The sequence below is a fragment of the Calonectris borealis genome, chromosome 13, assembly GCF_964195595.1.
Source record: "Calonectris borealis chromosome 13, bCalBor7.hap1.2, whole genome shotgun sequence".
Lineage (NCBI taxonomy): Eukaryota > Metazoa > Chordata > Aves > Procellariiformes > Procellariidae > Calonectris > Calonectris borealis.
Window position 1 is genome coordinate 2,480,759 of NC_134324.1, and position 72,089 is coordinate 2,552,847.

A 72,089-nucleotide genomic window follows, 5' to 3' on the forward strand; every position below is an offset into this window, starting at 1 on the left:
CCCTCTCCAGTTTCCCTAACCAGTGTGCAGTTTCTCTGAGATACCCATATGTTCACAGTTAACTTTAACTATTAAATTGATTTGGAAATTAATTTGGCAACCCAAAATCCCATAGGATAAAGAAGTCAACATCTTCATCTATCCCCCTTTTTAGAACAGGTCATGACTTAGGCTAAGGTTAGAAAATCAGAACTTGAATTTTCACTGTAATTTAAATTTCCTCCCCCAGCCTCCTGGCGTGTCACAGGAATATAGTTATTGCCCTACAGAAATGATAATTTTCCTGGTCTGGCATCCCGTTCCTGGCAGTGACCTACAGCAGATGCTCCAGCAGAAGACAAAAACATTAGGAACCAAATGGCAACGAAATTCCATGCAGGAATGTCCTCACTCCACGAGACACTTCTTCCACAGCAGGCTCGGGCGGTGGGAGGGGTGTGGATGCTATAAAGTCCGCTTTTCTGTGGGCGGAAAGAGAACATCTTTCTACAACTACATAGCAAGGCACTCCAGGTACGTTGGTATGTACATCTCCTTTTAATGCTCCTTGTCTAGCTGGATGTGGACCTGCCTGATTTAAATGTGTTTGCATGGGTTGATTGCATCACTTCTGAGAGCACCAAGATATTTAAGATCTCACCAATATTTTAATGTTATTATTTGGATCTCTGGGGTTACTCTGTGTGAAAGCTGCACTAGCGTTTTGATCAGAGGAAGCAGGAGCTGGAGAAGACGCATATTCCAGAGGTGCCACTTCTATACTGCGCTTGCGAGGACACAGCTAAAGGTATCTCACAGCAATGGCTGCGGAAACTGCGGATCCATGACATGGTAAAGATTTTTGAGTTCAGATCTGCTCAAGCCATGCACAGCCTCTCTGCTAATCTCATGCAAAAACGGGCTTTTAAAAGCTCTCCGGTGTCCTGGGCAGTTCTGCATCGTAGCCACTCGTGACCTACGGACGCTGCCTGACCGGCCGAGGCTAAGGGCTCTCTGCACCGCTCTTTGAAATGAACAGCCATGTGTTTATTTGGAAATCTTCCTGCTCTGTCTCAATAGCTATTTGTCATGTTCCTTAATGCCACAGCTGTTTGGTTACGCCAGGTCATCTGCTTTTCTTAGTCCTCTTCCCACCACCCACTGAAACTCACACCAGCCCGGAGAAGATTATTATCCGTGTCCAAAAATAGCACTTCTCTCGTCCCCCTCTTCCAGTGACCCTGGAAACTTCAGTGTTTTTCTTCTTTTCTGATTTCTGATTCTGCTGCCTTCCTGCTGCCCCATGAAGGCTGGAGCAGCTGCCCTCGCAGCCGGGATCCTCGGCGGCACCGGCGTGTTGCTCTTCCTCATCGCTTTCGGGACGGATTACTGGCTTCTAGCTACGGAGACCTGCGGCGTCTTCGAGCGCGGGAACAGCACTCTGCGGACCGGGGAGGTAAACGCTGAAATCTTGTCTCACTTCGGAAGAATTGACTATTTAAATAATTTAAAACTTTAAATTTTTGAAGTTTTAAATCTGTGATAAAATTTATAATCCTTGTAAGTGACCTGCTAATGTAAAATGTTAGCCTGAGCTAACTTTAAAATCCAAACCAGCATTTCCATAGTATCTAGCATTTTGACTAAAGTGTATCTAGGAAACATTAAGACAGCACCTCTGTAATCTGGCAGATATGAACATGAGGGAATGAAAGGCAAAATTGTAAGAGCTTTACTTATTGACAGCATTTGCCTCTAAAGACAAAAGATATCTCCTGATATTTGCCATTAAAAGATTTCTCCCGCTGTAGTTTCTTCATTTAAAAACAGTTCATATCTTAAAGTGTAGGACTTGGCAGTCATTTACATCTGAAGTGATATGACTACAGCACAGGCAGAAAACAAAAGCGAACATCAGACGCAGAACAGAGTAGACAAGAATTCCTGCCCGTCTAACAAGAAGAGGCCTATATATTTTAATGTTAACATTCATATAGAATTTTAGTTAGCAGAAAATGTAATTTTCAAAGGACAATTTGGTATTTTGGTGCTAACGGCTGGTATCACGTGTTTATAGATCCTTTCGAAAGTTTGAGTTTAGCTGCGCTTGCTATTGTCTAACTCTTCAGCGAAATAACAACAGATCAGTTCCCTGAGCCACCCACTCTTCAAAAATGTTTTTGTGCCCATCAATGGGTGGTTTCAATTACAAAATGACACGAAGATCCTTGTTGTGTGCAGACTTTTTGTTACTTCAAAGTTCAATCCAATTAGGCTTAATTTTTTTTCTGGTGTGGTGAGTCACACTGGGTAAGCATCATGATGCCAGCAAGAAATATTTTCTTTCATTTCAGAATCCCATAATCAAAGGTAGGACACTGTTTGCTTGAGTCATGTTTCAAAATGACTTTCTCTATTGAAAAAAAAAAATTATGATAGAAAAACCGCCTGGCAGAAGACACTGTCTTCACTGTTTAAAGCAGCGCAGTAAAGCCCTGGAGCTGGCAGAGAGTCACGGAGGGAGGAGTGCCGCTCAGTTTTTGTGCGCTTGGGAAATGACAACGTTAATTGTTTCAGATTTTTGTTTGTGCTCTTGTCTTTTAAAGTGGAGAGACTAGCGATGTTGCACTGCACGACATGAATGAGCATCTCAAACATTTCAGATACACTCTTGACCAAGTATCAACGTGCCTGTCACTAAGGCAGAGCGACTTCAAAAGCGCCAGGCAGAAATAGGAGCTGCTCTTACTCTTTCCTCTGAGCTATTTTATTTCTATTTCAGACACTGTTTCTGTTATTTCTATTTCAGTTACCAGTTGTGTACTACAGGCTGTGTTTTTACCTTCTCTGCCCTTTCTTAAGCTGGCAAATCCTGTCCCTTACAGATAAGGATGGTCTCGAGTATCTGCCAAACAGCGATTAAATGTGCCGTAGATGCACTAAGTCAGCAGCCATCCAGCTGGTGAAGTTTGAGGGCTGCATGTTAACATTGTCATAGTCAGTATTTTATCCTGAAAGTAAAAGGAGAATCAGGCCAGAGCTCTGGAATTGGTCATAACTTCATGCATAAAAGCCTCGAGGTGAGAAAAGTGTCTTCTAGCACCTCTCCGTTGAGTCCCATCTCCTTTCTCCTGTTCACAGGGTCCAATCCTGTATGGAGTTTCTCCATCCTCCACAAAATGTAATTTTATAACAGTCATGTCTCCTTTACCAAATTGTATGTGATAAAGGCAAAATTGATTTTGGCTATAGTTTTAATAAGCTTTTTGGTAAATAGTCCATGACTCAACGTTGCAATATCCTTCCTCTGGAAAGACCTAAACCTTGTGCTCGCAGGTCTGGTCTGGGGGTTGAAGTAGACTCACCAAAAAAGGAAAAATTGTCAACATTCCTATCCTGGCCTATGAGAAGACTGGTGTGGGCAGAGTGATTTCTGTCTCACGTAGGGCTAGCATAACTTGTACTGGGCTCAGCAGAGGGAGAGAAAGAAGAAAACCTTTGGGCTGGTGGTTGGAAGAGGCTCAATGGGAGTGTTAGCGTTGGGCTGTCTTCTGGGGTTAAGCCAGACCTCACGTGGATCCTGCAGAGTAGCAAGGACATCTGAACTGTCGCACTGGGTGACCCCTAAAATTGCTTACCTGGTAATCAAGCTGCTTCCAACTGGTTACAACAGCAGTAAAATTTACTTAAGGAAGGGATTTCACAAGTAGAATACACCCAGAATGCTCTGCTGCCTGGCATACCCCTCCTGCTCTGGCAATCAGTGCTTTAAAGATATTAGAGAAAGAAGAAACTGTTTTGTGAAGGTCTGCAGGATGATTTGTTATCAGAACATTTTGTAGCTCTGATATGGCAGAAAGTCAAGGGCAGCAGCTGCCTCTCTGTTCCCCAAACCCTCCAAAGCCATCTGAAACAACAACAAATGAAAACCCCAACAAAAAATGAAAGCAACAACAGTCTAAGCAAAAAATACACACTTTCCACCATGATCATCCCCGTATCAGCTTGGGCTTTTATTCCTCCGCAGGCTGAAACGCCGACAGAGGTCAGGAAGGAGATCCTCACTTTTCATCACGAGGGCTTCTTCTGGCGGTGCTGGTTCTTTGGCGAGGGCCACCCAGAGACCATCTGGACCTTCTGGTACAGTGAGTACGATGCCACCGCACCACATTCACAGCATTCGCTCACAGTTTGAATTGCAAACAAGCACAACAAAGGCTCCCGGGGATAAGGAGACAGTTGTCTTTATTTTATTTCTTCTTTTTTTTTTCCATTCTCATCGTCTCTCTATCAAAAGCAAACTTGGCTCACCCTTTCTGTGCTCTTTTTTTGACTTGGATTTTGCTCTCAGAGGGTCGTTCACAGAAATGTAGGAACCTCCTGATGCCATTTAATATATCACCTACAAAGTCATATGGAGTGGTCGCTTCCACCAGCAAGGAGAACTCTCCCCCCATATCTGTTGATGTTTGTGCTCAGCTAAGGTCTGCCTTTCCTGGCCCTTGGCATTGCTCTTCTGTTAGTGTTTTCAGCCGTCGGAGTGTTCCCACCTCCCACTGATTTCAGGATGGGGAAGGTTGGATGAGCACGTGTGTGGTCTCCCTGGGTTCTCAGGACCTCTGTCAGTGGGCAGTGGTGGGCCATGGAGAGCCATAACCACATGTGTTTATGCTCTTAAGCACACAAGACCTTTATTTTAAGATCTTGCCTGGTTTGCTTTTTAAGGTCATTGAAATTACACGTGTGAATAAACAGAGACGGATGCAAAATCATTTTTTTCCTGCAAGCACATTCACGCTTTAAAAAAAATTGAAGGAGAAGGTGAAACCTGTTTTGAGACACCAGTTGGTGCTGACTGGTGGCCCACGTGCAGCGAAGTGTGGGGTCTTGGCCCAGTGAACCAGGTGCTCCCACCAGAAAGAGCAAAGGAGTGAGACCCCCCCACAACACGCCTGGCACCAGCCCACCGGTGACCGAGCCAGCAACCAGCATTAGCGCACAGTGGGTAATTAGAGGGCAGCCTTTTCCTGGGATGCCACAACCCTAGAGAAGTATTGGGGATAAAAAAAAAAAAAGATTTAAAAAAAGTTCTGCAAAGATTTTAAACACTGCAGAAGCCTTGACCCTGCACTCGCTGGTGCTCAAAGACGCTGACGTGCCTGTGGAGCCGGGTGATCGCCTCATAGGGCGTCTGGCAGCAAATAATGCGGGTTCCCACAATAAATTTACTCCACAGTGATTAAAATTTCAGATGACTTTGCTGTCCCCCAGTCCCTGACCTGTGTTTCCTGTAAAATCTTGCAGGAGCAGTTACTGCCACTGTTCAACTGAACAACGTGAGATTTCTCACACAGAAATTTTTTGATAAAGAGGGACAGGCTTGAGAGAGGGAGTTTGCTATCTAATTACATTATATGGAAATACATGATATAATATCATGTTACCTGAAGTAAAATGACTCTTTCTGATAACTGGCAAATTTGTGTTACTTCTTTAGGTATTTATTATAATAGGATTGATCATGGCAAATTAATTTGCTGCTCTCATGGATGTAATAATTAATTCAATAGGTATTCCATAGTCAATTTAGCATGAACTAATGTCCACCTATTATAAAGTGTTCCTTTGAGCTGGGGAACATATTTAAATAAGTGGCCAACCATTAATTAATTCATTTAACATTCATTCTATTACCGTTAATCATGATAAGCCTCAGTGGTATTAATATTGATGGAGCACTTCCATTCTAATTGTGCTTTCCCTTCTCACAAACTGGGGGTCTTGTAAGGTAGCTTGTTCTGGTACCCAAACACCTTTCCCCCTTCCAGGCGGTCTGACACATTTTCTGGAGGAAAATAGCAATGGGAATATTTTCAGTAATCCGAGTTGCTCCATCTTTCGTGATTTATGTCCACCTCAGACTCAGGTTATGAAGATGAGGAGATGTATGGGTAGCAGCCTCAGATCCTGTTATGTCTCCCCTCCCTCACCAGTCGTCTTCTTTTTTTCCTTCTAACCAGGATTTACTATCCTCCTTACTCCCCAGCCTTCTGCCTTCAGCGAGGGTTTTGCAGGTTTTGCAGACTAGGGCCTCGCCCTCTGAATACTGTAACTGCGATCTTGCAGAAAATACAAGCAAACTGTTTTTTTTTTCCCTGTTGTTCTTTTTCAGCCAGCCAAGCACACCCCAAGTTCTGCATGCATGGCTACCTCTTTCCCATGCCCATTGCTCTCGGACCTTTCCCCCATCCTTCCTACGACACGACCGCAGGTGGGTTTCTGTCCTGCTCCCCCAGCAGCTCCTTTCCCAAGCGACCGGGCGGAGATTTACGATGTGTGTCAGTGCTGTGGTTCCCCCATTGCAAATGCCTGTGGCCAAGCATGACCAGGACTTCTGGAAAGCTCCTTTACAAAATAGCCTTGCTTAGTTGACTGCCCCAACCCGTGAGGACATCGAGACGTTCTCCCGCGTCTTCCCTCCCCCAGAGCCAGCCGTGCCGGGCCATGAGCTGTGCACCCTCCCGCTGGGTGCTCGGTGCCTACTCCTATGAGCAAGGGAGGATGCTAAATCCATCCTCTCCCTTCTCCCACCTCCCCGCTCCCTGGGAGGAGCTGAAGGCAAAGGGCTTCTGCCCCATGGCCAAATCCAGACCCTGCGGGCAAGAAACACAAAGAATTTCTCCTGGGCTGCAGGCTTGGGGCGGTCCGGCGCTGACTCGTTTCCAGAGTCTGGCTTCCTGGGAGAGCTCTGGTGTTGGTTTGTTGCAAGACAAAATAAACAAGCACTGGAAAATCAGTTAAAGACCAAATTGTTAGAAGACCCACGTAAGTGAGTGGCTTATTTTTAATACACTGAATACGACACAGTTGGAGAGCTCTCCTTTCAACTGGTTCTCTTTTTATTTATGTTTCTCTGTATTTTCAGAGTTCTTTAATGAATCAGCTGCTGTTAGGAATTTTAATTTGCTAAATTGGTGGCAGCAGCTAGAATTAATTCAATGATCTTTTTTGAAATGAATTGATTTCTTTAAATAGTGTGCATCACTCTGCCTTGCCTCCGGGGATCTGGGGCAGGCATACTGCACAAACAAACATCTTGACCTTTTCCTTAGCCTTTAGCAGTACCTTTTTTATTTTTATATTTTTTTTTATATGAGGAATTAATTAAAAAAGAAAACATTTGTCAGTAGGAGCATGTGAGGGAGAGCAGCTAGTTTCTTGTGCTGTGCTGTGCAGGATTCCTGCCTCGGGGAACACGCCGCGGTGTAAAATGGATACGAGGGACCTGCCGATGGTCGAAGGAGGAGCCCGTCGCAGGCTGTGTGCAGCAAGCAGGCGGGTTAAGCGGTGGGATTTTTTCAGCTTAGGAGAGGCAGGCATGACGTCTGCTTTCTGAACGATCTCGCTGATAAACACACTATTTTTTCCGTACTAAATAAAGGGCCCTGGAGGCATCTGTCCCTGCCTGTCAGCCCTTGCTATTAAACCCTCTTCGGCTGCCGCTCAGCAATGCCCGCTGGGACGGGCCCCGGGAGGGTGCAGGAGGGGCTCTGCACAGGGGCTGCACCCCGGGGAGCTGCGGGGCTCTGCCTGGAGCCTCCCGGCACCCACCCCGCTATGATCCCTGGGGAGATGAGGATGTCTCAGCACCCACATTTAGGGCAGCCAGAACATTGGGCTCTTCTGCTGCACCACCCCGCTGCAAAGCGTTCGGACGTCGGCAAAGAGCAAGCGCTTCTGTCGTTAAGACTCATTATATTTCAAACCAGTCCATCCTCATATGCAAATGATGGCAAACCAGGAGGCTGTCCAAGAAAAGGGGTCCTCCAGCTATTACCTGCTCCAGAGATAATTCTGCCTTATCTGCATCCTCTTAGGCTCCCTGAGAGAAACGGGTGACGGGAGGTTAAACATGAAAATGAATTCTGTGGTTTTGGAGAGTTCAAGATACTTATCTCTCCCTAAGTGGCTCTCCTGACAAAATGGTTTCAAATGAGTAAAACGCATCTTCTCTGTATCATTTTTCTTTCAAGTGTGAATCATTTCAGCATTACCCGCTTGCTCGTGCTTGGCTTAAATCTAACTAGCGCTTCCGAAAAACAACAGGCAGAGCGAGATGCCGTGGTCCGAGGGGATCGGGTAAATCAGGGGAACGGGGAGCAAGGTATCAGAGGGTCTCTGCCTGAAGACCACCACCTTTGGCCAAGATTTATGGCAGTGACTGGAAGAGCCTTGGCTACCAGGAGACTGAAATTAGTGGGCTACGTCCCATCCCGTGGGATGTAATGGATGCAAGCTTGCTTGGCTCTGGCTGCCGTGGTTGCATGAAGTCACAGCAAAACCCCCAAATTCAGTGGATGAAGAGGCAGTTGTCCTCTTACCCTGTTTTCTTACTTGGAGTCAAGCAAGGCCATTAATGGGGGAAATCATGAGCTCCTCTTTTCCCTGCAGTCCTGCTAACAGAAACCACCTTTATTTTAAACCAGGAACCTGGCACCTGCCATAAGTGTTAATTAAAATGGAAGAAAGATGTGGTCTGATTCCATCTCTCCAGATTTTGCTATTCTCTTTCCTTTCTTGCCAAGCTCTTCCACCCCCCACAGACACAGCTAAGCACGGTGTCCTTTACCCTCACCCCCTTTTGTGCCGTGCTTCCCTGGCAAACCCTTCCAACCCCTTGTACTCATTCCAATCCCATTAGGTAGGGCATGACATTCAACCTGAACTTGCACCGGTTCCAGGCACGTTGCACCCGTGCCGTGGCAAAGCAGGAGCTCCAGCTCTGCCTAACACGAGCAGCATTATGGGTTATTGCTTTTACTGTTGCTGAAGCAGGAGTGAAGCATGGACTTCCGAAAACCGCTTTTCCTCTCCTTTCCCCTGACTTTACTCTTTTTAACCGTGCAGTGTACAGAGGTTTCTGGACGGCGTTCATCATGCTGGCCGTCGCCGCCGGGCTGGTGGGAGGGCTGCTGCTCGTGTGCGGCGTGCCCTTCGTCAGCCCCCGGTCCTACAAAGTCGGAGGCGGATTCCTCCTTGCCTCGGGTAAGCTGCCAAGCTGCGGTAACGGGATATGGCCGGGGCAGGAATGCAGCGGCCGTGCTCCGCTTCGTGCGTGCAGGGGAAGGGGAGGCAGCCGGGGATGAGGCGCTGCTGGAGGAGATGGGGGTCTGGGGGGGCTGCACTGACTTGGAGTAAAGGATTTCCCTCTTCTCCCACTGGAAATAAACCTCAAGCTTTAGCAAGATAGTTCTTAGTCCTAGGGAGGCTGGGGTTTGGGAAAAAGACTTTTTCTTTTTTTCTACTCTTCTATGCAATGCAGAGGAGCAGAGCCTTTTATTTTAAAGTCCGTAGCGGCGTTGACCCTGGGCAGCAATCAGCCACGCTCTGTTCCCCTAAGTCAGTCTGTGCGTTTGGGTCTCTGCTGTCTCTGCTGTTAACATCTGGTAGAGCTGGAAACCCACTGAGCGATGAAAGGCATACCCGGCGATGCAAAATGGGAGGGCTGGCTTAATAAAACCTGAAAAGATAAAGCGGTGGCACAGCAGGAAAATGAATTAAAAATAGGCATTTATTCATTATTCCCACTGCCATTACAAATGATTCCACTGAATTATCGCTTGGGCTTTTTCCTTTTTTGGTATTTGAGAAGGAATAACTGGCTTAACTAGTAGAAATACTTGATTTATAGCAGTGACTCAAACTCAGAAAAAAGCTTTTTTGCGACTCAAGCAGCTAAAGGCTGGAGCTCATCTGAGCCATGCCAAGTGAAGAACTTCATAATGAAGTCAGGCCTTTCTCTGAAAAAACGATGTTTAATTACGGATCCTGCACCAGGTCCTGCTTCCTCATACACGACATGAATCAAACACGAGCCAGTGTCTTTGCTCCCAGTTTAGGCTTTGAGTGTGCTCAAGTGTTTTGGGGCCAAAAACATCAATGAAAAGATTTAACAAGAGAGGTCCCAACACCGAGCCTGGAGGAACTCCACCTAAACTCCTTCCAATCTCACCATGCCCTACCATCATTACCTTTTACTCTTTTCCCCCATGATTTAGCTCCCTGTCCATTTTATAGCTCCTTTCCTAATTTCTAGCTCCTGTAATGTACCAATAATTAACCATGTGACGCCAGCTCAGCTGCTTGTTCAAAAGAAGCTAGATGACATCTATCTATTTGTCTAAAAAATCTGGAAGGCACTAAATCAATGTGGCCCTACCTGCCTCTACTAATTCGCTTTGCATTTTGTCCAATTTTCCGTTTGCCTCCAGGTCTTCAGTTATTGAAGTGAGGGCAGCAAGCCTGGGGGTATCTGCTTATCTCTCTTTTAGATAGTTTAATAAATGCTTGGTTGGGCTTAATTTTTCTAAAGGCAAATTTCATGTTGTTATAAACACATGGATTTCATTTGGGAATGCAAGACGTCTTGCTATCAGATCTCCATCAGGTACCAATGCCCTCTACTGAGTAGTGCTGGCCACTTGACCTGTGTGTGCGCTGAAGTCATCTCTTCTTGTGAGACTAGGGCTGAATACCTGAATCCTCTCAGATGTGGCACTCAGGCTACCTCAGTTAAAGCCCTACTGCTTCAAAACACTCAACTTTCAGACCAAACGGAAAAACTGACATCGGTCACCTTCTGACGCTGGCCAGATAAGTAGAATATCACACTGAAAAGGATGTCAGGTAACATTGAATCACTGTATTCTATTTTTTTCAGTGTTTTTGCACTTTATTTGACTACTTCTTGATTAAAAGACTGGGGCATAGAATGTGACACTTTTTAGAAGAGCTGATTATGCATCACATAAACCTCTTGGCATCAGACAAAGATGCTGCAGTTTAAATTGAAGTTTGTGTTAATGCAGTTTCAATCTGAACAGCAATCATTGTTATTAACTGTCATTAGGAGGAACGAGTTCATCTGGAAAAGTCTTCCTGCTCCATTTTCAATCTAAATGATGGGTAGGAGAATGCAGTAGTATTTCAGCATTTTCAGCAAAGTTTGCTTAGAGTTTCAGCTGATGCTTTTTTTTGGGGGGGGGGGGGGGGGATCCCAAATTCGGGATGCATCCCTCCATGGTTATTTTCTCCCTATCCCTTGTAAAAATATTTTGCATAATTGCGCTAGCAGTTGGAACAATAGATTTAATACAGCTTCAACTCCCCAGCCGTCCCTTTCCTTCGGATAGCGGGATGTGGAGAGACGACGCGGGAGAAAGTGCGTCTTGTCTTCTAATCGTGGCCTGACGGGTCAGTGTTAATTAACCTCCCTTGCAGAAATGATCTCTCCTTGAGGAAGTGTGAAAATGCTGGCAATTTGTAGAGTGGGAATGTGGTCTGGCAGTCGGATGGTGAGATGGGGCACCGTGGCTGCAAGATGCCCGGCCTCTCAGGGCATCCTTTATATGCAACTTTATTCTGTCCATAAACTCCCTCTGCCCCTTTTGGTAGCAGCCCACGCTGAGGTCATAAAATCACAGCTGTGGTTAATCATTGCAAAGTGATGCAACATGCCCCACCGAAAGGCTCTAAGGATATCATTGGTGCAAATGCACTCCCTAGCGCATTTATGGGTAACCAGCCTGACACGATCTCGAGGAGTTATGTGCGCCCTTCTGTCGCCGGGGGGAATTGAACGCCAAAGGGTGAAGATTGTTATCGCTCAATTAGATCCCTTTGGGTTTCCTCTCTAAGATGCCTTTTATTTACTGTACTTTCAAGAGGACAAATCTGACTGTCTGCCAGCTACCATAACAAATGTAGTGCTCGGTGGGTGGCGTTTCTGAGAGCCCTTTCAAAGGACCGGAGCCATCCCCCTTGATTTCCTCTGCTGGGCGACTCGGGAAATACAGCCGGAGCCCATCTGACGTTTGCTGCTGCGTGCATTTGCACATCTACCGCCCCAGCTGAGCAGTTATCCTTGCCAGCCTGCTCCCAAAGCACCCGAATTGCGTGAGCAAATAGCCGGCGCGCTGCTTTCCTTCCAACATTTGCCATCTCCGACTTAGCTTCAGTGCTTGCGAGGGGGAGGCAGATGCTGCCTGGTGACTAATTGTCCCCTTGTTTCAATAGTCAGATGACAATATGATTAATTATCATTACAATGTCACCGAGAGGGCTGGGTGAACGCTGCACTGCAGCTTCTGGAAACGGTCTGAAGTGCTGAGACAACTTTGCTTGTGCTCCTCGGTTTTCTGTGCTTGTGCTCCTCGGTTTTCTGTGCTTGTGCTCCTCGGTTTTCTTTTCCTTTGGGCATTTTAGAGACCAAGCTTGGAAGTGAGCAGACGCTTCATCCAGACCTAGGGCAATTACTGATCTTGCAGTGCTGCCCTAATACGTCTGGACCAGCTGCATAGCTGTAGGCTTAAGTGAAAAGATGACCTGAGCAATACCTGGTGGCTTGCTCCGGGGGGGAGGCCGCTCTGGAGGGAATGCACAGGCAAAGCGTGAGCGTACGGTGAGTTTTCAAAGCAAGCGGTAAGGTTGCGTGTCCCAGGTAATGTTAAGCAACCTAAAGAGGAGCTTGTTATCAGCTTGTCTTACACTGCAAAGCACAAATACATGACGCACCGTGTACAGTCGACACTTCTTCCAGCCACTGTGGTCCCGGTGCTGTTTCTCCAGCATCCCCACGGGCGTGCTCGCACCGTCCCGCAGCCGTGGGACCGCTGTGGCCGTGGGCCGTTTCCAGCAGGCAAAGGCAGCACAAAGCCTCTCCTGTGCTTTCAGAGCCGCGTCGTGGTCCTGCGAGAGGAGCGCAGCGTGTGCTCAGACCAACCTGTTCTTCAGCGTGAGCCGACTGCATTATAAAAAAAGCCGCTTTGCCAGTCCTATGAGTTAAAGTGCTGAATTTTGTGCTCAGGTTCCTCTTCCCAAAACCAGCACCTCATTTTGGCAATCTTCAGGCTCCCCACGTGCAGTAACGACTCACAGTTATGGAAGGGCAGCTGAAGATCACCCCTCCGTTTCCTCATTAACATCCCTAAGAGGCAACTGGTGAGAAAGGCGAATGAGTCAAAGTTCATTTTTCTCGTAATTAGCAGATTACACGAAAGTTCAGTAGCTTCCACCGAATAAGAGTTAAAGATTGAGTTCACTCACCTGTCCCTACAATTAGCAGCTATAAAGGTGTCACAAGGATATAAAGTGAGAGAAAGAAAAAGCCCGACTCCAATTTACTCCCAGTGAAGGTGCAGCTCTCCTGGGAGGGGGAGACGGAGCACCGGGCTTCGTCGTCCTGCAGTTAGCAGTGTACGAAGGAGAAAGATTTAATACCCCACTTCAATTTTCTTGCAATTAGCCCCTCCCCAGAAGATGCCGTTAACCTCATCAGCTGCGAGATGGAGTTTCGCAGTTAATTTTTTTCCATACCATCCTAATGAACAGAGGCAAAGAGGGAAAGGGAGAGAAAGAAAGAGATCACGTGGCTAATTTTCCAGTGGTAGAAACCACAGGGATGCTGAGAGGAGCATGGGGATGGTCTGGTTTGAGGAGGTCTTCACTTACACTCACCCAAACCCAAGGCATGTCCTGCGTCTCAGGTGCGTGTGCCGACGCCGGGCTCATTTCTTGGGCAGAAAACTAGATTTTTTTTCAGTTTTTCATTTGGCCACCCAAGGCAGGAGGAAATCTGTCTCTGTACATAAAAAGCCATTTGGGGCTGGCAGGACATGAAGATGTCTGTCTGCTGCGGCCAAGACTAAAAGCCCCAAAAAGGAGGTGGTAAGGTGAGAGCTGTTCAAAAGATGAAAAATCCAAAATAAAATATCCTTTTAAAACAAAAATGCCAAATGCTTACTTTGGTAATATGGGAGCGAAGCATCCTGATATTCTCATTATGAAGAGTCTACTAATGTCTAAAAGCATGACAAATTTTAGGCAGTTTTATGAATACTTGTGATTGTTCCAAGTAAGCATTTTTTACTGAACAGTTTTCAGTGAGCTGCCCTTCCTGCGCTTCCCCCGTCCTTCTCCGTCTGCACCTGCCCTTTTGATTGTCTTTTCTCGCCGAGGAGATGGTGTAAATCCCAGGGACTCCTCACCACTCAGCTGTAATTAGTCCAGGGAAGAATGCTGCTTACTTTACATTTTCTTGTCATTTTCCCAAAGTGTGAAAATATTCTTAATTTAGATGCCGTGGCCGTGCCATCACCTCCAGTACCTGTTTAATAATAAATCCTTCAATTTGAGACCTGGCGCTTCTCCTGGGGCGAGGGGAGGGACCGTTTCCCCATCCTTAGCTGCTGGCGAGCTCAGGGACGGTGCCACCCGCGCACGGGGCTTCCCCGCACCCTCCTCAGTAAGAACTGGTAGGTTTTAATCTGATTTCTTCAATAAATGAGGCTTAGACCCTCTAAATTGTCCTGGGACAATTCAAGGCAAACCCCCTGGTTATTTAAAGAAAAGTAGGAGAATTCAAAAGCACACTGCTGTATCCGTGTCCTCTGTCCCGCCGGGGCTACGGTTTTATTTGCGTCTCTTACGGTAGGTATTATAAGTTAATGAAATAGAAATTGATCTTTAAAAGAGCACTTTTCAAGGTTCAGTTGCTATCTAATTAATTTAATTTTAAATTACATCAGTAATAAAGACTTAATTGCCTTCTTATCAATATATTGTATTTTGTAAAGGACATGTGACTGTTTAAACATGCAATCGTTTTCTTATAGTAGAATAATTGGTATTTTAAGCATACAACTATCATATTAAGTGTAAAATATTTATTTGTGCACTTAATTTCAAGTGGTATCAAAATCTCAATGAACATGCAAATGTTACAACAGCTGCTATTTAACTCCTAGCCTGCCTCTCCAGCAAACATAAGGACTTTTCCATGTAAGGGAGAACGGCTTGAAATAACAGCCTGTGGTGGTGTAAAGTATATTCATATGGGCACACCAATTATTAAGATTCAATTTGCAGTCTTAGGGTATAGGAGGTAGTTTAATAGACGTGACAGCTTAGGATGGGTAGCTTCAACTTCTATGTAACACGCGGTGAGAACTTTGAACGCTCTATACCTTCACGCAAGTCTCATTTTTGGCTACAAGATGCGAAGCGGAGGTTTGTAGCAGCAGATGTGCTTATATCCATCATAAGCAGAAACACAGCTAAACGCTGACGTGCTTTCTCTGACCGAGGTTTCAGTAACCACCATACTAAGCAGATATATCAACGTCAAGCTTTATCCGCTTCCTTTGCTTAGAATGGGAGTTGGATTTTGTAGTGTATAAGCTGCCAGGAAGAATAATTAAATATAGTACAAGCTACCTTTGATTTAAAAATTGCAAGGGGAGAAATTAAATCCAGCAGAAGGCACAACACATCCACAGAACTGTGTGGTAACTTGTCAACTAAATTAATTTCAAACTGTTCACTTCTACTATAAAAATATTATAATCTGTGATGTATTTCTTTCATATATTTGTGTGTATGTGCGTATATCTATATGTTATACAGCACCATTTAAAAATAGCAAGCTTCTAGCTGTGGAGTAGCAAGATCAGATATTAGTGAAGTGCTTTCAGATCTGTCATCACACCGTTGCTGTTTAGTTTTAATACAAAAATATTGACTTTAAAATGCACTGTATATATTCTTTAATGCAACACAGCATTATAATAATATTGGGGCCACTCTAGTTTTTGTCATCTGCTTCATGTGGGGGAGCTAGACCTGCAGCCTCCGACCACCATCACTTTGAATTACGGGGAAAGGAGGTTCCTGTTAAGGCACCGAAGCCCCCAAACCTGCCGGGGGCTGCGCCAGGTCCGGGAGGTGCCTGTTCGCCACGTGCTTTTCAGATGTGACCGAGCTCTTCCTGCAAACGCTGACCTTCGACGGGTACGCATCTGGAAATACGAGATCGCGAGGTCTCGCGGGAGATCTGCTATTTGGGTCACAGGCAGCCTGCACCTCCTCTCCGAGGAGAGCGGACCCTCTCTAATGGAGATGCTGACCTTGCTCTCACTGCTCAGGCTTGAGTGTGGCCTCAGCCCTCCTCCCGTCCTGCTCCAGGGGAGGGCAAAGGAGGTCTCACTTGCCAATGAAAAGACTTTCTAGCCTCATGGTATAAGCTGTTTATTATTCTTTTAATTATTCTGTTATTTAGTAGCCCATCTGAGATTAATATCTCATGGCTACATGCCTTTTCCACTCTATTATGTGTTATTTCTCTGCAAAATAGGATCATCTATACTCTATGTGTTTTAATACTTGGTTGCAAAGCTGAGTTTAAGGAAGGGTAACACAAGACGTGAAGGGGAACTGCCACGAGCTGCAGCCGCTCGGCGTCTGCGTGGGCTCTGCTTGCGCCGGTGCTGGGGGTAGCAGGTTCGATGCTGGGTAACACTTGCCATCAGCAGGACTGATCCTGTATCTTTGCATTTCTGGTGGAAATCGGATCTGATGATACTACTTGAAGGAAGGGTAGATGAAAAAAGGAAAAAGTAAGTCTTAGTCTCGCCTTTTCACTCATCTCAGACAAATTAAAAATAAAAAAGGCAAAACAACCCACCTTTAAGGCAGGAAAGCAGAGTTAGCCTCATGCAGATCCCTGTTATGAACATCAGCTGAGTTCAGGATGGTTTCTCCATGGCCATATCGAGCTGTAGTGGAGCCCTCAGCAGCGCCGGCGGTTAAAGCACGGGGTGTAAGTGCGGCTGGGCAGGAGCTGGTCGCGGTGGCGTGGGTCTCTCCCATGGCGAGTGGGCTTGGCTTTCACAGGAACCTGCAGAGCAATGTCATGAATAATAATCCTGCAACACTAAGCCTTGATGCAAAGGACCTGCAAGAATAAATGGAAATGTGTTGCGATCTTTTCTCAATTTTATTTCTGTGTTTCATACGTTGGTTGTAAGCAGAGAGTAACTCGTCCTTGTCTCTCTTTCCAGGAGGCTTATTTCTCCTCCTCATATTTCTCTTCGTGATGTGGAAGGAGTTCGTCGCTGATTTTCAGAAGTACATCCTTCTGGAGAGAAGTGAGAAGTGCATGGACGACGTACCCGTGCACGTGTATTACGGGTGGTCGTTCATGTTCGCCGCGGCAGGGGTGCCCCTGGTTTTACTTTCCGGACTCCTCTTCTACCTGGTCGGCAGAGACATTATGAAGTCCTTGGAGTAAGAGAAATTCGGAGAGGGCCTTTGAGAAAGTTGGTGATGTTCCTTGTCGTGAAACACACACAAGTTTTGAGGACTAGGTCGTTTTTGTAGCTATAATTGTCAGCATAGGTGCATGATTACACTCACTCTTACATGGAGGCAGGGATGGAGCACTGAGCATCCAACCACTGTCAGGCCAAAACCGGCCCCAGCTGAACATCCAGCTTCAGCATTTTTACATTTTGGGAAAGTTTAGACGTGTCTATGTGTTTTGCATCAGTTTTCTCTGGAGCCGAAGGAAGAGCCGTCGCTGTGAAAAGCAGCTCCCCCGGCTGTCAGCAGGGCCCTGCATCCATATTCAGCAGAGCTGGAGTTTTATGGCGTTCCCAGCATCCTTGTTTCTTGTAAAAGGTAATCGAATCTGGCTGCGATGGTGTACGCTATAATGTCTATTTCTGAAAAGCAATTAAGGATGATTTTTTTTTTAGCTGGCTCTAATTGACGTCAAAGGACAACCATTTTAATGGGATGTCGGGAAACATGAGAAACTTTTTTTTCGTTAAAAGCTCTGATACTGGAGATGCAAATGTACCTGGACCTAACCTAACTTTCAATAAGTGAATAAACCAATTTCTGTGGCATGAAACATAAGATGAATTAATTAGTATTTCTTTACAGCACCACATTACTCTGCATTTAATATTTCCCCGGATGCAGTGTTGTGGGGATTCTTAGCCCAAAAACTGAAGGATGGTCCGAGTTGGGGGAAAGGGAGTGGGAACAACAGCACTATTATTTTTTATTGTGTTTGTTATGGTAGACCATGGGACCTTGTTGTATTCCACAGACGTAGCACAAGAGCCAGCTCCAAAAAGACAAATTATATACCATTTAAATACTTCTAAATCCTTGCAATAGCTCCAGTGTAGGTTGTCTGACAGACTACAGCGGTCTCACTAAGAGTAATGCATGCTAATTTTATACCAAACTATCGAGGTACAGGAGGTGAGGTAATTTATACTGTATACGCGGAGGTTTGTAAAGACACTGGAGAAATGACAAAGATTTGATCTTGTCATGTTTTTCGGGCTGGATCTTGATGCTTTGAAGTAGTTTGTTGGGTCCTTGCTTGCTGAAGTCATTTGCATAAATTTTAAATCAAACTTCCTAAAAATGCACGCTTTTCTCATGAATGTCATCGTTTGTGCTAAACATATATCTCCCAAGCTTTATGTCATACTATTGACTCAGTATAGTTAATTAATAATGTAATGTAAATCTCTTCTAGAAAGCAGGGAAGATTGTTGGCAGTGTAAAAATGTTTGTTAATGCTCTTCCTAAAATATTATTCAAGTCTGGCATTTCTTTCCTTTTGGAGCACGTTCTAATTATTCTTTTACAAGATTCATGGCATACATAGAGTGAGAAATTGTAATTCCCACATGTAAAGATTAGTTCTTTCATATGAATAACAGGCTTGGTCTACAGTTTTTAAGCAAAATTCACACTGTTTTCCCTTAATAGAAATTTTGTTTGAATAGAATTTGTATATACAGGTAAAAATGATGTTTGTTCCCAGTGAATAGATGTTTCACGACATTTACAAATACACAGATATTTCAGTATTTTATTTGGCCATTCTAAACTGTTTTTTTTCACGCTATCTCCTTGGGTTATGCCTGTGCCCCATCAGTTCTTCAAGTGATAATTTCTCACTATAAATTCCCTTTGAATAATTTTTGTCATTTAATTATCTATTCAGTGTAGAGATGAACACTTATGGTCACAAAGAATAAAAGTATATAATCCAGGAGCAGAAGAGGTCAAGATTTACAGTCACTTGCCTTTCACTGATCCCATAAAACAATCCAAGCATGCAGAAATGATGATCCCATAAGAGACACCAGGGCAGAAGAATGAGAATGCAGCAAGAAATCCATCAGACTTATTGATATCTGTGAAGCTGAGGATCCCTGAATTTGTGAATATAGAAGTGAGTTTTATATTATAGAATGAAATATTTATTAACTTTCTCCATCTGTTCTTTAAAAAATTTAGTTTAATGTCATCAAGGCATTTATGGAATACATTTAGCTTAATCATGCATTCATGCCTTAGGGAGTAAACCATCCCTGGAGACTGGCTCATTCTGGATCAGCTCTAGAACAAGCAATAGTTTAAAACTCCATCATTCTTTTGAAAAACACATGACTTTGAATCATTCTTGAACAGAGGGTTTTTTTTTTAAAAACCCCTCTGGTATCGAGCATACTCTGATAGTCACAACAATAAGGATACAGAGAATGAGATTATAGACTAGCATAACTAAATTAATTACCTCCTCCATCAAAATGCAACATTTGTAGCCAGCACAAGTGTTAACCAAACACATCGTTTTGGTGGACTAAAGAGTCTAATTCCTTAGCTTTCAAGTCTCTTGTGGCAAATATAACTCAAGCAGACAAAATTTTGTGTGAGAATCATCATTTCTAGAGGAGAAATTTCGAAAAACAAGCTAATAGACTCAGTGGTAGGGTTTGAAATTGCGGAAACCACCATCTCTTTCATCTGTTGAATGTGAAGAAGTTTGATGAAAGGATATTATAGACTAGTGACAAGGACCTAATTCTGATCCAAGTTTTGTCATTATAAATCATGAGTAATTCCAAAGACTGCAGTAGACCCTTATCACTGTTAAACATCTGTAAGTCAGATCAGAACCGGGACTAATAAATACATTCAAAAATGCATAATTAAAACAGTGATTTCACATCACTCTGATGAATTTTAGTCAAGGATTTCTTCAAGGATGCTTTTCTCACATTAGCATTTGACGTTAGTAAGCAATGAATAATTCCATTTTTTCTTTCCAACATCTGGGACACTTCCTGCTTTATTTGCTACTTACTGAACACTGCAGGAAATATTAATGAATCTTGGGCGTTAAAATACAGGCCTTGTGGATCATGCTCAGGAGGCAGTGTTACGTAGTAGTGGCTATATGTCTTGAGATTAAGAGGCTTGACTTTGGTAAAGTAAGATATTGGGAGATTTGCCAAACCTGTGGGAGATACGGGCATTTGGGGAGGTTACCCAAAAAACAAGCCCCTGCAGCTCCTTCATTCAGCTGTTCCCTTATACTAAGGAGACAAAAATTAATGATAAAAGTTTTTCCCCTTGATTAGTTAGACCAACTTTTTAACCGGTGATTCAGAAAACTAGGGTGCCCCGAGGCTGGGAAGGTGCTGGGTGATGAGCAGCAACCCCGAGGAGGGATGGACCAGGAGACCAGGATGCCGTGAGAGCATCACTGCCATGGCCAGCGGCTTTCTCACACCCCCAGAGGTCTGCAGGTTTTTCTTGGTCTTGGTAAACTCTACGGTAAAAGGCCACGTTCAGAGAGGTCTGCTGGCTCTTCAGAGGAGAGCTGGGCTGAGCACCAGAGGCAGGAGAGCTTCCAAAGGAGGAAAGAAATGTCCTTCTGTACCAGTGTGAAGTGACCTTGGCAGTTCAACATCTGAACAGGAGGGTTAAAGCACCCTCCACGATGGAAAAAAAGTTAATTGGAACTTAACCAGAATTCATTCCAGCTAGGTGTATAAAAGCCCCTCCGGCATCATTTTCTTTGACCAACAGGATTTACAAAACTTTCTACTTTTCTTTTTGTCCAGAAGAATCCGTCTTATGCGGACAGGTAGTGTTTTCTTCTTGGTTAGACACACTTCTACTGCCTTGGTGGACTCACATAACAAAATGTGGAGGTCTGCAGAACAAGCATCTCCATCTGAGCTGCTCCCTGAGGCTCCCTACATCAACCGGGCAACTCATCCTTGCAGCCAGGCCATGCAAAGCAACAGAAAAGTGAAGTGCTCAGGCTTTACCTCCCTGTGGAAGATAACCAAGGAAGATTCCCACGGCCAGTGTCCTGCAGGCTTCCATTGGGCAGCCCAGCGCCCACCCTGCTGAGTCAGCGCTTTCTGAAATGTCTCTCGTCACTCATCCTAAGCAAATACTGCCCGGAGAAGTGCTGGTGGGAAAGGGCACAGATGCGGTGTGGCAAATTAAGACACAAACAAAATTAAAATAAGGAAATATAAGCTAGCTCCATGCTTTGTGCACTGGGCTGCACATTACCGCAGGATTAAGCCGTATCAACCAGAGTACATTTTACAAGAGTGCACTGCACCTCAATCCTATAATCAATAAGCTGTACATGCTGCAGCACAAAGAGCTCTTATCTGGCATACCACTTTGAATTTAGTGAATTTATTTAATCCCTGATGGCTGCAGAGCATCAGTCCTGTCTTCTGGGTTAATTCATTTATTCTGGTGATCTATTTTTAGTCTTTCAAGTACTTGACATTTGAGAAGCCGATTTTTTTCCCCACTTCCTAAAAAACCATCTGAATTGGAAAAACTTTATTTACAGAAATGTATTTGTTTCCTAATTCATTCACCACTCTTCTCTTGGGAGCCAGAGCCCTGTTATCAATACTAATAACCGTACACTGAATGGATCGGGGAAGGCTCCTTTTCACCCTGCTTGGCAAAGCCTCTTTCTAAATCAATGCTGGACATTCAGCGATCTTCTCTCTTTCTTCTCTTTTTTTTCCCCTATGAATATTCTCTCCTCCTCTTAAAAAAAAAAAAAAAGTAACCTATTTTTGAGCTATATCCAAGATGCTGTGCTGCATTTATTTTGGGAATTGTCATGAGTGCAGGTGATGCTCGTATCTTCTGGAACTTGATAACTCCAGGTATGATCGCATGAACCCTTGGCTGAACCCAAAAGAACCAGTGGTTTAAACAGTGTGACTATGTAAATGCTTACTGTTAAAAAGAAATAACAAATGAAAAAACAGGCTACAGCCACTGCTATGACGGTTTAGTAGTGATTATTATCAGAGCTGTAAAGAATGCACTCTAATTAACCCAACCGGTAGGTACTAAACATTTGGTTATGGAAGAGTAGATTGAAGCTTTATAAGCTTCAGGCTTTGCAAAGAAGAAAAAAAGTCTCGCCTGACCTTGGCTGACTAGATTAACGATGGCTTCATAAAAGCTAGAAAAAATAAAAATAAAGGGCAATTGTGTGAAAAACACAGGGTTAATTATATTTCCCTCTCCATTTTCCAATATTTCCCTGCGTGGCTTACATTAAAAAAAACAACAAATGCTGAGAAGAAAGAACCACTCCTAGAATAGGGACATTACCCTGACAAAATAGATTACCAGTCCTCAGGAATATTTTTGTAGCGTCACAGAACGTAATTGTTTTTCCTTTTCAGGTGTTGTTAGAAATCTTTCGTACTTTTCTTCTATTTAAAAACCAGTCCATGGGAGAAGTCATTCACCAAACCATTCAGAAATGCTGCACAAATAACATAGGTTGAACTGGCTGCTTTAAAGTCTGACGTTTTTATACTGATTAAACCTCATCGGTTACAGGCTGGAATAATTGCAGTGCATGGTGAATAAATGCGGCTCATTCCAAAACAGAGGCATCAATTTTGAATCTTTCCCTACCAAAAAAGTAGAGAAATTTAACAATTTAGCTAAATGAGCTACCGAATTAGTCCCACTGCTTGCTGAGGTGGAACCTTCGCATCAGATCATTTCTTACGCAGGCAGCGATGCTGCCTCTCAAACCACACACCTCGTTTCCAGAATCAGGGTCGTTACCTCGTGAGCCAAATCATTAGCTCCAAAACCCAACCATTACTCAAATTTATTGCATTGCTCTTGCATCACATCCCCAAATAAACGCAGGGCAGTTATGTCGGCTGCCTTGCAGCTCCCGGCCGCGGCGAGCATTCGCAGCCACTTCGCTCCCGGTGTTTCCGTGCTTTCTTGGCGGCGTTATTTCCTCTAAGCTTTACAAGGGTGAATCCTGATGCTGGGAGAGGGGACAGCCAGCGAGTCCTATGGGCACAACTAAACGAACTGTTTCAGTCTCTGAAGGTCAGCAGGTAGGTTCAATTGGCTCTTCAGGACAATGCTGAAGTGACCCAGGCTTGGGCAAAAGGCACCTCACGGATGCTCTCAGCAAGGCAGCCGGTGGTTTTTCCTGCAATTTGGTTCTGCAAGTCAAGAACTCTTCTACATCTTTCCATATGCATTGTGAAAATCCATGTTATGCTAACACAAACACAGGCACACATTTTACACATTAAATATATATAAAATGACCGGCTTTCTCTGCAGAGAGCCTCTGCCTGTGCCACAAACACTTCAAAGGCTTCAAAGCAGAGGTGCCTGCAGCGAGGGCTGAAGCTGCGAGCAGAAGTGCCGGTTTCAGCTGACACCGGAGGTTTCAAGATCTTAGGGCATGAAACATTTTTCACTCATAATTTAATCAGAAAAAAATTGAAGGAGAAATAACTTGAGACATTTTTGAAGGTGGGTTGTTGTTTTTTTTTTTAAAAAAAAAACCTAGAAAATACTGTCTTGAAATTAAACCTGCCTTTAAGTAGATAATTTTAAATGAAAATATCCTCAGTGTTTAAGAAGGGACTGCGGAGACCTACTCTTTGCAGCCTTTTTGAAGAGGAGGTTTTTTTTCTTTCTTTTGCAGCAATCCCACCACCCTTACTTGAGCGGCGGCGGTCGGAGCCCCCCGAGGTGGGCGGGTGGGCAGCCGCTCCAGGCTTTCGTTCTGGTGCACTTCTCTGAGTTAATGCATTGGTTCTACAGGTGAAAAAGAGACATTTTTAATATTACACAAGCCAACAGGCTGTCTGTGGGGTGGATGGATTTGTTGTGTATCACAGACAGGAGGTGAGGGCTGTAAAGTGGCTGCAGACACGGTTTTACACCAGGGTGCAGCACCCTGTGCCCAGCAGCGTGGCAGCTGCCCGCACTCGATGCTGCCCATGTAAGGGTGATATGCAGGGAGGAAATTCTGCATTTTTTTACATCTTTTTTTTTTTCCCCCCCCTAATGAAAGTACTGAAAGAGTAGGAATACCTTGCTTTGGATAGTCATGGCATGGCAATCTTCTCAAATATCTGCCTATTTAGCTGCTGACTCAGAGGTAACCCCTACACTATAAACATTTCAGCAAAGAATACACAAGGTTTGGTCCTCTCTTTTGTTTTTTCAGGTTGCCGGACATTCAGGGGAAGGAGGTGGGTGGCCTTGGTGTTTTGGATGCTTTGTAGCGGGACAGGTAAAGATCTGCCCAGGACGCACGGCTGCTCGAGGAGCTCAGCAAGGGCCGTCCCTGCGAAGGAGGCACCACAGTGGAGTTTCCCTGGACTAACCCAAAGCAGCTCTTAAAAGAAGGACACAAGCTATCCAAGCTTAAAGCCATCATTTGAATAAAAATATAACCATTGATATAATAATAAGAATAATTAAAAGGGTGTAAGAACGAGTGTGTGAGCATCACACACTCCCTGACCCGGTCCAGGGCTGCATCCCGTGGTGCCCATCGCAGGGAAATGAGGACCCGGAGCACAGCTTTCCTGTTTTTCTCAGCCTGACTGGCAGCCACGTTATCTGTGATTCCATGTGTTCTCCGTAACGCTGTGTACGCTGCCTTTTAGGCCAAACCCTTGGTTAGGGAAAATCGGTGGAGCGTCACGACTGCATTGATTCAATTGATTGAGAGCGCCGGGCTCTGCCCAGCGTCTCATCCCCACTCCCAGGCAATATTAATCGGTGCAAAAGATAAGAGCGCGTGCTCTAGTTGCAGAAGGAATAAAGAGATTTCTTCCATAGGACTCCAAAGAGCGCCCTTGGAAAAGAAAAATGATGACAGTGTATGTTCTCTTTCCAGCCCTGGGTCTGCCAGCGGGCGCCGAGCTCAGCCGGTGGAGCTCCCTCTGGCCCCGCTCGCCCGCAGTGCTGCGGGGAGGCTGCCGGAGTTCAAGCAGGTACAGCTGCTTTCCTCCTGACGGCCAGGCTGCCACAGGTTTGGGATTTTCTCCGCCAACTTTTATTATTTTTATCCAGAAATGTTATGGAAAATCACGGATGGGTCTGCAGCCAAGGCAGTCACTGACAAACAGCAGCAAAGACATAAAATCTTGTAGTTAGTGGATTTGCGTTTTTATTTTAACAAAACTTGTTCACTTCCTAGTGTGCAATGATGACATTATCCATCATAAATGGATATCCATGATCAATGGACCCATAAAGTCAGAGGAAGTCCTTGTTCGGGGAGGCAGGGCTGCTGCAGCGAGCCTTCCTAACCCCTCGGATAACTCGCCCTCCTGCAGCAGCTCGCCCGCCCGGAGCCGCCGTCCTCTCCAAACTGTTTTACTAAAGGGTGTTTCCATCCCCTTAATGAAAGGGGCACAGATGGGTTCGGTCTTCTAGAATCAAATCAGACTAAAGAGTCTTCTCTCGCTCCCTCCTTGCTGAGGTATCAGTGTACTCCTAGTTTACGCTAGCAATAAATCATTATCTGGGAGCTGCCTAATGCTGGCTTATCTGCCTTGGCTTGAGAACAGCCAGGAGGGCACGCACGGCCTCGGCTCTACCTTTTGCATTCGCTGTTTTGAGGGTGAGTGAACACACAAGAGGCTTTCATCTTCCTATGTCTTGCACGCACAAGCGAAGCAGCGCTGGGGGTGGCCAAGGAGAATTTGGCCATCGCCTTCCCACGGGCGCGGAAGCGATGGGGCGCTGCCTTGGGGATGGAGGGTTTGGGAACAGCCCCAGGGGGAACGGGTCTCGTGCCTTTCTTCACCTGAATGTGGTTCTGACCTAAATGAAATGCCAAAGTAAAACTCAGGGCAAAAGCTGAATCATTCACTTAATTTAGCGATGAAATCATAAACGAAGCACTACAGTACCTGGTGAGGGCTGCAGTGATTTCTAATTATGGATTGTACAGCTAATCAGTACCAATCAACATTTTATGATCTTGACTTAATATTTAATATAATGTTAATTATAATTGCTTTTGCCACAAACTATGTCAGATCCTAGGTGTGATTTCCACTCCCGGCGTGCCTCGTGGTGCTGGGTGGGCTCTGGGACGGGGCTGCTGTAGGAGGGAGCGTCTCTCCCCAAAATCCCACCCAGCAGCACAAGCCCACCTCCCCACTCACCTTCCTGCTCCGTCTGCCTTGAGTTGTGATGCTAATTAAGTGGTGGTGAGTCTCAGCGTTATTAGAATGGAGTTTTTGTCTGACGTAAGTACCTTCCAGCTACAAACAGGGGAAGTTCATTTAATTAAAAATAATTTTAGTGTAAGTTAATGTGAGCACAGTTCAATGACTCTGAAATATGTTCAATTTTTTTTTTCCTTTTTTTTCTTTTAAAGTCTAACAAGACACTGCAGAAAAAATCTAGATAATCTGGACAATGCTTTCAGGTCATTCTGTGCATTTCAACCCCCACATTTGCCTGTTCCGATTCCCTCCCCTTTCCCCCCAAAACCCTGGGCACGATGTTTGGGAGTTCTGTCATCACAGAAGCTGGAAGGTTTCGGTCAATGAAAACATGATATTTTGAAACATTTTTTTTCTACGTTGTTCTTTTTTTCATCCTTTTATGACCTAGAAAGATGCAGAGCTCCTGCGATCGCCAATGACCATTTACGTTATGATTTTCAGCTTCCCTGGGGCACTGCTTGCTCAAAGCATGTCCAAAATTTTGCAGCAAGGGACTTAGGCAAAACACATCACCTCCAGAAATCCCTTCTGACTCCGAACTTTCCACCGCCACGCTGGGTAAATCAGAGATTCAGAGTCCCTGATTAAAACAGAACAAGGAAAACAGGGCAGGGTATTTTACAGGTGACAGTGCTTGGGCACAGGGACATTGTTTTTAAAAAGGGGGAAGTTCTTCTTGCATATTACTTAATCAAAGCTTTTAGTGTACTTTAAATTCATCCTCTTTTAACCTGAAGCTCATCAGATATATAAAACTGAAGGTCTGCAAGAGTGAAATCCCGTAACAGCTGAACTGACCACCACCTGCACCTCATTACAAAGAAAATTGATGCAGGTGAGCAAAACTCTCCTATATCACTGCAGAGCTCAGCCCGGGGTACGTAACATGGCTATGGGGAGCTGCTGCTCTGAGCTTGGACCCTGACATAATGCTCTCCTCTTACCGCATTATAGTCAACCTTAAAGTCAAGCACCAGAAGATACATTTGAGGACTTAATGCCATGCCTTGCTTTGCCAGAAGACTGACGCTCCCCGAGCGGCTGCTGAGCATCGTTAGGGTCATCAGGGACAGCAAGAGCCACAGGAATGGGTATGTTTTGGCACAATGCTTTTTTTCAGCCTCGGTGTTTTTTCTTACCCTTCTCTCCTTCCACTGCACACAGTCCCCCATGCCTGAGCAGTCTCCTTGAAGCCTATATTTCAAATCTTTACTAGCAGGGCTGAGTGAATAACTTGAAGTGAATAATTCCTCCAGTGAATTTCACGTCTTTTGCAGTATACACTTTCCTTTGATGGCTTCATTATTCCCAATTATTTGCTGAATACCTTTAGTAAATAATTCTCTGGCTGTAGGTGGATGGTGAGTAATTTGCCGCAATTATTTAATGGTCAAAATTTAAGCTCTGCTGGGTAAGTACAACTGCTGACATGAGCTGTGTTGATGCTTTCACCCCCCCTCCGCTCTCTAAGCAGTTGTGTGGCATTGGCTGATGGGGACACCAGGCTCCAGGCTGGCAGCAGACTCGGGCAGATGGTCCTCTGGGTTTTTTTCAGGCTTTTTGTGGTAGTTTGAGGTTGAGGCTTCGCTCAGGACTTGCTTTCAGGGCAGGACCCAGGGCTGGGGGCTGGCAGCATCCCCGCTCCGCTCAGGAGCGTGCCTGCCAGTGAGATGGTGGCCAAAATTGTCACTACAAGGAAGTGCAGAAATGTGTAAGGATAGCGAAGCTGCATTCACACCACCGTTCCCGTGACTGTTTACTGATCAGGCTCAGTGCTTCGCCCAGCTCTGTTACCCAGTAAAAGAGGTTTCTGTCCTTAAGTGCCTTCGTGCCTTTTCAAAGGCCTTTTGCCAGCTCTAACCTGATGTCTGTGCATGAGAATAACCCAGTGTCCTCAGCTCCGCCGCGCACAGGGCATCTCAGGCCCTCTTCACAGGTTTTGGATCTAATTTAAACTTTATTTTAAAAAAACTGAAAAGTAAAACAAAAGCAAATCCAGAATGTTTAATGAAATAGTTAACAGTTAAGCAATTTTTGAATATCCTAAATACTGTGCAAAAATACCAGAAGTACACAGCTGGGCCAGGCACCTGATTTATGTATAACCCAAAATCCATTTCCAGCTGGGCTTGGGCTCTGGTCCCCAACCTCGTCTTGTCCCAGGGTCTCCTCTGGGGATTCCCTCCCCTTGCAATTAATACTATATTAGCTTCTACTTAAAAAAAAGTAGGCATGAGATTGATTTGTGTTGGTGTCACTTCTTAGCCCAAACTTGCATTGAAGGGGGGAAGCCCAGAGGCAAAGGAGAGGGTTGGGGGCTTCACCAGCATGCAGCAAAGCTGCAGCCCAGTGTCAGCAGCTGGAGCTGGTGGTTTTGTCCCTCCTGCACTACCAGGGGCTGCGCAGAGAAAGGCAGCTGTAGGCAGGAGAAGAAGGAGTCCTGTGAGCGAACAGGAGGGGGGACAAAAGGGGGCACGAGCACAGGAGCCGTATTTTCTGGTGGGGTGAATCCTTTCCCTCCACCCCGCAGCCTTTTGCATGGGTTTGATCAGCCTCCTGATTTGGGAAAACAAAGCTTGAGATAGGAGACAAAGTCCTTATAGCTAATAGCTGAGCCCATTGACTTACAAATGCAATCTTGGGTTTTTTCCGATGTAAATCTATTGTGTTGCATCCTTGTTTACTTCTCACAGCCCCCATTAACTTAAGTTAATATTACCGTAAAGGAAATTAATTCCACCCCCCTACACGCATAGGAAACACCTCCCATCAGAGTAACAACATCACTCACGTGGTAATGTAAAGTAATTATACCATAATACCTCTGGTACCACTACATCAGGGACTGATAGGTAAAGTCCTTTCATCCATTAAAGATCTTATAACCTCTCATTACATATGTAGTTACATACGAAGTCTTATTCCCAGAAAAGGTTAATTAAAGCCTGTAATTCTGGTCTGAGCTGAATGCAGGGAGGATCAGGCAGGAATTTCTCCCGTGCACAGCCCCTGACACTTAAATAAAAATTAACCTCCCAGAAGGACTCAGAAGCCCAAGCTCTCCTTTTGAAAGGAGGTATTTATCAAACCTCCACCCTCCGTCCCTCTGCTTGTATAGCAGAGACCTAAGATACCTGCGTAAAACCCTGGTAAGCCCTGGAGCCCTCCCCGGTGACCTGCAGGGACATGTCACGGAGGGGTGGCATTTTTGCACTCCTACATGTAATGATCCCTGAGACTGGCTGGGCAGTTTAGGGAGAGAGGGTCTTTTTGCCCTTAAGAAGCGTAAGCTAAGAGTATCCGAATCCCACCGTCCCGGCACTGAATTTTTAAGAGCAGATGGAGTGGCTGTCCCACCACCCGCCTCTTCAGCCCCAGCCGGAGCAGCACTGGGCAGCGAGAGCTGGGCTCTTCAGCTGGTGTGGGGGGGGGTTTAGCCGAGCATCCTTAAGGGGCTCACCTATTTGCTGAAAATATACAATCAGTGGAAAGGGCTAACGAACGTCAGATGCAAACAGCTGAGTGCCTCTTTTAACACATCCTCCCTCAAATAACGCTGTGTGGAAGGTGGACTCGTAGACCAACCGTAACCGATGTGTGGAAGCTGTTTCAGTGGGAAGGGACCCACTTATTTATTTATTTTTGCAGCGTGAGAAACGAAGGGGAATGTTCTAATAAACAAGAGAGTCCTCAGAAATATCTATACACACAGGCACACGCGCACACATATTTAATATAAAATAGCGGGGTCGGAGGAGACCACCAACCTTCAAGCTCGGTTTTTGCCATCTTTCCTGCGTGCTGGTGGTGGAGGGAACGTGCAGGGGCTGTGATAAGCGCGCGGTGCCGTATGCCATCAGTGCTACCTAAAAGCAAATGAAACTGGCATAAATAATTGTGCTGTAGAAAGCCTTTCTGTTGCACCTTGCCTATCACTGACAATTTACATATCTTAGGAAAACCTTTGTCAGCTTCTGTCATTTCTGCACTATTATGTGCCTTTCTGGATAATTACCAGTTAATGTGAAAAAGCAGATGGAAAAAACCTTGAAATTTCTGATAGAGAATCCTCAAACCTCTTCCCTTATCTGTGCACAGCAGCTTCCTGATTTCAAAAGAAGTTTGAAAACCTTTGTTAAAAATGTCCCTGATTCCCAGTTTGAATGAACCAAATGACATTCAGCTAAAATTATTCAGCTTTTTCCACAATTAAATTCCATTATCGTGAACTGCCAAAGTAAAATGGAAGGTCTCTTAACTAATGTGTCGGTTGTTTGCTTGTATTTTTCGTCGTGCGCATTGTATAAAGCTGTGTGAAGTAGAAGGAGGATAAACAATAACTGTAATTTTGCATCAATGAGTGGGGCATTTTTAGACCCTTCATTATGGGAACGCACTGGGGTTGGTGGGTTTTCTCTCTTCCTTTTTTTTCCTTTTTTTTTTTTTTTTTTGTTAATTCCTTTTCCTGCAAAACCCCACTGAGACTGATTGGATATTTCACCAAACTTAAGGAGCAGTGGCGGTTTGGTTTTTAGTCCCAGAAATGATTTCTTTATGCAGGCCCCGCATACTGGGAACGCTTGGTGTTGGGCAAGCGCACACGCTTCTCCTCTCCCTCTAATGAAGAGGCAGCATAACAGCACACAGGGGAAATAATTTCATTTAAAAAATACCGTTCCCACAAGAGGGAGAATTGTCCTCGTGTTTTTCTCAGTTGGCTTTTCCCCTGTTCTTCTTGAAGATTTCAAATGAAGCTGCCCGTGAGAAAGGCAGCACAGTTTGCTCATGTGTGGGATGGAGTAAAGCGCAAATAACGCCTAAAGCCATGGGGCAGCTGAACCCGCCGTGCCGCCCGCTCTGATGCCCGCGGGGATGTTATTTCTGTGAGCTTCCGTGCAAAAAAAAGGAGGAAACTTTCTGAACACTGGCGGCAGGGATTTGCGATGGGGTTTTCTGTACAGAATGCATTTAACAGGTTGGTGGGCTCAGGTTGAGTTTTGCTCTGCAAAGTGTCCCTTACTCAAAGGCTGTCGGTAACATCCCTGTGTAGATGCGCTCTGCAGTCATGTGCTCCTCAACTCTATTTTTCTAAGCATTGCAGACTTCTGGCCTTCGTAGGCTCTTTGGGCAAATGCATCTTTCCTGAGCCATTCCCGCCCTGGAGCTCAAAAACGGCTGGGGGAACGCAGAGGAGGTGTTCTGGGCTTGGGAGGGGAGAGAGAAGAGCAAGGAGGTGTCAGCCTGGCAGGGCAATGGCACTGGAGAGGGTAAGAGAAGTGGGACAGTGAAGAGCCATAAGGATAGCTGTGGTCCTGCTGGGACACCTGGTCTCCCACGCGATGGTGCATTGCACCAGGAACACCGAGTGTGTCCCTGCAGCACAGCCAGGTTTGCGTTCACACCAATCCCACTCCGTGGAATCGCTCCTTTGTTGTTATGAAAAGGAAGACACATAACGAGTCGAACACGAACCCCATTTCTCTCCAGTTGCTTAAGCACAGACTTGAGCACGCACTTAAGCACACAATAACTCCGTATTGGGTGACCTGAGCAAAAACCGCTCTCAAAGCAAACAGGTTTCGGTTTGCCCTCACCGCGTGGTCACTCACCGGCGGCAGAGGTTTGCACCGCTGAAGCTATGAGTGTGTATGCAACAACAGGGAAAAACTATTTCCTTTAGAGAGTGCAGAAAATGAAAGCAAGGACATGTTAGTGACTCTAATGGGAGACAAAGTATTTGGTATCATGATGTTGTATCAGAAAGCTCCATAGACAAAGGCCATATAGTGCTCTGGCTGTCCTGCTGGCTTACGTTGATGGTGCTTCTCTTCCTGACTGGCATTTAACATCTACATCCCCATAGAATGACATTTCAGATACTGATTAAAATCATTGTCTTTTATGGCAGAGAAAGTTTGTTCTTCAAAGTAAAGAAGATTAAAAAAATGCTGTTGCAAACAGTGATGAAAAATAGATGAATAAAAACAACCAAAAAGGGTTTTAATTCCATTATTTTCAATTAGCTCTTTAATTTGATTTAAGTCATTTGCACTTGTTGCTTGTTTTACATCTCTTATTGTCCAGCATTTTATTTCACACATCTAACAGTATTAAATCAAACTGTTTTCTAGTCTTTGCCTTCTTTTGAAGCCTCTTGAAAGCCTAAAGCAGACTTAAAAAACCAGATATTAAAAGCGAACTTTCATCTCTCTGCAGGTTATTTGTAATCAGACCTTTCTCATCAAGGGCTCGTTTCATATGTGTTTGGGATCTGGGAATTATTAAAACTGTCAATCCATCTTGTTAAAAATATTGCCCAGGCTTCAGTGTTTTGAAACTTCAGCATCACGCTTGAATTCATCAGCTGGCGAAGGAGACGTGGTGCTCCTGGTTGTAGGTACTTACACATAGCAACGATGCAATAATTCTACGTGGGCTTTTATTTACATGGTATCATACTTGATGTTGCAAACTCCTTTTTATTCACTGTTTGGTTCTGAATGGCTGCTGGCTCTTGCTGAGGACAGGGATATAAAATAATCTATTATTAAAGGGACAATATTGCTTCCCCATTGCAAATTAACAAGTCTTGCTGTGTATTTTGGAGAAACCAATCACAGTTCCACAGCTGAGTTACTTTCTCATCTCAACTGGAAGGTAGCTAGCATGTTGTGCCCAAGAAGAGCTTTATAAATCTCCAGGTTAGCATCTCAACGGCTTCTTTAAAAAAACGGTACAGTTATCACTTAGACCTTTTATTTTCTTCAGTTCCTCTTTTGCCTTTAATTTTGGCCATCTTCTTTCCCCATACATCCTACTCACTTTTCCCAGTCCCATGTTTATTATCTCGGTATTTGAATATTCTCACCTACTGCTCACAATGGAATGACTTTTTTTAGAGATGGTGTTTCTCTATTGAGATTTTGACTGGTTAATGCCTTCCTTGAACCTCTGATCTCACAGTAACCCCAACCTTTGTCTCTTAACCTCTCGTCATCCTTTAAAGACTTCTAAAAATCTTGGGGTTTTTACCAGTGTTCCCATTTTTCATCCTAACATGCTCAACAAAGGATGAAAAAAGTTCACTGTCCCATTTTCAGTTTCTATGCATTTTTGTGGCACTTTATTTTATCTCTAGCACCCTTTCCCACTATTTTATGCAGCCATATTACATCAGCAGGCGTTTTTGCACCGTAGTGCCTGGCTCACAACCCTTCATGGGACCAATCTGTGCATGTACAGCAGCAGTTTGCCCGGTACTTTTTCTTCCTGGCCCTACAGTTAGAGGGAAAAAAAAAGCAAATGTATTTAGGACTCACTCAGAAAGGAAGTCTTTTTTTTTAAGCTCCATTGTTCCTTGCAAACTATGCATCTGGATCTTCGCACCTGCAGCTGAAAAGCTCAGAGGTGCAGGTACTCACTATCTGATCATCATTTTGCACATATCTAAATGAAAACACCCATTTTGTAGGTTGCAGAAAGGAAGTTCCTTCTAAAAAACTGAATATAAGAGAGTTAAGCAAAGCTGAGAATTTGCTGAAAGGAGGTTTGTCATTGCAAGTGCCTGCATGTTCCCACTCGAATAGCACACGCAGAGATTTACCTTCAATAACTATCGATAATAATGTTTTTACCTGAGTCAGGACAGGAGCCTGACTGTTGGGAAGAAGAAGAAGGAGGAAAGCTTCAGTAGTGTCAGTGACAAGCTCGGAAAGTGCTGAGTTACTTTTTCCCTTTCAGAATTAAAAGGCTTCTCAGAAGAGTCTTCATTCACATACAGACTAGAGGTCCCTCTGCCGCGGCTGTTTTAAATATACTTAGTGATGTAAGATGGAATTAAAATAACAGCTTTAATGAGCTTGATTGGCTTCATTATTACAATTTTCTGCTCAAATCTTCTGCTCCAAAATGTGATTCCCTTTGCCACTTACAGATCCCACCAAAATAGCCCCCGCCATTTACATGTTGCTCCCACTCAGGGAGTGGTTATGTTCATCTGTGCGCTTAAGGTACCAGCAAATATATTCTCTAGCCTAAACGTGCTAATGAGTCAAAAAGACTATGTTAAAAAAAAACCAAACACTTCATCACAGTCTTCCTTTTGGCTTAGGGACGCTATAAACACAGGATTACAGGATGCTGTAAAACTCTTGCTTAACTCCAAGAGTTTTGAAGACCTGCTGATGGACATGGTGATTTAAAATAAATAAAAACCAAGACACCAAAGTCTCCGTACCTGCTGATTGAAGCCGGTCAGGCTATAGTCTGATGGATCCCGGTTCCCTAATAAGCTCTTGCTTCTGTTTGTAGATATTTGGGGCCCATCCTGTGACACCCAGCTCCTGCTGCAGAGCACAGCCCTAGGGAAAATCACCTGAGCTTGAAGCAGTCCGATATGGCCAGAATGACCAAAGCTTTGGTCTTGAAGAATGCTGATCCCATTTTGAATATACAATTCAATGATAAAAATCTCTTCCCCAGTAACTGCTGCTTACCTTTTCTCTCCACTCCCTTATACAGTGAAAAATCCCGTGCTCTTCTGACACCTCGTCAATCTGCAAGTCGGGATGCTTTCAGAGCAGGAGCCCTTCCAGGCTCTCAGCAATGCCCATGGGGCTGGGGATGCTGTGGTTTCCAGAGTATTATGCCCGTCTTTACCAACTGTAAAACTGAAGTAAATTTGCATGCAAACACAAATGAAGACAGAAGGTGCAGTCTTATTAGTCTTCAGCATAAACTGATTCTGTTATCTTTCTCCAGGAAGCCTCAGCAGCTTAACGATGTTCATGTAGGTTGTCTCACACTGCATGCCAGGACATTATCCCCACTGTTAGGATTGATTTTGAAAGTACCAAGTAATGCTGATGGAGAGCGCTGATGGTAACATCTGCAGGAGCCAGTCTGCCTTCTGTATCATCAGATTTTACCAAAATGCCCACAAAAGTATGTAAATGCTTCAAGTTTTTACCACTTTGAAGCATCAATACTGGAAGGTAGAGTGAGGCAAAACTGTTTATGAACTCCCCTGGACAAGCATGGCAAATTGCTAGGCTTAAAACGACAATAAATCTTCCTTAGCAGATCAGCATTGGGATTCACATCTGCGAGCGCTTGCAAATAAGAAAGTTTTCCATGGGATTTTAAAATTTTCCAGTTTTAAATGATGCAGCTTTGAGTCTACTTATCTGTCAAGAAGGTGGAGGCACATCCTACACACAGTCGTGCTGCCCTGCTCGCATCTGGCCTCAAAGCCAGGGCAGGTCTGGAGGAGGCCAGGGACAAAGTCTCACTTTGATGGAATCACCCAAAAATTTGACTTTGCCCCAAGGTTAAGCTCACTGGGAGCAGGCAGAGTAGGTACTTTTCTCTTCTTGTGTCTCTCTTAGGAGGAGGTGTCCCACCCAGAGAGATGTTTCCTGGCGGGTGGACATCCTGCTGCAACACTCCTGCACAAAGGAGAAACCTTTCAAAGCAAAGACATCTTTATCTCAAAGGCAGCATTCCTTCTTTGATCTCCCGATGAATCAGGCCGGCTCTGCTCTCCTCAATGCCTTCTTAAATAGCACCTCTCTCAAATAGGAAAAGCCTGAATAGATGCAAGGCTTGGCCATTTTAAGGCTGGCGAGAGCAAATTCTACATGGTGGGAAGAAACCCTCATGTGCCCACCTCCAGACCCTTTAATTCTCCCAGATCATGCAAGTGAATTTTTTAAAGTCTTTTTTCCAGGATGGGAGGAACAGTTTAACAACTGCAGAAGCCACCGCGCTGCTGCGGAGGTCGGGGAAACTGTGTGGTGTCACAATAGGTTCACCGAAGTTCATTCCACCACAAGCAACGCATAGATGTTACCTTCTCCTGAGACGTCCCCGATCCTTCTGTTTCATTACTGCTCCATCCATAAAAGGGCCCCGACTGAAACTGTGGCCTGTTGTTTGATGAACCAGGAATCCATACATCCTGTAATTTTCCTTCCTTCATCCTCTTTCCCTGTGTTTATATGTCATATTCAGTAAAGTCTCTCTTTTATTGAACATCTGTTTGGTACATAGCGAGCTTATTCAAACTCGGCAGGAAAGCACCTTTACTCCAAAATAAATTAAAACAATGTATGTGCCTCTGGCCAATAGATCATTGGATGGGAGTCATGAATGTACATTTGTGGATATTTGATGGGAAGTTTATCATTTAAATGATGAAAATACAGTACTTCAACATATGGATCATTCAGAGCTACTCTCTTTCCTTTCCAGTTGAAGAATCATTGCGCATTTAGAGGAATTAGACAAAATTAAGAATTTAAACTGGGCTGCTAGTAAAAGCTATTATCAAAGAGCGGAAATGTAAAAGCAAGATGCAGGGATGCAGTCTGACTTTGAGATGTACGTGCATTAAACTGGTTTAGTTTTAGGTGGTGCAAACAATGAGCAAAGTGTTGTAATACATGAGCAAAGCGGGAATTAAAAAGAGAATTAAAGAATTAAAATAGAAATTAAAGTACAGAAAACCCCTACCCGAGGTACGCCAGCGACCACATGAAGTTGAGATCTCAACATTTTGTGTCTTCTCTGCTGTTTTATTCTGATTATCAAGACGGGTCCGAGCGGCTGCTTTGGTGATCTGGAGTGGACCATTGCCATAGCTCTAAAATTATTAATTTTTTGCCCTCTTCACACACTATCTATGATAATTTCCATAATGAGAGATGTTTTCTGCTCTGGAGAGGTGTGCTAGCAGGGGAGTCCTTCCACTGCTCTCAAAAGCATATCCTAATTCCTGAGGCGATTCAGCAGCAGAAAGCTCTTAGCACAATTATCAGGAAATAAAGACAAGCGTGTTGAACTCCAAAAAGTGGCTTAGAGTAATCAAGGAATTCATGATCATGCTGCTGTTTGATTTCCAGTTATTCAGTATTTGACAGCCACTCCATATCTGACCGAGTCATACCACCGTCAGCATCATGACATTGAAACATAAAACATATACTACAATAGGAGTTTTAAAGCAAACATAACTAAGATTTCCCTGAAGCTAAAAGATATTCTCTGGCCTGAATCTTCTGCTGCCCACACTGTACAGACGTCAACTCTAGACTAGCTGAAACTATTCAGTGAAATACATTCTCTTCTCAGAATTAGTTCCCCCAAATTTCTCTCAAAACCCCTGTAAGGTGAGATTTATGAACTATATTTTGCAGCTACATTTAAAGCATAAATAATTACCTTGTGTTCCTTTGGTGAACTTAGGCCATTAGAGAAGCAAGTTCACTGCAGAGTATGTCTAGTTAATGTAAGTATATACTTATATATGTAAGTATAAATTAAACTGCTACCATGGAAAGAGAGGTAATGGTACAATGGGGTCATAAAATCACGCGTCTGTGTCGGGAACAGAGCTGCTAATGACAGAAAACAATATCGGAGACAGAAGTGGAAAATACACGTTGTAGTGCATTTCTCTCCTTAATGTGCCATAATTTCTAAAAGGCAATATGTCAAGTAAGATTTTTGTGGTTTTTATACAAGTACATCAGCCCAGTCACCCTCTCCCTGATTTTTCACCTCTGTGGGACCCCAGCCCAGCAGGACTGGGTGCCAATGGGTGCGGGGAGACGAGCTGGGGGGGCCCAGCACCTCCATCCTGCTCCCGGGCTGCAGTTTCAATGACTCCCATCATGTTTTTGCAGTGAAACAGGAGTTTTTACTGGCAAAGTACTGCAATCTCAGGCCGTGTTTCATTAACGCTCCACTGTAAATTTGTGTTTGTCCCTTGAACACAGCTCTGACCGTGGAAAGCTGCCTCTCTGGCACGGCTTTCGCGTCGGATTTATTGTCAGAGGCGTGCAAAAGCTACTACCAACCTTTTAAAGAAGGCCTTGTCTGATAGTCATCTCCGCTGTAATCACTTGCCTGACAGCAATCACACCTCTGTGGGGCAGACACTTAACAATCTATTATATCGTAATTAAGTTTGGCCATGTTTACACCGCTTGATGATGATGCATAAAGATTAATTTACCTTTCCAGCCCCGTTGCAAGAATGTACTGCCATAGTACCCCATTAAAAATGGAAATAGCAATAAAGTCTCCAATTACTTTATATTGCCTTAAGTCTATCAGAATTCATCATTTTATGCACCATTACTTTAATTTATTGGTTTATCATCTATTGATGTAGTAGCAGTTACCACAAGTCATTCTATGTATGCTTTTAAGTGTGGTGATAACATCTTCTATAGAGAAACAAGCCACGATAACATCTTATTTACCGTCTGTCAATTTAAGGAGGCCAAAGAAAGCTAAAGAATTGCTTTTGACTAAAAAAAATCTTGCAGAGAGGCAACTAAAATTGGGTTCCTCTGACTGTCATTGGAGCTTAAAATTAAACAAGCCTGAACTCTTCAGTGTGACCCTGATGAAATGAAGTGCAGTCAGGACGAAGACAGAAATATGAGCATACAGGTTGATCTTTACACTTTGATTTTCTTGAAATATTGCTTAGAGATCTGAATATTAATTAAAGATCTTGGCTCTGTTTCAGCAGAACACTGAAATTTGTAACTAGCTTTTGAGCACATTCATTTTCTCATCAATTTTAGAGGGTTTGCAGTTTGCAAGTTGTGCACGGGTCGCTTGCTCAACCAAGTGCCGTGGCCAGAAAAGGCGACGGTCGCATCTGCTGTGGGGGGCTCCTGAAGGAATCGCCGTGCCAGACGAGTCCTTCAGCCTGGAACAAAGAAGAAGTTCACCTTGACGAAATTACACTGCTGGGAAGATCTTATTTATGTTTGAGCTTTCTGAAAAGTGAAAGAAAGTGCTCCTGGCAGAGGCTCTTCCTTCCCACCTCCTCACTGGTCTCTTCCTTCCCACCTGTGGGGCCTTGAGGGTCTTGAGCTCTTTTTGTTTCTGGTCTGGGACGTCTCAGCAGGGTCTAGCAGGGCTTAGCTTGGGAGCTCCAGGAGCCGGGGAAGGATGGGGCTGCAGATCGCCCCAGTTGGGATAGGATTTGCTCCCTTAAGTAGAGATGTCTAAATTTGCCCGAGGCACCTTCAAAATACCTTGGGGTAAAGGGCTACTGCCAATTCCAGTGCCGTGATCCCATGATCTAAGTGATAGCGGTGAACGTACCCAGGAGCCGTGGTGACCATAGCTCTGCCAAACCTTCAGAGGGTTTAAACCTTCTGCGTTCGACAGAAAGGACAAAATCCTTAGAGAAAGGAGCACCGTTAGCTCATATATTTTGATTCTCGCTGGTTGTTCCCCTCCCGCTCTCACCTCCACGTGACAGCACTTGTGCTTCCTCCTCCTGTGATTTCGTACATGTTGTTTGCTGGGGTAGCTCGGAGAAATGGTTCAAAAATTGTCACTTCTGAGTCCTCGAGTTGTTCTCCCATAAAGCCGAATTTACTCCACTCCATTTTGTGTGCTTTCTGAGGGAGACAGCTTGCCAGATTTGTCCCACTTCTAAAAAAAAACCTGATTAACAATTGTGTTGAGTGTTATAATGGTGATTGGCAAAGTCCCGACGAAAGGAGAAAAATACGTGCCGCACAATGCAGGCTGATTATGAAGCGACATTGACACCACGCACCCAAACTTCATTACCCAGCCGCCATCTCACCGCCCGCACCCGTCCAAGTTCAGGGACTCCTATCACTACAGTTTGGGAAACTGTGACCGATTATACTGAAATATGATTAAGCTTCATAAAGACGTCGAGGTTGTTTACATGCTTGTGTTCTGCTCCTCGGGGGAAATCTGGTTCGGAGGAGCCCATCTCCTTCACACAAACAGAGCAAAGCAAATGGTGGCTATACCAGCATCAGCACTCTCGTAGGGACAAGCTTCTTCTCCTGTCAGTCACCATTTACCTTGTGCTTATATGCACAATTCTCCTGCTGGAAAAAGAAGGGGAAAGCTTAAGATACATTATGTATATATCCCACAGAGCACACACACACGGGCTGCGGGCGCTGCTCCCTACGGCCACCCCTTTTTTGCCTGGGGATGCCAGCAGGAGATTTCAGAGCAGGTCAGGTTATTTAACAAGAAAACATCCTAACAAACAGCCCGTGTTTCCACGCCCGTTATCCTCGCTGGTTTATGGGGTCATAAGCAGCAGTACATGGGTAATAAACTTTTTGACCGTTTGTCACAGGTTTTATGAGCCGGTGCCGCCGAGCGCTCGGTCGGCTCAGGTGTCCCCGCGGGGTGCACCTAACCAGGGCCAGCAGCTCTGCAGAGCCACGGGCACCCTTACCCCAGCATGGGCAGCACCCGGCACCTCACCGCAAGCTGGAAACCATGAAAGACACCTCTTTTTATCCATGCTTTTTTCCCCAACAAGGCAGAGTCTTGGCTGCCCATTGAGTGCGAGAAGGCACTCAGAGCTTCGGGGCCACAGGATGGAAACCTGCCTGATCCCACAGCTCCCATAGCATCACTGGATAATTACCGGTGGGATCATCCCAGTGTTTCCCTGCTCGCACCCTTCTGCAAGGGGTGGGCGATGGTTTGGCAGCATGTCTCTGCACGGTGATTATAACTGGGACCTGTCATTAAATAATGAGCAGGGCGATGGAGGAAATATAAAGTGCCATCCACGGTATGCACAGTGGGGTAATAAATCCAAGGTGAAATAGTAAATCTCCAAGGAGTTACAGAAATCCAGATAGATACCCTAGTGGAGGTGCATTTATTGTGGAGCACTACAAGGTTTTTCTCTTATCTCTAATTTTATAGATCTGTGCAGCTGCAGCAGTCCTTGGATAGGGCACATATTTGAAAATACTATAAATTTCACCTCCTGTTTATTTCAGATTCATTGGCACTCTCTGTCTTTACTATCTCCTGGTATTTTATGCCTCAGTACTTGGAGAAAAAATGCTTTGTTTGCACTAGATGTAATATGAAAACTCTCTCTGACATTTAAACTTTAGTATCAGTTTGCCTACAGTGTTAATATCACTGAAACTGCTTATATGGATTAAATTGCCTACAGTATATAATGCCAAAATATGAACATAGCACATTTACTGATTCAAGCCCTTGAAAGAATTATTACCATTAAAATATTTAAGGTCACCTTTACAAATGCAATAAATCAGAAGGATGTCAAACAGAGAGCGTTTAAAGCTCCCGGACTGGAGTAGCCCACTGGGAAACTGATGGTTGATTCATTGTCACAGGGTTTGGGGAGCGGGGAGCGGGGTTTGGGGACAACCTTGGGGCTCCTGCCTCTCTGGGTGCGTGGGACCAGGGGTGTCTGCCTCGGCGCGGGGGGACGAGGGATGCTCTGCTCTTGGGTATCCCCAGCACGGGACACGACCGCTCTGCAAGGTGGTTCTCACCCAAACTCTGCTGCTGTTGCGCAAACTCTCAGCCCGGTTCCACCAGCTCTGAAGGTCTTGCAGGAGGAAAGAGTAGCAAAACCTCATTTTTGTCGTTAAAGTCAGATGCAGCAGCTCGGTGTGCCCTCGGGAAGCAGAACTGATGAGTAAGAAGATGCCATTTCCATGCAGTCACTTTTCTGCGCAGAACAACCTATTCATGCCACGGGTCCAGTTCTGCAAACACCTTATTGAGGTCAACACAATTTACTCATAATTGAAGGCAGTAGAAAGTTTTGCTTCAGTGAGAACTGGCAAATCAAACCTATCAGACAATTCTTTAAATAAAATCATCCTTTTTTATTCTTTCATCTTAAATATTAGGATTCAGCAAATTTCCTGAGAACAACCACTGTGTAAAACTTTAATCTTTTGAGAATGGATTGGGACTGTAATTGCAAAACCCAACATCCTCCTCCTGCACCACATTCCCTCCCTCTGGATGTCAGCATTTACTAGCATGTTATAAACGGGGGATAAATTTGCATTTGGTTATTACTCATACTTTTATTTGTTTCCAGGTGACTGTTTTTTATGTTTAGCACAACACCCGCATCTACAGTGGCCCATCATAATTTACAGATGAGGAGACAAACTAATGCTCATCATCATTTCCTCAGGCAGACTAGTATGCTTAAAGATACGACTTTCTTTTTAAATTCCACGCAAGCAATTAAATGTAATAACAGATCAATGCCTCATCTATAAAAGCCTTGCCAACGTGAGGTGTCGCAGAGCTTTCCAAACCGACGGTCAGTGCTTATTTAACCAGCTCTGCAGGTTATTATTTTAGGAGGACTTATATATAGCCATACCAAAAGAAAAAGCTGCAGGAAGTTTTGGAGAGAGGCCTTATAGCTTAAATGCATAATTCCTTACTTGTGCTGGTTGGCAGTTTCATTATGCATTCAGCAGAGCGCAGCAGTCCGCATTGCCGACTGTCCTGGCGTTCCCGCTCTGCTTGACAGGCGATTCCTTTCTTCTTCCTGCTGCTGCTAACATCTGTAATGGGGGCAATTAAACTAACAGTGCTTGTTAAGGACGGGCACTCCTCTGAGCAGGTATTTCCAAGCCACCTTGGTACTGCAGCTCCACGAGCAGAGGTGCTGGAGGCTGTTACCACATACCTTTTTCATTTTGTGCTGTAATGCTAGAGGGGATTCCCTCCATTATTGCCAGTAAAATATTCTTAAAATTCTTTTTTTTGGGGGGGAGAGGGAATGGGCAACCAACCTTTACTGCATTGCGGATTTCTCTCCAACCCCAAGTGCCTGTTCCCTATCTCCGAGGGATGCAACTAGTGGGATGCGGTGGCCCCTTCCCTGTGGTCCCGTCTCCTTCCCCGCCTGCTAACCCGCACTCCCACAGCTCTCCCGGATGCACCATTGGCTCCTGCTTTTCTGAAGAGAGCACAATTTTCTGGTCTGCTCATATAATCCTTGGGGAAACCTGGTGCTTGGCTTCCCGTGCTCTCTCTGCAATCTCCCAGACCCATTTAGGTCGGAATCGCGGCAGCAGGTGCTGTAAAAGTGGGCAGTAAGAGAAGTCGCTGCCATGGCTGCTCACAGACCCGACGGGAAAAAATACAGAAGGACAGATGAAACCACGGTGAAGTGGGATGGCTTTCCCAAAGGGTCTTTCAGGTGAAGATGAGCTTTTTGCACTGGCTATTAGGAGACAGCTTAACACCTAATTTACTAGTTATAAAATACTGTCAGTGAAGGTAACCTGGTTTTTCCTCCCAAACTCGGGGACTTCATTTAGGCACATAATCTGTTTTTTCGATCTTCAGACTGATTTCGGGGAGCACTGGGCACATCCCATTCCCATTGACCCTGAGCAGAAACTCGGACTGCACCTGGGGAAATTGAGCAACAACGTTTGTGCTCTTCTTTCCAGTTTTCTCAGAGAAAGAGCCAGAATTTTCTAAAAAAATACTGTAAACCCTAAAGAAACTCTGCTGTCACAGGCCAACAAGGAGCAGCTCCTGAGCTTCAGCAGATGCTTTGCAGCAGGATTGGAAGCCAAGTCTGACCGAGCCTTTGCGTCTCTGGACTTCCGACTGCTCTATCCGTTAGATTTAACAGTTGGCTAACACATTTGATAATTGAGCGTGTTAATATTTTGCAAGAGTGACTGACAAGCAGATTGTTGTCAAATCAAGGATCCATCAGGCTGAGGATATTGAAGTTGGCAGAGCCCAATAATTTACAGCTTTCTCATTCAGCTTCTCATAATTTACGTTCCAGCCACTGAAGGGAAACTTGCAGCCAAAGAAAATTGATGGACTCATCATCCAGACATGACACTCCTGGAACTTCAAATTGCTATTTTATACACATGTTGCAAAGACGAATGATCAATGGGAACTTGTAAACTCTTTTATGGGAACCCTGGTGAAGCTGCACCTAACTGTCTGCTCCTGTACTTTGCTGGGACTTGCTGGTGTACTCTGAATAGTTTCCATTTAACATTTTCTCTAACCCAGTGACCTAATGATAGTGCAACTACTGACTCTAAGCTGTTAGTTTATATTGCTACAGGGTCTTAGTCTCAAGTGGGTGATATTTTGGTAAAAACAGAAGAACCAAGTCACTCCGGTTCAGCCCATCTCTTGTTGGCTGTATGGTCTCATCAATTGGAACAACGCAGATGCTTATGTTCAGGCTCAGGCTTATGTTTCTTACTAAAACCGTACCTTGACAAATTGTTTGGAAGTTCCTATATTGCACATCATGACCCCTGAATGGTCTCCATTAACCAAACATATGTGGAAGTCGTTTCCTTTCAAATGCCATAATGCATACCCGTAATCATGGAAACACCATGTTTAAAAAAATCCTCCTTTCCTTCCTGAGAAAATCAAGAGTTGCTTGTATATCTGGAAAAAACGAGCAAACTGCCAGATACAAAATGTGATTACTAGGCCATAACAACAGTTTACTAAAGGCAGGACAAGGCAGGGGCTGATGTTTCCCAACCGAGTAAAATCAATTTTAAAGGCATTATGTGCACACTGTTTTTAGAATCTGTGTACCCAAATCCATCATTATTATCTGCAAATTTATTTGAGCTCTGGCTAGAAACCTACCTCAAGCTCCAAAGTGTTGACACCGGGAAAGAATTGAAGTTGGTGTAAAGGCAGCCAGGCTCTACCCCAAGCCTCCGTCAGCTTTGGAGAGAGGCTCGGGCAGCACTGCCGAGGGGAAGGGTGGGGGAGCTGCCTGCCATTCCAGAAACACGTCCAGAACCTAAAGAAAAATACCACCGAAAATATTTTCCTAAGAAAGGAAGTCCAGAGAGAGGTAGAAAAATCACTAATTTGCTTCAGCAGTAAAATAAAGAGAAGGGAATAAAGGCTTTGTTTTGCTTGCCAGCCCTCAGCTTGGCGAAGCGCTTCAGCACACACATAGCTGTGCAGGGGTGTAAATACACCTATTGACTTCAGCAGGACTACGTGCATGTTTAAATAACCTCAGGCTGAAGCACCTCGCTGAACTGAGCTTTAATACGTGCTTAGGTTTGTCCGTGCTGCTCGGGGCTTGTGTCAAGGTGTTTGTATTTGTGCCTATCACACGCAACCGAATGAACCTGTTAAAATGGATGTTTTACAAGATTGCCCTATTTTAACGGTGCTGTTCACTCATTGGCTCTGTCGTAAAATTATCATTTATTTCTTGGGACTTTTCTACCCTAGTAAAGATGATGTAGGATAGAAAGCCCAGCTCATCACAAGGAAGAGGAGAAGGATTCTTACTCTCCAAACACATAAGTCAGCAGACATAATAAAGAAAAGCAACATTTCTCTGAAAAGGCAGAGTCACTCCCTGTCTGACAGTACAACCCGGTACCCATATGGGCACAGTATGTTATGAAAACAAAAGGAGAAGTTTGGAAATAATGTGAATGCACTTGGAAATAATAGACACTTAACCCTTATATTTCACTGAGCAATTTCCACTTTACCGTGGTGATCTACACCAACAGCCAAACTGAATCCAGCTGACCTCAAACTTATAATGTTGTACGTTTAAAAGATATTTTTAATAAACACTACCCCATATTTTTGCAATACTTCAAAAGGAATACTTTTTTTTTTTTTGTAATTTTTAGAGAGCAACTGAGGCGAACCTGCTTCAAAAACATGGTAAGCTTCAAGTCAAATACTGCAGCCTTAAGAAATCCATTAACCGTTCACATCTAAAACTCATCCTTCAACGCTTCACCCTATAATGCACATTGTTGTCAATTTTTGTCTTATTTACCCCCTGCTAATAGCTGGGCTCAATTCCAAGAAACTTAAGACAATTGTGGAGAGATGCAGATCTAACATTTTTCAAGTTGACAGCCAATAGTTCTGAGCATTTAATTCCCGAGACGGAAGAATCTCCAAATCCTGCTTTTGTAATTCACCCAGGAAAACACATCAGAGCCCAACTGTGTCTGTGCAGCCTGAGTAAAAATGTTATTGTTTGATCCAACTTGTATCTTTCTTGGCAGATTTGTAGGGATTGATCCTGGCTGACACTGGTATTTTAATACGAAGCTGAGTACTCAACAGTTCTTGATAAATTAGCATCCGTATTGTAACCATAGGCATTCTGTCCTCAGCAGTATATCTTAGGTAAAAGTTCATTTAATTTACCCCTTGTTAAAGTTTAAACAGCTATGCCAAATTCCACCAGACTCGGCCTGTGTGACATGACTAATGACTTTGCTAAACTTTGAGTCAAAAGCTTCGATTTTGAAATGCATCATCTTTATGTATTTGCCCCTGAGCGCAGAGAGAAAAATAAATAAATAAAATTATTCCATTTACTCAGGTCTGAAATTTAAGCAGCTAAACACAACTCTAAAAGTTGTACTATATTTACGCATGAATTTGATAAGGGGTTTATGCTCAAAGCAGAAAGCACAAAGGATGAAGGATACAGACGGCACTGGGGATCTTCCTCCTCCCTTTAAGAAGATAATGCTATTTGCAATAGCCCCAAAATGTTCACTCACAAACTCCGTGCTGTGGTGCAAAGCACACGCCTCGGGGCTGAGCTTCAGCCAGCGTGGATCAGGGTGGGTTTGCTGAACTTCACATCGTCCTTCTGCTCCTCTTGCTTCTCTCCTTGTCTTTCTAGTCCTCCTGTAGATCTTGAGTCACCTATTCGGTTCAATATGATTTAAACAGAATTATTCATCTTGCTTCCCAAGGCTGATCAGACATACGAGAACCTAATCATTGTGGAAAACACCGCCACGCTCTTTGCCTTTTGATCCTTTAGCTTGTATTTATGTAATACTGACTTCATATTCACTTGCAAATCTTCCTGTATGTAAGCCTCCAGGCTACGTTTAAGTCTCAGATTTTTTTTTCCTGCATGATACGGCTAACACGTGGCCTTCTCTGTTCATCCACCCAGCAAACCATTAGCATTTTGTGTCTTGATATGACCCCTATGGACCTCCAGAAGCCACCCAGGCCAGTCTTCTGCTCGCAGCAGGTCCAGCCAGAGCAGGTTACTGAGGAACCGGTCCAGACAAGCTCTGAATTTTTCCACCTCACCCAGTTCAACGTTGGGAGGCCAATAGTTTCAAAAAAGCAATTTTGTTCGCTCATCCAAACAACCTACACGTGTGGGAAGAGTGGCTGGATTCTTCTTTAAATCATTCCGTAAAATTTTCCTTTCTTGAAACGGCTACAGAAAAAATTGACACAGGTCAGATTGGTGATGTGTGGGCAATTAATATTTTCCTTGGTATTTTCTTGTCCGACGCTAATTGCATCCCTGTATTTCATCCCATATTGAAGTTTGCTTTCGTGCAGCACTAACACAGACCTGTCCCAGGCCGTAGCCAGAACATCTGCATGCTGTAATACTAAAAAATAACTAATCACACAATTTTGCAAGTGAGTCATTAACTGGTGACTTAGGTTTTAGTCCACACCCTGTGTTTCTGGGACACTTCATATCAGCAGTTGGAGACTTTGATTGGCATTTTCCTTATTTCACTATCATGAGCTGTATTAATTTTGCATGCTTTACTCCTTGTACAATTCAGTATCTAGAGAGATCGGACAGGTTTTTTTCTGTGTTTATGCAGGTCCATGCTTGTCTGCAACATCTGTGCAGTGCTGTTATCACGTTTGCAAACACAGAGGTTTAGTGTCTCCTAGAGGAGCATCAAACTCTAGCTTCCATTCCTATCATATGGTACAAATAAAATATTTTGGAAATTTACCTAAATTAGGGAAAGATTTTATAATGAAATATTCAGGAGTCTACAAAATATTTTGCTTTGACTGAAACAAATGTTTTGCTTTGCCTCATAATGACATGAAACCTTTGGTTTGGGGGAAAAGAAAATCAGGATAAATCCTTTCTAGGGCAGAATATGGCTCATCATGTTTATTTATGAGAAACTTACCCTTATTCCTGGCCTTTGCAGGAGACCCTGTCTTCAACAGCTACCGACTCTTGCTGACTGCACAGCTTGGAAAAAGGTGTACAAAAATTAATATATTGTTGAAAACCTGCCAGCTGGATGCCTAGCCCACCTCTGGGACTTCCTTCCTTTGAAGAAAAATAAATATTTACAGTTAAATAAAACCTTAAATGATTTTTGAATAATTCTTTTGAACAGCAGTGCTACTGTACAGTGTGAAAGGACTCAAAAAAATAACTGGTTCATTTTTTAACTTCAAAGTTTGATGGATATACTCCAAGTCCAAGATAAAGTACATTTAGGCCAAAAGGTTTGAAAAATGATCTCTGATCTTAGCATAGCTCTCCATCATCAGTTAATAAAAATACTTGGCGAGGTATTCAGTATCTGTTGGTCTGTTCCTTTCCAGATAACTGCTTTTATGGGGCTGATCCAGTTCCTAGTAAAATCATAAGGGAATTTGGCGCCGCCTTACTACAAATTTTGTGTATGAAGTAGGAGAGAAAGGGCTGAAAGTTTCAACCAGTGCAAATCAGCATCGTTCTGCTAAAGTCAGCATTTGGAGTCTGTTCCTGGGTATTTGGGGTTTAACAAATAAACTTTTTATTTCCTTGAGAAACGCCAGGACTTCAGAACCAAACGAAAATAAATCTGGTTCCTGCTGAAAGCCAGCATTTGTCAAAATCATTCTTAAAATCCAGTATTGCAAGGTACGAAGATATTTAAGTACCATCACCTATGCCTTGGCTTACATTATACCACAGAAAATATAAGCAATCCAATTGATATTAATATCTTGATTTAACCAAATATATTGCTGAAAGAGCGATTAAATTTGCCCTTCAGCTCTGGGTATGTTGGCATAAAAATCAAGAAGATTAACTTCTCTATAAACATCTCATTTAAGATCTTAAAATCCTTAATAAACCTAACAATACTGAATAGCTTTCTGTGGTCTTCAGTAAATCACGAGCCAAAAGAGCCGATATAATGGGTCCCAAGCTCGCTGGGCTGAGTGAATGAGAAGGATGCCCCATGGCATCGGTGATAAACAGTATAAAAGACTTTCTGCCACCGCAGTGAGACGGCTCAAGGAATCAGGCGCCAGATAAGAACTGCAACGTCTACTATTTTCCCCTGAAGCGGTTGTATCAGGTTTCTTGTTTAAGGCCTTTGCTGACCACAGCATGTTCCTGGTGGTTGGACACCTGTTCCCATTAAGCAACCTTTGGTCCTATCAGGTCTTTACTAAAACTAAGATAGGTTTTCTCTCTAGGAACATGAATGCTAAACTTGGAAATATTTCTTGCTATTATAGACAGGCTCCCTCTCCTTATCTCACAGTAGTGTATTCTCATAGCAGAATCATCATTAAACGAAGCTCAAAGATGAATCACGAAGAAAAGGTCAAATTTCACTTCCTGGAGATTTGGAGGACTTATATATTTCTTACTGTTGGGTTAAATGATCGAGATTTTATACAGGTGGTTTCTGAACAGCGTTTATGGATCTCTGAAAGGTCATCGGACTCGCAGCTTGCTGGGTGTATAGATTGTTTGTGAAATAATTGCCAGTTTGAAGAATTTATAGACCTCCTGCCCAGGAAGAGAATCAGGTTATTGGTGATGATGGTTAGATACGGCTGTAAGGAACCATCAGCAGAACTGAAGCTAACAGGAAAGCTGACCAAAGGGATGGAGCTCCTGCTTTGCATCTCGCTCCCCTCCCAGCAGCAGGGATTTCGTGTTTCTCTGTTGGACACTGGAGAGTCTATCATCCCAAAGACAATGTCTGCTATCCCAAAGACAGTGCCCAGACCTAGTTCTTATAACCACGGCCAAAGGCTTGGAATATCTCCTTATTTAATTACATTTATTAAATACTTGCCATATAACGTGAAAACAACATGATGACAAGGCGTTATCTAGGATGAGAATAGCACAGCAATCTTGGATCAACTCTGTTGTCCCAGCTCATAAACGTTGTATGCCCGTGGCTTGATCCCATGGCAGGCAGATCATGTGGGCGAGTATGGCTTTGGTACTCATCACCACGTCAGTCACACCGTGGCGTCACCCTCAGTCTGCACTGGGTACAAAGAGATCAAGACACACCAGCAGCAACACCCTGGCAGCAGAATAACAAATATTAAGCAGTTTCAAATGTTATTTTTCAGCTAAAGGAATGAAAGGAGATAGCTGACCACTGACATCTCATGTCAACACGTCACACGCTGCAGTGTCTCTCCAGGACATAGCCGTGCTGGTGACAAACAGCTTTGCTGTTAAATGCCAGCTGAGAATCTGGTCTGCAACACTCATGGTTTAGGTTTCTTTACATCCACCCCTACATGCTGGCCATTTAACCCCTTGGGGTTTTGCTGTAGTTTTTTCCTTTCAGGTCAAGCAACCAGATTGAACACATGTAAACTAATTTAAAATTCATATTCAGATTAGTATATGTTGCTTGCATGTGTATACATATATGTACAGGCAGACAACATATAATATAAATGTGTGTGTGTGTGTACTGGAGACAAAAGACACTTGCAAAATACATGTAGAGTTCAATGCTCTCTTGCACAAAAAGAAATTTCCTGAAACAACACATCTGAAATACCCTTACAGATGTTTCTTTGCATTACCAAAAAAAAAAAAAAGTCCTCTGAGCTAAAATGAAAATTGATTTTGAAAAAAAGCTGAAGGATATGAGTGGATCATCATAATTGGATCAACATGCTCCAAAAGCTTCAGGCTACTTCAACTTCATTTCTTAGCTGACAGCTTTCTTTTGGAATTCTTCAAACCAAACACAAATGGTCTGATTGCAATATGTGAAACATTTGACCATCATATCCTTGACAGTCAGTCCGCTGCGGGGGAGATTTGATAACTGTTGTCAAATTCATAACAGCCAGTCTAATCCAAAGAACCAACAAAAAAACACAGGAGCTGCTTCAACAAAAACAGAGACGATATTAATGTAAAATGACACCATTTACAGGGAAAATATAGAAAAAGGCCGTATTGGATCTTTTCCAAACAGTGTTGTTGCAACCACACAAACAGATCTTATTGGTTCTTAATTAGAGATGTTAAAAATCCGCTTGGTTTTCCATTCAACAGTCATATGAGAAATTAAAGCAGCAAGTCACTCAAACTGAGCATGCACTAATTTACGGACAGTACCGTCTGCGTAGATTAGAGCTAAATTGTTTCTCCCAAAAAAAGAGGTGTTGCAGGGTATATGTTGGGCAACTGGCAAAATTCCACACCTCAAAACAGCTTCCATCATTAAATGGATGAAAAAGAAATGGGAAAACCATATAAAAAAAGTAATAGAATAATATCTAATGATATCTTCTCTGTTTATTTCTATGACAGGCAAAAGTGAATACTGCAGCACTAATTGGCAGGAAAGAATTGAAGGCTATCATAGATAAACTAATTACTGGATGTCAATATTGTATTAAACATCTAGTAAGAGGAGTTTTAATAAGTACATGCTTTCTAAAGTTGAAGCTTCAAGATCTTTATCAAAATTTTATGGAGGATTTAATTCATAGTCCTGAAAACAGCATTTTTGGAGAAAATATACTTGATTCTCACTTGTTCTGCAGCAAGTAAAAATTAATTTTAAAAGCAAAAACCTTTTTGCTGACAGATCTCAATCTCGCAGTCTCAATCAGAGCCAGCTATAGGGAAAGTGATAACTATTAAACAAATCTCTCTCTGCAGGGAGGTTTCCAACACTTGACTTTACCAACACCGGGCTTCTGCAAGACGTGATTAATCTCGCTCTTCGGTGCAATAATTGTACTCCCAGGCCTTACTCTTGCACCTTGCCTCCTTTTCTCTTTGGCCATACCCACAATAAACATGTTTAGTCCAGAGTTTTCCCTTACACAATTATCACTCAGCAGTGGTTTGGGTTTTTTTTTCCCCATTCTTTTATCTGTTTCTCCCTCCGAAAACTGAGGAAGCAAAAGGGGTAAAGTTTAAGGACTGTTCACAGTTCAGTGTCCTGCAAAATTAGAGAAACATCTGGAAGTTGTTTTTGCTTCAGAATGATTTTTAACTGACTAAATGATCTCATCTGTTGGGCTGTGTAGGCTTATCGAAGCTAGAGAGCTAGCAGTAGTTGCCCCCTCCTACCTGAAACACACCACAAATCAGATTGCAAGGGATTTTCTAGCTCCTTAAATCCTCTGAATTTTTTTCTTCCATTTAGGAACAGCATTCATTAAACAGCTATAAAACTAAATTAAGAGTAAACAATAACATCTGATTAGAGCCAAGAAAAAAATCAATAGCTCAGCATGAACAACTAAGTAGTAGAAAAATATTCCAGACACTTCCAAAAGAGGAGTTTTAACACAAAAATCTTAGCTTATGGGAAAAGAGATGTTCTCTGAGCTGGAATTCAGTTTGAATAACTGGGATTAGTAAATCTGCATTCTTTAATTCCTTCTCCAGCTCTAACTGCCAAGCGTTTTTCTTTTCTAGCACTAAATTGTCGTGCGGTATAGCGGTGCAACGTTACCCAGTTTGCTTCTCCGCACCCCACTTTGGCTGCATGTCACTGGTGCGGACAGGATGCATTTCTTGTTGGCGTTTTGCAGGTACCCTGCCCTGCAGACCCGGCTGGATGGGCTCCTCTCTGCTGCCACCAGCAGCACGCACCTGCGGGGGACCCACCACCGTAGGCAGACTCTTGCAGATTGAAGATTAGGACTGTCAAATGTAAATACAATTAAGTTTTGACATTCCTTGGGAATTTCAGGCAAGGATACCACCTAGGATAAAGGATGGTAAGGAAACAGGGCTATAAAAATTGATTTTCTTGAGAAGGCTGCCTATACTTTATTTAAAAGTGTGTAGCCAAAAATTTGGGATGGCAACTTTAAGCATTTGGGGATAAGAGTATGAGGCAACTATTTTTGATGCGATAATACTGAGAAATAATTTTATAATTTTATTTTGGGAGTAAGAAGAGAGTTGTGGGAGGAGCTGATTTTTTCTTATACCGCTGAGCCATGAGGCTGGAAAGCTGTGCATACAGCTTCAAGTCTAGTATTTTCATAATCTATCTTCATCTGCTCTACCGGATATATTTTCCCTCTTTTCCAAGACTCCTGTTGTTAGCAAGATCATCTTCCCTCTTTGTCTGATTCCTTTGCTCAAGTTACCATGGAATCAAAATAACGCTTACTGACTTGTCTGCACGTGTTGGAAATCTATTTGATGGCCATTACAAGAGACGTGTTTTCAGGTGCAATAAGGTGGGAACTTCTCCCTGGATGTATAGGGACAATAGATTTACTCTGCTACAGAGTTTATTCTTACCAGATGGCACTAAAAAGGACGATGATGTGTTTCTGCTCTGGAAAGGAACTTTCTTCCTAAACAAATGTGATGGCTGTGTGAAAAGCCCCAATTTAGACCATGTGCAGAACACATTGCCACACCACCTGAAAATTGTTAGTGTTTGAGAGTTGCCGTATGAGACTTCAGGGAGCAGATGCAGCGGGAGTGGGATTGCCCTGCGAAAACGTGTATCAGTTTCATGATAAACAGAGACCAGCAAAGGGTACCTGGAGGAAACCTGAAACTTCAGAAGGGGAACAAATTAAAAGCAGAGGTTGTTTTTCACTGGAAGTCCCAAAGAAAAGCGGCCTATCTCAGTGAGCTTGGCTTGCCAGTGATAATGAAACTGAACAACAAAATGGTACATTTTGGAAGATTCAGTCTACTGCGCTTGGGCTGGTAGATGAGGAAGCTTATTTGCATTTCAAAGCTGGCCTATATTTTGCTGTTAGACAGTAAATAACGCAACATGCATTTGTATTCATTGCTCGGAGGTAACAGAAGATCAGATCAAGATACGCCATTCTGGGATGACTTCAACTACCTTGGGTGGTGTCCCCTGGTTTGCTGGAAGATGTCCCCGTGTCCGGCGAGGTGTGAGATTACCTGCACCTGGAGCAGCTGGAGATGCGGGGTGGCAGCAGGGATGGCTGCTGGGTACCAAAGCCTCCATCTAACAAGTCTGGATGCAAGAAGATGCCCAATGCCCCAAAGCCCAACTTAGGGCTGTTCTCTCGACAATGGCATAGATAGATCATTATTTATCCAGAACAATTTATCACTTGCATTCTGATGAAAATTAATGAATTTGATTATAAACTTTGTTATGAAATTAATTATGCTAAATCCCAGATATTAAATGTAGACCTTGAGAATCCATGATTAAAAAGCTGTGAGATATCTTTATTTCTGTGGCTTAACAAAGAGACATAGTTATCTATATTTCTCCTAGCTTCAGTTAGTTTTCCTCCTACTCAAAATGTAAAATTGATTTGTTGCGTTGGGAAATAAACAACAAAAAATGATGCTTATCTTAGTTTGGTTATATGGCCATGATAAAAATTAATTGGTCACCAAAAATTAGTATTCAAAACACGTAACAGTATGAAAAAAAAAGACTGCTAAAACATCTACCAAAAATGTACATTTGGAAATCTTATTCTAGAAGGATAATCCACAGCACCAAGTTTACTAAAGTATTATTAAGGTACTCGATGGAGCTGGATATGGGGTCAGGTATCACAGGAGCCTGAGCAAACACTGAGCAGAAATTTAACAAAAGGACTTTAGGTATGAACTCAGCACACTTCTTTTTTTGCTTAACCGGTTTGCACCGCCTCAGAAAGGGCTTTGGGTCATTATGGTGTTTCAGATCCAGGATCTGACACACGTGGCACAGACTCCTCCTCCCTTCTGTTCTCCAACCCTCAAAAGCAATTCAGTCTCCGCAGCTCCCTCACTCAGTGTATATACAAGAGCAAGAAGAGAAAGTCAGACAACCCATCGTGATAAAGGGAGAGAAATTAATGCAAATAAAATAATTCCTCTGGAATATTAACATACCTGCTTAGACTTTTTTCCCCCAAACTAAAACAATATTTAAAACTTATACAAAATGTCCACATTTTAGGATTTTAGGAGCTAAGACCAGACATCATTTGCGGGGCAGGGAAAGAAAGAGGCAAATATCCAGAGATTGGTCAAATCTGACACCAGTCATGCAGCCCTTAGGGGAAATTATTACAACAGATATCAAAGATAGCTCCCTCCAACTATACTTAAGAGAGTATGTTAAAACTGTATTCTGCATACAGAGTGGGAACATCCTACGAGCTTAAGTAACAAAGACTTTCGAAGCCAAACAGTTTTAAGATCTCCAGAGAAAGCCACGGCGGCTCCAGAGCTGGTCTCAGCAGCCACTGTGAGAGTCTGTTTCTCTACCTGCAAATCCCGGTATTTTTCTTTAAATTCAGAGGAAGTTAGAAACAACAGACTTCAGGGGGAAAAAACCTGTGACTCAGGGACCCCCTCTGTATTTTCTCTTTCTTAAACTGAGAAATTAATTATTCTTCCTTATGCCTGTGGCTCTCACTCATCCGTACTGTGCCCACCTCTTCCATCCTACCCCACCGTCACCGTGAGCATTCAAACAGGGAGACATCAGGGTTTCATTTCACTGTAGGAGGGACCTTATTCAGAAAGAAAGAAGTACATGAGGGTGTTAAAGCAGCGCAGCAGAAGCTAAGACACCTGCATCGGTCAGCTAGGAGGAGCTGGAAGCTTTTACCCAAATGGGAATAGTTGAAAGCGTGGCATCTGAATAGATTTGCCTATAGGAGCAACCGTGAATAAGCTGGCTGAATTCAAATGCGTGCCAATCTCCATGAGCCTAATGAGGCGGTTGTGGTGGATAGGCACCCCGCGCCGCTAACCCAAGACCCTCTGGCTGAATTTCAGACCTTCGCAATGAATTCAGTGCTGGACTTTAAATGCTTTTATTTGAAGTAATAGTATCAGAATCCAGCCCGTTGTTGCCCTTCAATAGCAGCTTTCTGCTGCCCAACAACTCGAGTTATGTTTATTAACCTTTCATGATTACTACTTTTGAATGCTTACGGCAACATAGCTGGTATTATAATAACTCTTTCAGGTTATTAAGGAAAGATCATCCAGAGCCTGGTCTCATTCCCTCAATTTGTCCATTTAAAAATTAATATAAGAGAACATTATTTAGTAAGTATTACTTAATACAAAGCAAATGGGTTAATCCTTTCGCCTTGAACCTGACTTTCATACAGGTATACAATCATAAATATCTATTTTGGCATTTAAATCTTGTCCCCCCTTGCTGCTCCATGAACCACACCAAAGGATTGCTAAGAATTGCAATGACTCAGCATGAGGGACAGCAGGTACTTGGTCTGTGAGCACCATAAAAAACATCCACACATATATATATACACACACACACACACAAAGAGAAAACTGATTCAAAAAAGAGGAAAGAAAAAGAAGAAAAATTAGGGATTAGAACAAAGCCACCAATGCTGGGACCCGTCAGAGCTCACTGCCTCTGCCTTGTGCCATCCCGCGATCCTCCCTGCTGCTCCTCCTGCCACATGGCTGGGAAAAACTTTTTTGACAGAGATATTTTTTTTTAAGTGCTGAGAAGGGTTATAGGGAGAATACAACTCAGAAATCTGTAAATGTGGAGCATGCAGAGTTTCTTATCACATGTTTCTGTTTTCCCCGCCACTTTTTTCTCCATACAGGAGACATTATAGGATAAGAAGGTCCATTCTGATTGCAAATATACAGATACACATACATAAATATACACACACACAATATATATATTATAGTTTTACAGATGTCATCTCTTGGCACTTATTTTACTAAGAATTTCCAACTCCATTTTAACCCAAATTAAGAATTTCCTAATCCAGATTAGCACTGAAAAGCAAAAGCAAATGTAACCTCAAGATGTAATTTGAAAGGTAATTTGCCAAGGTAAAGGCCCCATTGCACTGAGAAAGCAAAGTAAAGGGCTTCACTGTAAATGAGAAAGGATTAGGCCCACGGAAAAGTATTGCTATAGCAACAAAATAATTTATGAGACTATGTATAACAAAGCCAGAGCCACAGAAATGTGACGGGAAGAGGCTCGTACACACTTTAATAACATCACGCTTCCCTTTGTAATAACTAACACATTGACAGAAATGAGCGTGCTTTCATTTTACAATTTTGTTTTTAAACTCCTTTCATCAACACCATTTGGCAGCTCTCAGTCACTGAAAAAATATCCCGCCCGTCCTGGTCGAAGAGAAGGGGCAGAGTAATTACCAGACGCAGTCCCACGCTAAAAAGCATCTCCCCTCTGATGGATAACTGGGGCTTGACGAGGTTTGTGCGGACGATTCACAAACAGCCCTGTTAAGACCCTGTGCAGAAACGTGAGCGATAGCGCGGGGTGCGCAGCCATTCATCACGGCCATCGGAAGCCCTCCCACCCTGGTAGGCAGCCACTTTTAATGTATGTTTTGCTAATTGGAAGTTACAACGGTGGTCTGAAGTCCCAGCTGAACAGCTCTTCCAGCTCTACAACGGCACAGGAAAAGCTTTCTGCATCTTCCCTCGGAAGATCAGTTTAAAAGTTAGAAAAATTTATTATCATCACCATTTATCCTTTAAGGCTATAAAAATCCGCCAGTGAAAACCCCCCAAAAGGCTTAATGCATTACCAAAGCGCTAATTTGATTCTTCATTATTCCCCCAAACCTACATTCGAAACCGAAGCTCCTGCTCTACAGAGAGCTGTTGTTTAATGTATTTCTGTATGTAGATCCTTGACAGAGGCCATTTTTCTTGCCTCTCAGGTGGCTCGTATAGCGAGATTTATGTCCATTATGCATAAATTCCTTGCAATATTGCTCTAGCATAATCAGCAGAAAATCTGAGAAAGCACCCACAGCAGCCACAAAACACAGCCAGAGACACTTGGACTCGGGCCACCTTCTTGAAGTCACGGGGACTGTGTTCCCATGGAAATCGGAGGCTTATCATGGCCCCAACAGGTCAGAGGGACCACGAGGGTCCCCTCGCCCTGCTGAGCCCCGGCGCTGTCCTTGCTTGGCCTGAACGCAAATGTCACTGCCGAGCGGGACAGCCCGGTTTAGATACTAAGCCTTTTATTAGATCTGGCTCTGAATTTCTGTAACTAAAAATAAAAAATTTTAAAAATCACTTTCCATCCCTAACGCAATGCCAGCACCATTCTCTCTGGCTTACGTTTATTACCTCTTATTTACACCCCCCCGAATCTGACCACGTGAACGCCTGGCTCCTTCCTGCTCAGTGCTAGAGGACACGCACAGGCTTTTCTTAACGCGCTGGCGGAGCCTTCCCTCTCGCTGCTCGCCGCTTGTCAGGGTTGGTTTCAAGGCACATTTGTCTGCCCCTGCCCTGCCTGCAGCGCGCCGTCGCTAACCTGACGAGCTTTCCCTCTGCACGGACCTCCTGCTCCCAGTTCTGTGTCATTAGCTATTTTCATCTCCTTCAAATATGTTCTCTAGCTGATATATAAAGAGAACAAAATTAATTCTAATACTTCTTTTTCAATAGTCAGGGTGCAGCCAGGAGCCATGGGGGACCTCCAGGTTGAGACCTCGCAGCCAGGACTGGTTCCACCACCCCAGAGAGGGGACCTAGCCAAAACATCCAGACTCAGGGGAGTCAAAAGAACATTTAAGAGCTAAACGCACCCTCGGTTCTTCTCTCTGGGACAGGCAGAAGAGAGACAAGCGACCAGGTAAAACATCTCCTGCATCTACGCTTTTATTCCCTGGTGTGGATCTGCTGAAGGTGGCACCCGGGCTGGGACGAGGACGATTCCCCCAGCATTTGCATCACAGCCCCTGCCTCACCATCCGCAGGTCTCCGCTCTCCCGGGAGCGATTACCTAAACACGGCGCTTCAGGGCAAAGCCAGAGCATCTTGCAGGGCTCATGGTAACGGGAGATTGCTTTTATATTAATTGCCCATATTCAGCAAAAACACCAAATAAGGATTGACTTCCCGGTAATCGTGGGGTGTTTTTTCCTTATTCTAGCCCCAATACAAGGCTTTTACAGTCAGCGGTCTGTCTTTCCCACTAGGCCGCCAGAGCTCGTATCGGAGCAAAGTCTTTCATTTTGCAGCACAGACATGTGCATAATATCCTCAGGCCCCCAAATCAGCAAAATCCTTCAGCTTCATTTTGAGCGCGACTACATTCTTCAGTTAGGGTTAATAGAAACAAGCAAGTAATTATTATGTAGGGGTTGCATCTATCTGACGTATCCTTGTTTCATAGCATCAGTGAAGTTATCCAGGAAAACCCAAAGGCCCATAAGTGTTATACGAGCTGCGTGCAAAGTCTTTGGTATGCAAGCTGGGTGTTCAGGAGCTATTCCTGATTTACACTGCAGTCAATGAAAAAATAATTGTTCCCAAATTGGTTTTGGCTTTTTCAAAAATTTGTTAGATTATTTATCAGCAACACTGCCACTACATCTTTATAGAGATCCTTAGTTTTCCTGACTGAACAAGCATAATTTAAAAAAGATGAATTACTTTCAGGCAATGGGAAATCATCTCAATGTAAATAATTGCTGTGGTAAACAGGATTCTTTGCTACTCCTCGGGGAGTGGCTGCAAAGGCCCACGAAGCAATTGTCAAGAGGGATGAGAGGAACTGCACCTAACTTTGACCATCGAAAAATTAGGCACCTACTGTCCGGATGATCATGTACTGCAGCTAATGAGCACACTCCTCCAGAAGATGACTTATCCCATCTCTCAGCTGACTGTTGAAGAAGCCTTAGTCTAAATTTTAGATGATTACAGTAGGTGAAATGAATCTCTGTGTCCCCTAATTATAGCAAGGTCTTTGAGACCTGTACTTGATTTCTCACATAAAACCAGCAGAGTCATTCAAATTGCATGGGCTGCCTTTCAATTTCTGCAATTCCCACTTGTGCCTCTAGGAAGACTGTCTTTTATATTTAGATTGAATTTATTGGTTTATATTTATTTATTAGACCTCTTTTCTTCCCAGAGTTTCAGATCAATATCAGGTCAACGGTGGCACAGAACGATTATCACGGCTGCCTGGCCACTAAACAAGGGAAAATTCCCACTGCTCTTGTTACTGTAAAAGCAGAAAATACAAACCATCCAGAAAGTCCACAAAGGTGTAAAATTAAATTGCAAATTCAAAATTCAGCTTAATGAATTCTGTTCAAATACTGTATCATACCAATCAGACTCTTCCGGTTTTCCATTTCAACAAAACATTGAAATAAAAGCCTGATGTTCCACCCAATTTTTTACACTCTGTGCTCTGGGGGACCATGTCCATGTCCCCATCCTCTCCCCTGTCCCTACGCTAAGACTGCATCAGCGATCAGCAAAGCACCCAGCAGCACCCTCTGGAAGAGCATCTCTCCCCAGCAGACAGCAGCATCCACCTTCAAAATGCCTAAGGATGCTGCAGAGGAGGGCGACAGGCACCCAGGACGGGTCTGGGGTGCAGGGTACAGCCAGCACGCACCCCCTGCCCTGCCCAGGAGCAGTGTCACCGCTGCCCAGGCTGGGACACGGCACAGAGCAAAGACAAGACCTTGGACCTTCATCCATATAGCAAAAACGCATCAACCTATAGTTCAGCCTCCTCGTAGCCCAGATAGGAGGCAGGAATTTCATTTCTGCCAGAAAACTTTGTTAACATAAAACTTTTAACCTGTATTTTCCAGGGGTACACGCTCTGCCTTACATCACAGCCTCTACAAGCTTAAACACCTTTTTTTCTCTCTGACATAGGCTCGCTGCCGAAAGGAGACTCGCAGCACATTTAAAGCCTCCTCTGCCAGGGGACAGTGGGTTTCATCCTCGTTGCGAGCCCCTAGAGGGAGACATGACCCAGATTTTAGGAGGAGGCACGCATGGGAGCCAGGCAGCGGATCCCGAGATCCCAGCTCCCGCGCGTGACCGAGTGGGTGAGCCACGGCGGAGGGATGCTCCAGGTCACAGCTCTGCCCGGAGCCCTCCTCGCTGTGCAATGGGTGTGCAGTACTTGGTGACCTCCCGGAGAAGCGATGGGCAGTGCTGGCCTGATCTCTGAGTAGCCACGAAGGATGCGGGAGGAGGCCACGGCGTAGCGCATCCCACCACGTACCGGAGCAAGCATGCGGGGAGGCACGCATGGGAATGGGAATGGGAGGGGATGGATGGTGGGAAGAGCAGTTCCCAGCCAACCTGGGGACGTGGCAGCTCCAACTTCCCCCTCCAGGAAATTATGGCTATAGTAGCCTACAATGTGCCTCTTTTTTAACTAAGTGCATGACGGTCCCCTTTATCTCCTTGTTCACGATGATAGTAATATCAAGATTTGAATACAGAAAAATGATTTTAAAATGCCACAAAAAGAACAGGACTGGAGTATCAGTGTATTTGCATGGACAATAAAATACCACCAATTCACGAAGATAAACAACAGGGAAGATTAGTCTGAACTGCCAATTTCTTAAAATGTTTCTCATTTCTTGGTTATGGCTATTTTTGCAAATTTCCCTTTCAGAAATCACATTTCTTTCAAATCAGATCGTTGCCCTAGGGTTGTTGACCTTTATTTCGCCCATCTGGAAAACAAATGAAGCAGGAAGGATAACAATATGAGATACTAATCAGAAGTGCTGTTTGTTTTTTTGGAAGCTTGATTTCCAACTTATGTATTTCCCCCTAAAGGCACTGCCAGCAATACACTGGATAACAGCTCTGCAAGGAAAACCAGCAGCTTGGCCAAAAGTCTCTTTGTGGCATCTTATCAGTGGTGAAAAGAAGAAAAAAAAAAGCCAAATGAATAGTAAAAATGAATGCAGATGTAGCTGCAACAGAGTGGCTCAAGGACCAGGTGAGGTATCTTGATATTGCTACTAGAGCTTTGTCATTCCAGATTTGGCTTAAGAAGTTTAATGAGAGTTAACTAAAGTATCAGGCAAGGACAAAACAACCTATTATCATTAATTTTAGTCAAAGAGATGTAACATAAGAATATTTGTAAATAGAGTTACAAAAATAAGTATGCATGGGGAGGGGTTCATTGAGACGGCTGAGCCAGAGGGAGAAAGAAGAGCATCCAAACACCGAACAAGGCAAACCAGTTTCGGTTTGTTTTTCTCACTAAGCAACGCCAACTCCCAAGATGCAGGTGCAGATGAACGGCGCATTTTGTTAGACTTGAAAAGGAATTTGTTAATTTGGAGGATCTGAGTCCCATAGTTCTAACTGGTGAATTTATGAGTTCAGTCATGCTGGAAATAAACCTAATTTGGGGGAATGATAGTAAGGCTTTACATTTTTTATTATTAGAAATCTGTGGGTAGTGAATAGCTTTTAGGCAGCTCTGCTAAAAAGGGAATAATATATTTTAGTGTTCATTAAATGCTATTCTTTTCTCAATAATCTCATTGTTTTCCTCACCACTACATGTCACCCAGGTATTGAATTAGCCTTAAAACACCGTGCAGGTCTTTGTGGACAAACATTGCCAAAACCCCACACAGCAGACCCATGAAGCAGTGGCTGAGCGAGTGCTACCTGACCACGGATGGAGAAAGGTGATTTATCTAAAAAGAATAAGAGTGGACCAAGGAAAAGAATTTGGGGAGACCCGGAGCACCGACTCCTTCACTCAGCTGCCATTGGGCCACGTCTTGCTAACGGGCAGAGCCAAAGGGACCAGCGGTGGTTTGTAAGCACCGATGGAGATCTGCACCGCACTAAACCCACGCAGCTCTGGGGCTGCAGCGCCAAAGAGCAGAGCCATTAGGTATGCAGGTCCTGTGCCTGCACACAACCTTGAATATCAGAATCTTCTTTGATGATAAATAGTATAAATGGCGGCTAGGACACTGAACTACCAGGAGATCGTTAGCGTCCCCCTGTACACACCACTGAAGATGAGCAGAAGGGCTATTGGTGCAGACTCTCCTCTGAAGGACAGACTGCTCGTATCCCATAATAGTAGATTCCATTTAAAAATAGCGAATGATAGTCAGAGGAATAATAAAACCTAGAAAATCATACCAAAACCCAGCAATACATCAAAGCCATTTTAATAGCTCTTAATACAGTCACTGACATAGCTACTGTACTTGCAAGGCTGGGTGATGGAACAGGCAGGGGTTTCTGGTTTTACATTCATTTCATCCTAAAAGTTTCTGTTGCTTCTTGCATGTAAATTACAGATAATGATTGTGCTGACAAGAGGTTGCACTTAGCTGACTCCGCTACGAGGTAAAATTGGAAGAAAATACCTGGTTTAAAGAACTTTTCTCATTTTTTCCCCTTGGAAAAAAAAAAGACAAGATGCAAGAAGTTAATTGCATAGGGCTTCTTATATCTCTTGGCTGGCTATTGAACTGGTGCCATAACTCAGTGCTTCTGGATCCTAAGAGAGGAAGTGTTATTTGATGTAGTAGGGGCAATCCCATGCTTATCAAATCATCTTGCTTGCCTGTAAAGCTAAGCTCCAATTTATGATGTTTTATGAAGCCACAGATTGAGCTAAGGCTATAAAAATTGGAACTTAATATTCAGGAATAAAAATGCATAGAGTACCACTGAAGTGACATTTTTTTAAAGGACTCGTATCCTCCTTGCATTAAATATAACCAGAGAGTGTGACAATCATGGCACGCTGTCCACTGGAGAAAACACAAGACAAACAGCACAGGTTTGCGATTTCTCAAACACGGGTACCTGCTGCTGTGCATGTGTTAAGGCAGAATGATGGGTCATGTAATAGGAACAATGGCTAAAAAAGCACCATGCATCGTATGGCCCTTAGCGAGTTTATTTTCATTTCTAAACGTATTCCCTCTGAGAAAGCACAGAGAAGTCTCTCAAAGCACATCTGCCTGCCAGAGATATTTTTTTTTCTTCAAGTGACCAAACGTACAGAAAGAAATTGAAAATTTACATGCAACTGTTTTGAAAGCAGTCCTTTATTTACTCACCTGAAGAAAAGGATGAGATTCCTTTTTTATGTGCTTGAAAAATGAAAGTAAGAGAGGTGGAAAATTTTCTAATCCATTCCTGCACTCTCCAGAACCACCACTGCATCTGACACTCTTTCCCACCACCTTCCCTCACTGATCTTTTATTACAGTCATTAAGAGAAGACACCCATCTACTTAAATTGTACCTTTAAGGCCCTGGTGGAGCAAAGCGCATAAATACCTCTTTAATGTTAGACATCTATTAAGTAAAACCTTTAAGCATTCACCTAACTTCCAAAGGTGTTCATATGACTTAACAGCTGCTTAAATTATTGCTGTGGAGAGATGAGGTTATTTACGTGCTTAATGTTAAGTGCACAACTGATGTAATCTTCTAAATCAAGGTTGAAAATCCTTAGGAAAAATTAACTAAGATAGCAATTATACAAGAATTGTTTAAAACATCACTTGATTTTTACTTTGAGATTTTGGGATCTAATTAAGAAGCAGGACTGATGTGTTCAAATCTGTCCTGCTGGCTACCCAAGGGATTTGAGTGCTAACTTGCTTAAGCTCATTTGAACAGTCCAGCCTTGATCATTAAAAGGATGCGCAGATGTGGGCACCATGCAGTCTTAAGGAATCAAATGACTTAAAGCAGTGCAATACCTGAAGTCACTTTTAATATGATTTGAAGATATAAAAACGTTCAGTCTCTTAAAATGTCTTAAGGATATGCACAGATAGCTTCTTTAGGAGCAGCCTGTGCCAGGAAGAAGTTACTCCCCCAGCTGCTCATTAAAACCCGCTTGCTGGAGGTTTTGAACGGATCTGTTGGCAAAGCAGTTCAAATGAGAGCTTTAATTCTCTTCAGGCAAAAAAAAAAAAAAAATCAGCTGGGATAGCTGGGACTAGTAATTCAAACAGTTTAAACCAACCTGGCTGAGAGAGTCAGGAGCACGAGCACACGCTGCTCGATCAGCAGGCTGACAGAGGCAACCGCTGGCCAGGAGGGTGGCAACGACTAGCCCGGGTGGGTATTGCTTCAGCTGGCACACGTACCGTGTTCCCATTCCTGTTTCACATGAGTCAATCATTTGCGTACTTAAATTAAAAGTATTTACTACAACATAGGCCCAGAAACAATTAATATATTATTTTTAATATTTTTTCCTTATTAAATTATTATGACAGAAATTGCACAAGACCCAGGGGACATGGCACAGGGGTCAGGAGACAGGATCCTTTGGATCCAGCATCACTGCCCATGACTCGTTATGGGACCCCAGCAGGATCGAATGGATTCCTTGAACCATCATTATGAACCTGCAAACAAAATTTCCAGGGGACAAATCCCGTCTGGAGTTGCCATTCCCTGGATGAAGCCCTGGCTCTGCCACATGAGTTCGTTTGCACCAGGTTGAAACTCCACCTGCGGATGCAGAATCTGTGCACGGCAGAAGAGGCCTTTGGGGCCAGAGGGTTATTCCTCACTGACAGAGGGTCACTGAGCAGGTGTCATGAGTATATTTCAGGTAATATTTTTGTTCCCCACATTTTAAAATTTGTGATGCAGCTGTGTAGTCAGCATTTACAATCCACGATTTCCTTCACACTCTGTCCATGTGCTTCCCTGGATCTAACAGGGCTGGTGTAAAAAAAAAAAAAAAAAAGAAAAATCTAATCCATGCTGAGGCAGAAAAACAACTCACTAAAACACCATCTGAAACAGGAGGTTTGAACTCATTGAAACTCTATTATATGCTTGAGTAACTCCTGGAACAATAGAAAGCTATGCATGATTATGTAGACACGTAGAAATATGCAAGGCAGATGTTGTCCTTACTGCCACCCATTGAAGTCTCATCACTGGCCTGGGTACCATCTTCTCTACGATTGTCCATTTGAGGCGGTCACGCCAGGACAAGATGGTAATGACGCATCTGTAATTCAGGTACTCCTGCTTATTAGGTGTTCCTATACCAAATGTAAACTTGGTATAAAAGCAAAAATATCAGTGACGGAGTATCCCTGCAGAAAGAGAAGCTGAAGCTCTAGGGCTGTCTCGGTTCTGCAGAGCGAGTGCAATATTTAAGAGGAGGAAATGGGCTGTTGCTGTTAGCCTGGTCTACAGTCAAAGGGCATCTTATCTCATTTCCATCGGATATAGATTGCTCTAGGTCTCCAGAAGCCTAATCATATAATAGGCACTTTCACTCCAATTCATTGTTTTGTTTTGTAGGGTTTTTATTCCTCTTCAGTCTCCTACTGTAGTGAGAGAAGCCTGGATAAGTCAACTTCCATTAACAAATCCCTACCACTGCTCTCTTATTTTGAGCAGATTTTCAGCTCGTGTAAACTAGCATAGCATTATTAGATATCAGTGGACAAATACCAGTTGATAGCAGCTTTGGGCCTCAAGCTTAGATAAGAAATTTCAGTAACAAGTAATAAATATGATAAATTTGACACACTTGGAACAAGAGTCAGTTGTACAGCTTCAACCAATGTTAATGGATTCAGCAAGTAGCAACACTTTGCCGTAAGAGTGAAAACTTATATTAACCATCAGATAAAATAAATAGTTAAAACCCCCACAAAACCAAACAAAACCTTTGGGAAAGGGATGTAAAATATTGAAAAAGGTCAGAGCCCTAAGTGTTGGGAATCAAAGAGACATTTAAGCCCAGGGCTGTACACTAATCACACTGAAAGAGGTAGACCCCCAAAGCAGCTCCTCTGTTTTCCTGTTTTTTCCCCACAGTACAACCCAGGAGGGGTACCAGCTCCAGGCAGGGTACAGCAGTGATCCAGACACGGTGAACTGGTGACATGACTGGGAAAGACCACCCGGCCAAGCGCTCGTGTCTGCAGCCCAGCCAGCAGCACCGTCGGTCCACGGTGGCCATAGCTGGGCTGGAGGAACAACCACAGTTGTGCCGTTACTGCCCACTTTCCTCTGGCTTCTCTCAAATTTTGGTCCCACCCTTTTTTGGCAATTACCAGTTCCTTTGTTTGCTGTTAAAGCAAACTGAGAAGGCAATGGTGAAATGCAACAAAAAAAAAATGTAGAGCTGGAACAAAGGGGGAGAGAGAGGGGAAAGGGCTGGAAGAATGAGTGGAAGAGATTTGGGTTTAAAATGTGGTCTCTTGCATCTGCCGTTTTCAAAAGAGCCTTATAATTTACACTTCACAATTTTCTAGCAAGCACACTGGATTGTCAGACTCGATAATTTTATCAGAAAGTTGTGATCATTAGTATTTTTCTTAAAGTCTCAGCTCCCTTGAGACAATGGATTTATGTTATCTATATGATCTCCATTAATCTCAGCTCTCTTGCTTTAAAAAAAAATAATTATGGCCCTCAGGTTTTCAGAGGAAAGCTTTAAAATATGAACCTTTACGGACGTGAAAGAAAGAGAAAGAGAAACTGGCTTTTTCTTTCTAAACCAAAGTCCTAATCTGGGGGAGATCTGATTAATCATTTCTAAGCACTTGATGATGGGGATTTCTTACTTGCTGTCAGCAAGTGTAGCATCAGAAAAGTAAAGGGGTAAAGAGAAAACCATCAGTAGTAATAATGTCTCTAAATTCCCAAACAAATTTGCATGGGTCTAGCGGGAGAGGTCGCCACGCTTTTGTGTAATTGATTATATATGTAGCTCACACATTTGCACCTGCAGGTCACACGGATAGCTGCCTAATCTCGCCACCTGGCACGGAAGTGCAAACTGCACAAGCACACAAACTCAACAGAGTTTGCATGAACTCTGTAAGGAATAAGGTTGTCAAATTCTATGTGGTCTCCCATTACCTTGTAAAAAGGATGACTGGTGGTCACACCAGCAATGTCACCGGTGGAGCAACTGTCATGCAGGCAGAGCTCTGCCCGGGTGCTTTCATCCTATGGAAAGAGTCATATGGAAACCCTGCGCATGGCGGAGTGCCTGTGCCACCTTGCTGTGGTTGCAGCCCTCTAAGGAAGCGAATCCAGCAAAGAGCAATGCTGAGCACAGAATTTGCACAGGCTGTTTCCTCGGGTCGTTCAGACACAGCTCACGTTATTCTTCTCTTAGGTAGAAAACACCGATCAGGGAGGAGGTCCTGGCGTGTTTTGTTTTGTTTTTTAGTCACTCTCATGTCTTTTATTTCAACTAAGGAATGAAGTGCAACTGCTCATCAGCACGGTGTACATAAATATACGTATCGCCTAGTTACGCAAACGCCTGCCTGCAACCGTTCAATAAACCAGAAAAGCACTACCTTCATTCAGGTAGTCCATCATTTCAGAAACCCAAAGAGTTTATAGAAACGATTGTCAAAGACCCCATCATTTTGCAGTTAGTATAATTAATAAGGTGTGCACAAAATCTAAGAGTGTTTTAACACACGTTTTCAGTTGAATTGCATTATTGTTACGTTACAATAAGAGAGCCACATGTTAAGAGAACACCAGGGACCCAATCTGATGCAACTGTTAAACATCAATAGGAAAATCAGAGGGGAAATATCAAGTTTCCTTTAAAATCATTTTGTTTTTCAAGAGCTGTGACTTTTATTTAGTAGATTTTGTGAAAGAGCCTCTGTTTATAAAAATTATCGGGTAGTGTTGGCTGTCAGAAAACATAAACAGGCAATTAGTGCAATAAGTAGAACGATACAATGAACTCCTCCTGGCAGTCTCCTATCTGGAGCCAAGCAAGGCCCCGATTCAATGAACAATTGGGCACGTGTTTAAGTCCACAAGATCATCCTAGGAGTCTACTGGGACTACTCACACATTAAAGTGTGTGCAAGTGGTTGTAAAAGCTCAGAAATATCTTTGGGAAACGGTATGGCAGGGACGGTCAGTGATTTCGTTGCGATGTGGTACCACCTAAAAGCCATTTCAGAAAACCTCCTGGAAGCGTAAAAAGGTTCTGCATGCAGTTTGGATTAACTTCAATGGCTGTAGCCTCTTTAGGGGCCTCGGAAAGACTGTTTACTTCTGTGTCTCCCTACTCTCCACCTGAATCCTGCACTGCATTTTCCTGCTGGGTTTCGGCGGTGGAGATAGCTGGCTCTGCCATGAAATAATGAGTTTTGGCCTTTGTAGTGAACGTGGGCTTATGGTCTATGTGTCATGGTTTAACCTGGCAGGCAGCCAAATACCACGCAGCCGCTCACTCACTCCCCCCACCCCCAGCGGGATGGGGAGAGAATCGGAAGGGTAAGAGTGAGAAAAACTCATGGGCTGAGATAAAGACAGTTTAATAGAACAGGGAAAAATAAGGGAAAATAATAATGATAATCATAAAATATACAAAATGAGTGATGCACAATGCAGTTGCTCACCACCCGCGCTGACCGATAACCAAGTAGCGATCGCTACTTCCTGGATCACGCCTACCCTTCATATACTGAGCATGACGTCACATGGTATGGAATACCCCATTGGCCAGCTGGGCTGGCTGTCCAGATTGTGTTCCCTCCCATCTCGTGTACCCAGCTCAGTCAGTAGGCACGGGAGCTGTCCTTGGACTAGGAGGGCACTTAGCAACAACTGAACACATCAGTGCGTTATCAACATTCTCCTCATACTAAATCCAAAACACAGCACTAGGAAGAAGTTTAACCCTATCCCAGCCGAAACCAGGACATATGGAAACATAGGAAGGACAAAACAACCTTCACAAGAGAAATGCCACTAACTGCTCAACGTCACCCAGTTACCTTCATTTCTTCCACTCTGTAAAAATCAATGGACCTAATTCCTTGCATGAAAACCTGGCCATCGGTGTATTCTGAAACTGTTCTCATTATCTTTGCTCCAGACTCACACATCATCTCCTGTTTGTGTTCAATCCCTGAAGTTACTGTGATGGATCCAAAGGCAGCAAAAAGCCCTGCTAAAATTAGCTCCTCCGGTGATGTCTTAATATGTTTTTGGAATTATTTTGAGAACAACTGGGCAGGACCAGCTCACTTGGCACTCTGGATGCCCCAGTTCTCAGAAACGGGCGTTGTTGTGAGAGGGACACATGAGGGATACTGAAACAGATTTGGGGATGGATTATTCTGAAACTGAGCTGTTCCTAAAGAGTTCTCGCAACAGGGAAATATTCTGGAAGAAACTTCTCATTCTTGCTGAAAAAGTGGGCAAAATTTATCAACAGAAGAATAAATGCCGTCAAGAAGCCTGTCATTTCTTTCTGCCTCTCCAAGTAATGCATACGGCTAGATCTTCTCCTAAAGAGCCAGGGCAATTATTCCTACTGGCACCTTGTGTGTGCCAATGTAGGTCTTGGTTTGTATTTGAGTTGAAGGGAAGCACTGACACTTAGATCTGACAACAACAACAGCAACAGCAGACTCCTTGCTTCAGTGACTTCTTACTAACTTGAAGCGCTGAAGAACCATCTTCTCAAGTCTATTTGATCAGACAGCGATACCTCCCAGGGAGGTAAATCCAGGAGCAGGACTCTGCACGACCTTCATTAGCCAGGAAGAAGAAGGTGGGCTGATTTTTGCCACCATGCTCCTTCCCATCCCTGTTTTGTACATAGTAGAAGTTGACCTAGCTGGTTCATCTCAATTCTAATTGGAGCCTTTATGTTAAATGCAAAAGTACTTATAACCTACACTTAAAAAGGATGCGAGTCAGGCAGTGAGGCACAACACTTAAACTCTGCTCATCTATAATATATATTCCTATGTACAGAAAGCATGGACAGTGTCAAATGAAACACACAATTAGTCCCACTCTAACAGTGAGCAGTTCAAACTGTAACATCATGCCAACCGTGATTAAGAGTGATACAGCACATCATCATTGTCAACACTATTCAACCAATGTAAACCTTAGTTAGAAATGTACTTGTCAGAGAAAAATGCGCCTTTGATTTCTATTACACTTCCCCCAGTAATTGCTGTCATCAGTGGCAGGTTATTATTACAGTTGAATAGAGTTTCAGTAATTACTTTTGCACAGATTCTAACAGCTTTTAGATTGAATGATATTCTGACAGTTTGAATACTCTTGACAACAATTACCTTTTTCCTGGTTAACACTGATTCAGGAAAATTAAAAATTAAATCTGTTCAGAGGAAACACTTATGTATGGCACTAGTAAGTGGGTTGATACAAAAATGTGTAAATTACAGAATGACTTAGAATAAAAAGTTCTTTTGCTCTTCCTCTTATGCTTTTAAAAAAATCAGCACTTAGGGTACATGCTGGTTAGATTACCAGTAAATGATGTGAAATAATTTAAAGCACTTCTAAATCCACTTCCTACTGATCAGCTTGAAATGGAGAAAACACTATTATGGAGGAAGGCTTGTTGCTCCCACCCTAATTTTCATCTTTGGTAACAGTCAGATAGTGGCTTTTGGCTTTCAAACCATTATTCTTAATCTCACATCACCAGATTATTAAAAAAAAAAAACCCACCACAACAAACAAGCAAACTGTCTTATAGTGGTAGCCTAGAAAAAACCAGCATGTTTGTTATTTCTGAAAAATTTATCTAATATTGCAGGGGTCATAACTCAAACGGCTTGATTAAAAAAAAAAAGCCTCATGCACAACAGCTCTCCAATTTAATTTCCCTCTTTGACAGGATAACTGGCCTTGTGGATAAGGGAGACGCAGTCGATGCGATACATCTTGTTATTAGTAAGCTTTCTGATACTGTTTCACATGACGTTCTTATAATAAAACTAAGAAAATATGGTCTAGAACTAGATAAAATTACCATAAGGTGGAGGGAACAATTGGCTGAAAAACTGCTCTCAAGGAGTAGTTATCAACGGTTCACTGTCAAACGGGGAGAAAATTTCAGGTGAGATTCCTCGGGGATCTGTCCTTGCTCCAGCTGTGTTCAATATTTTCATAATGACTCAGTTAAAGGGAAAAGAGATTACGTTTATAAAATTTGCAATGTTGAGGAGCTGGGATGGTGGGAACCCTTGGGAGGTCTGGATCAAAATCCAAGAAGATATTAACAGTTTGGAGTGAAGGTCTGAAATTAAGATGAAATTCAATAAAACCCAGTGTAAAGCGTTACACTTACAGAGGAGAAAGCAAATGCGAATGGGAAATTGCCAGTAAGCGAGCTGTATTACAGGGAAGAGTTTCAAAGTTATCGTGGCCTACAAGCTCAGTAGCAA

At 43.5% G+C, this 72,089-nt stretch overlaps 1 protein-coding gene across 1 annotated transcript; it reads left to right on the top strand.

The window, feature by feature from the left end:
* The first annotated feature begins 1,264 nt into the window (after positions 1–1,264).
* LOC142087495 (transmembrane protein 182-like) lies at positions 1,265–17,790 on the top strand. The gene is made up of 5 exons (XM_075161797.1): positions 1,265–1,435; positions 4,007–4,124; positions 6,152–6,250; positions 8,887–9,024; positions 16,875–17,790. The coding sequence occupies exons 1-5, from the start codon at positions 1,283–1,285 to the stop codon at positions 17,102–17,104; spliced, it is 738 nt and encodes a 245-aa protein (XP_075017898.1). The 5' UTR covers positions 1,265–1,282; the 3' UTR covers positions 17,105–17,790.
* Positions 17,791–72,089: the final 54,299 nt, after the last annotated feature.

Excerpts from the sequence above, each read along its gene's own strand:
- LOC142087495 (XM_075161797.1), top strand. The coding sequence starts at position 1,283 with ATGAAGGCTGGAGCAGCTGCCCTCGCAGCCGGGATCCTCGGCGGCACC. Across the intron at positions 1,436-4,006 it reads GCACTCTGCGGACCGGGGAG|GCTGAAACGCCGACAGAGGT; the intron begins GTAAACGCTGAA and ends ATTCCTCCGCAG. Across the intron at positions 4,125-6,151 it reads CATCTGGACCTTCTGGTACA|CCAGCCAAGCACACCCCAAG; the intron begins GTGAGTACGATG and ends GTTCTTTTTCAG.